We start from the raw sequence: 72,089 nt of genomic DNA on the forward strand, positions 1-72,089 counted from the left end.
CCTTAGTTGCACAATCAACAAAATCAGTCCAGTCCTGAGTCTGTGTCTTCTGGGTATCTCTGAACTTTAACCTGTACTGTTCAGTGGTTAAGCCAAACCCATCTATTAGGACACTCTTCAGGACTTTGTAATTGCTGGCATCCTCATGTCTGACAGTGAGGAGCCTATCTCTCCCTTTCTCTGAAAAGGAGTACCATAAGATTGCTGCCCACTGTTCCTCAGGAACCTGCTGTACCATGCAGGCTCTCTCCAGAGCAGTCATCCATTTGTGGATGTCATCCCCTTCCTGGTAGGGGGGCACAATCTTTGTCAGGTTTCTACTATCATAGGACCTGGGTTTCTCTTTAGGAACTTTGCTGCCACCAGTGGCATCTAAGCCACACAATTTTCTTTCTCTTGCTAAAGCAAGTTTAGCTTGAGCCAAGGCTACCTCTTCCCTCTCTATCTGGAGTTGGACAGCCCTCATTCTGGCCCTATGCTCTTTCCTCTGGGAGGGAGTCATCCCTCTTTGAGATTCTCTTGAGGCACTAGAAAGATGAGAATCCCCTGATTGAGATCTCACCCTCCTGTTACCTGGGAGAATTTGGTTATGAGATCTGGAGTGGTGCTGGCCCTCTCCATTCCCATGTAGGTCTAGGTTGGCCTGGTTAAGCCTGGCAACCTGTACCTGGGTCACCCTCTGATCCTGATCTTCAGGCTCTTCTACATCTGAGCCTTCCTCTTCCTCTTCCTCCTCCTCTTCTTCTTCATCTGGAAGATCCTCATTCTCAGGGGAGTGTATCCCTTCACCTGATTCTAAGGGAGCCTGACTCACCTTATCTAGGTCATCCTTTTCTATGAGAGCTATTAGGGAAAGAATGGTAGGGCCTCTGCCCTTTTTTAGCCCCCTGGCTGTGCACAAGGCACTCAGGTCTTTGTGGCTAAGGTTGTCATATCTGAATGTTGCCCCTATAGGGTCAACTGTTACAGGAGCAGAGCCTGAGGCTCTACCTGTATCAGACATGACTGCTAGTGAGGTGTAAGTGATGCACTTACCTACACTGAGTGTTTTCCTACTGTACCTTGCTAGTGAGTTGTAGTCAGGGTGTGCTAATCCCTTTAACCTACAACTACTAAGTTCAGTAGAACTTAATATGCTAAGCTTTTGATTTATATGTACCTAGAGGTACTTGATGTGATCTTTCAATTTGATGTAAAGATTGCAATGGTAAAACAAACAGCAAGCTCAAATCCGCACCGCTGCACACCAATGTGAGAAGTTGGCTTGATATGTAGTGTTTCCAATTCTGGAACCACTGGGTATCAGTCCAAACAAGCCCCAAAGATGTCTGGTTGTAAGTCAACCTTGTTAGACAAGCTATCCTAGAGGTAGCATGGACTAAGCAGCCTTAAAGGCTTAACTTAAGAGGTCGTGTTAAGCGAGCTGTTTTACCACATACAATCCTGTAATCAAATGAAAGGACACCACACAAGTATATATTGTAAAAATATATGTATTTATTTCTAAATTACTCCCCAGTACTCTTTATGAGGAAAGGGGCACAAGCGTTAAATCAAAAGCACAGTATAACATACAAAGTTGCACAATTTTGGATAAGGGCCGGTGGCCACTTAAACCATACTATAAAAGTGGTATAAGAGATACCAATGGAACAGTGGTTAGGCCTAGGGCCTAGAGGTTCGCTGGGAGCAGTCAGGACTAGCAATGCTGAAGTCGGGAGTAGCCTACAGGAGACGGGTGCAGCACGGAAAGTGCGGCTTGCACCAATGCAATGTCAATGGTGCGTAAAAGTTACACAAAGTGAATTAAAAGATACTTCCGCTGAACCTAGAGGAACAAAACTTTAGACACAGACCCTAGAGGTGTGTACCAGTGTGGGAACACCGGCGTTGCAATGTTACCTCACCCACAGGCCGTGGGTGCACGGGGTCGAAGTGGCGTCGGGTTTTGACACGCAGGCTCTTGGTGCTTGAAGCTGTTGCAGCTGCAGGCGATGTGAAGCAGAAGTGTCCGGTGCGATCCAAGGGTGGATCGAAGTAGAAAAGTACCTGAAAGCAGAGGGGACAGAGTCTGGGTCACTCAGCAGTGACCAGGGTGGAACCAGGACGGAACCAGGCAATGTCGGGCGCAATCAGGTGGTTGTCGATAGGCTTCTCTCCGCTGTCACGTGGGCTCTGGGGCATCTGCGATGTCCAGGAGCAGGTCACGATCTGTCCCACGTAGGCTCTCGCCGTCAGCACCGTCGGCTTCAAAATTGCAGCAAACAGCACTTGGCAAAAGCAATCCACACGGAACCGGGAGATTGCTTATCACTCAAACCAGGAGGGTCAGAGTGGGGGCTCCTTTTTACAGGAGCTGGGGCAGATCTGGAGCAACCAGAAAAGCGAGTCATATTCAAAGTTTCGTTGGCACAGGGGCCACAAGCCAGCTGGCAAGTGACCGGGCCAACGCGTCGAGCCAAAACAAGCAGAAGGGCCCCACCCAGCACTCGTCGAGTGTGGAGGGGGTAGCTTTGGAGCAAGTGTAGCTTGGTGTGGGGGCTTCTCAAACCCCGGTGCACAGCTTCGAGGATCACTCGTGGGCTGCACGGTCAGCGTCTCGTGGCCTTTTCAAGATGGCGTGCCCCACGCTTCCGGTCGCCTCCACTGGTCTCAGCTCTGCAGGGACTGTGGATCGGGCAGGGAGAAGGCCGGCAAGCTTGATCTCGTCGATCTCTGTCGCTCGAGTTCCGGCGGGAACTGCAACAAAGCAAGGGTCGAGGGCTGGTTGGTACCTGTTTGCACAGGGTGGTCACTCCTTGACCACAAGGGAGATTTTTCCGTCTTCTATGTTGAGTAGAAAGTCGAAGGGTCCAGAATTCGTTTCTTATGTTTCTTCAGGATGATCTGAGTTGCATTGGCACTGCTCCCACTCTTATTCGAATCTGGTGGGCTGGACATCCTGCTAGGTCCCCTCCTATGGGTGGGACCCAGAAAGGGGGTGGTTACACCCCTTTCCTTTGATCCAGGCCGCGCTGGGACAGGGGCTGGGAGGCCCCAGAACCGGTTTGGCCGGATTATGCAAGGGGCAGCCTTGTGCTCCCCAGGCAGTGTCTGGTTTCTTTGAAACCTCCCTACTACAATCCACTATCTCCTGTCTGGGGTGGTTTAACACCGCCCTGCGACAGGAAACCCTTTGTCCAGGCCACCATATGCTGAGTTTCGGTCAGCAGCAGGAGGCCAGACCCGTGTCTGTGGCAGAGGCATCCATTTTGTGGATCTGAGGCTCATTTTAAATCAACCGCGTTTCAGTAAAGTAACATGTCTTATCCCTCTAGAAGGGTGGAATGCTACCCCCGTCGCCAGAACTGGCGAGGGGGTAGTATTCCAATTCGTATGACACCTTACACGACATCTTTTGATAAAGCCAAACCAAAGTTGCTATATAACCGCGAGGATTATAAGGCGCTTAAGAGTATATGGTATGGCATTATCCCGGATCAGCTTAGGGAGTTGTTCCGACAGCTGCAGACAGGCTCAGCTCATGCCAGAGCTCCATCTCACATTAAACCACGCACTCTGCCTCCAGGATTGATGAGGCCTTCCATAGGGGTGGCTTACAGGCTATATATGTGTCCAGATATAGGTTTAGATATAGGTATACTATATCTAAGCAAGGGGTGATTACACCCACTTGCCCCAGCTGAGTGATCAGCCAGTTGTGTCAATTTAAGAACCAGCCAGGGGTGGCAAAAGCTATGCTTCAGCCCCTGGTAGGCCTTGGTGGCACCTATGCCCTGAGCACCTATAGTGCATGGTACAGGGGCTGACAAGGAGTCCATTTCCAATTGTGGTATGTACCTAGGGTACATGGAATCCATTTTACAGAGAGAGCAGATAGCCTGGGGCCCTGATTAGCAGGGAACCAGGCCAACTAAGTCGAAAACCAGCTAAACACAAGGCAAAAAATCTGGGGTAACCATAGTCAGGTAGGCACCTTCCTACACATGGCCAGAGGCATCTTAGCTTTCTGATCAAACCGACGATGGGAAATCAATCTAGTGATCCCACGTCTCACTCTAACTCCTCGCCTTCAGACTTCTTGAGCCCATGAGCGATTGCGACAATGGAGTGCGCTGAACACAGCAACCGTAGCTAAGTTACGAGCCCACAGGTTCCCCCTGATTGCCCAACCGCCATAACGAGATCGAACAAAAGAATAGGGTTTGCATAAAACGTATCGGATGAAAAGAAGTCTGAAGGCGAAGGCGAGGAGTTACAGTGAGACGTGGGATCACTAGATTTATTTCCCATTGTCGGTTTGATCAGAAAGCTTATTGAGACGTGGGATCACTAGATTTATTTCCCATTGTCGGTTTGATCAGAAAGCTTGTTCAGAAAGCTATGTGGTCCTGAAGAGAACTCTACAGCTACTAAGCGTTCAAAACACATAGACCAGTCTTTTCTAGCCATAAGAAAGTCCAACAAAGCTTTGAATTGTGTTTAAATAGAATAAAAGATGATTTAGGTTTCTATGGCATTTTTCCAAATCAAAAAGATTGAATTGTAAATAGAAAAGTGACAGCTGTGAATGTAGTGGATGTATGTTTGAATGTGTGTAAAGGTTGAATGAGACATTGAATGGGGGAAATATGTAAATGTAAATGTTTTACTGAGTTATTTGTGTTACAATCATGATGTGAAAAATGTAAATGTTCTGTAAATTTGAAAATGTTTTCTTCTTGACAAAAAGCTAATTAAAAAGAAAAAGATTTATTCATGACAGAACTAGAAGTCTATAGCACATGTTGTTTGGTCTTTTCAATATGGTTTCACTAATTAGGCTATAATTAAAAGAACAGTATTGGCATTTGTTTAGTTTAATCTACGCCTATTGTTTCAGCATTCCTCTCCCAGCTCTTACGCCCGACAACGCCGCCAGTTGCAACGTTGGTGACCGTTACTTCTGTTGCTACTCCCACCTGGTTCTTTTGTCCCCCGACGTCACTGAGTATCGGGACACTGTTGTGCGGACTAGTAGACAGAGTTTGGGCAACAGTCAGGGAGCGTCTGGGATGGACACTGATACGATCTGATGTGGGGAATGAAGAGACAGAGGTAGTAGCCAATCAGGCTGCCCAGTGGGCTTGTAACCCTGTTTACAGTGTGGAAGATGTGTGGAGTGTGATGAAGGACTATGAGCCTTTTGTACAGCAGCGTGCCCTTAAGCACATGTCTGCTACTTTGATCGGACTTTGTGAGCAGTGATTCAAGAATGCAGCACCAAGGATTATCAATGAAATTAAGGATCATGTGTACTTTGCTGATATGGCGCCCGGTCAAGTTTTTGGTAATGTTGCAATGTTAGTTCGTTATTGGAGTAGGTTGCTTGAGAAGAGCCCAAGGACAGTATCTCAGTTTCCGATGACGGAGGTCCACCCCATATATCACCCTGAAATACCAGAGCTGCGGGATCAGCATGATGTTGTTACTAGACCATGGGTAGAGGCCCATTTCCAAAAACAGTGGGTTTATACTCCATGGAACAGAAGTGAAGTTCTGTCTCTTAAGACTCTGTCACCTGATCCTATGAAAAATCTTACTGCTTATTATAAGGAGCTGACAGAGGCAGCCTCTTCAAGAGTAATGACACTTGCTGATATTGAAATGTTTTTTGGTCTGCTAGTTCCGGTTGATATTTTGAGACAGGTGCAACCACAAGACCATGTTGCAGAATTAGGGGGTACCTGGGACCAAATAAAGGCATGGGATCAGGATAGGAAGCCTGGCGATAAGCCTAGGGCAGACTTACTCTCTTTGCCAGTCTGTATTATCACGTAAAAGCATACTCTTATTCCACCAAGAAAGGTTGATTGGGACAAATTGTCGGCTTGTCAACAGAAGAAGGATGAGAGTGTGTCAGAGTTTTTCACTCGGTTTGAAGGTGTATTTCTGGATTACAGTTGACGGAGTTGTCCGATTGTTTGTTAATAGGTTTGTATCAAATTTACTCCCGGAGATCATGACTCGGTTGCAGGCGTCTGAAAGAAGCGATTGGTCCATAGGGACAATGAGGACAAGGAGAAGACGGAGAAAAAATCATAAGGATTCGAAGACAAAGTTGTTGTTACAGCAGGTTTCTCTGGGGCACGGTTGAGGACGTGGTGGTTCAGACCAGCAGCTTTAGCGTACTATCTGGAATACTGTGCGTTTTTCAAGGGGGAGGGACATTGGTGTAGAGAGTGTCCAGTGTTGTTGCAGAAAGTCGTGGCCCCTAGAGGACAAGGTTATCATGGACAGGGCGGGAAGCTGGCAGACAGGACAGAGCTCAGCATGCCACGGCCTCACAGGATGGCCCGGATAGTAACTATTTAGATGACGCTCGGGGCGGACAGTATTATCATGATGACTATGACATGGATGAGGTGACAGGAATGTCTCACAGCTAGGACTGCCAGGGACAGTTCAGATACTTGTAGATCAGCGTGGTCCTTACATTACTGCGGATTTGCATAGCTCAACTAAGGAGTTTTTGCTGGATACAGGTGCAACAAATAGCTCTATTTCTCGTTCTTTGGTCCCTGGGGCAGCTCGGTCTGGCCATAATAACATTTTGGTCGGTTGTAAGCCCCATTTCTAAACACCTCGCATTGACTATAGGTCTTTTTACTGTAGATTCACCATTTTTGTTGATGTGTAAATGTGGAGAAAATTTTATGGGTTTGGATTTGTTGAAGAAGTTGCATGCTACAATTTATTGCTCTCCAGAAGGTGTTTTCATGACTATAGGCCTAAACGTAGTATGTGCTAGACAGTGTTTGTTTAAGGATGCACCCCTTCCAGCTGAATTTAAGGACATGCCCCCCACTGTGTGGGTGACAGGTGACACAGATGTGGGATTGTTAAAAGTACCACCTGTTTCTATTCGAGTTAAAGACAATGCCAGTTTGCGCCGCATCCCTCAGTATAAAATACAGCAGGCAGGAGTGCGAGCTCTATTGCAGATTATACAGGATTTGTTTAAAAATGATGTGGTTGAGGAGACGAATGATAATGTTTGCAATAGCCCTATTCTTCCCAATCTTAAAAGAGCACCTCCGGGTACCTCTTCCGACGTCTATCGCTTTGTGATTGATTTGTGCAAAATTAACAAAATAGTGGTTCCCTAGTTCCCAGTGGTGACTGACAATACTGCTCTTTTTACGATGATTCCTTCTACAGCTAAATTCTTTTCTGTCATTGACTTAAAAATGCATTCTTCAGTATTCCGATCGATCCAGACAGCGGGTAATTGTTCAGTTTTACACTAGCTGGCAGAAGCTTTAGATTCTGTCGAGCTCCTCAGGGCTGTCCTGAGAGCCCTAGTAGCTATAGTCAATCTTTAAAAGCCCAATTGGACTCCCTTGCGCTTCCTGCAGGTAACGTATTACTCCAATATGTAAACGATATTCTTATAGCTTCCGACACTGAACAAGGTTGCAAGGATAGTACGGTTAAATTGTTGTTGCATTTTGCACACAACGGACATCAAGTGTCCCTTTTCAAATTTCAGTATTGTTGACACTAGGTCATCTATTTAGGTCACCTACTGTCGAAGGAGGGTAGGCGATTGACCCCTGAGCGCATCAGTACCATTGTTAAAATGTCTATTCCTCAAACTCAGAAAGATGTGCGTGATTTTATTGGCATTACTTCCTACTGCCATCAATTGTTTGCGCTCCCTAAGTGTGCATGATTGTTTGGCCTGTTCTCTTGGGCCAGCCAAACAGTGATGCTCATTTTGCATGTTACCCACCAGGCTGCATTACACAGCCTGGTGAGGAACATGCACAGGCTCCCTGTCACCATCTGAGCACTGAACCATGGTGCTCAGATCAATCACAGCACTGCATTGCAGTGTTGTGATTGGCTAAGAGGAGGGAACCTGTGTTCTTACTGGTTCCACTGAAGCTGAGGAGAAGGTGGCATGGGAAGGGACGAAGCAGCGGAGAGACTGTGGCCGGCAAATGGTAAGTGTTTTTAAAAAACATTTTGGGCCACCCCTCAACCCCTATTCCCTGCTAACCACCACTGCCTCATATGGATAAAAACAAGCATTTTCAAAGCCTATAGCTCTGGCAATGGGAGCCACCCTATTGGCTTTGTCAATGCTTTTTTTGCTTTATCATGGATTTTACACACTTTTATAGATGGGGAAACTGCTCTCCGTCATCCATGTGCTCAAAAAAGTAAGTATTACCACAGTAGTTTTAGGCACTTAAGGGATATGCTTGGTATGTAGTTGAGCTCATTGTGCAAAGACAGAATACCACCCCTCATAGTGAATTTAGCCAGTGGCAGACGTGGGCTGAACCATTGTCCCATGTGTGAGAAGTTGGCCTGGCATATGAACTTCACTATTCTAGTGGGAACCTTGTACCAGTCCAAAGTACCTTGTAGGTTTAAAGACAACCTATGTGGAAAGCTATCCTAGTGGTAGCTGTGGAGAACAGCCTTCAGGCTAAGTCTTAAAGCAGATTGTTTTACCAGTCTATAATCTCTTGAATGACCAAATGAAAGAGCACCACACCAGGTATATATCAAATATATATGTATTTATTATAAACACAACCCCTCTAGCCTCTGGGTGAGGTTAGGGGCAAAAATACAATACAAGAACTTAAATAGCACACAGTAAATAGCACAGTATACGTTTTGCCCTAGGGGCCTCACAAACCATATACTAAGAAAGTGGTACAGGTACCGCTGTGAACATAGAGACAAGACCTAGGACCTTTAGAACCGCTGGGGCAACCAGGAACCACCCAAGGTAGGGACGCAGGAGACCCACAGGGGACGCGTGCAGTGTCTAAACACAGCCGCAAATCACCATTGTCTTCTTTGGCGAAAGTTAAAGTTACAAAGTTAAAGATTAGGGATACTTAGGAGTGGACTACAAGGGAACCTCTTCAGTACTGGACTTCGAGAGTCAAGAACCACGGGAGCACCAAAGTATTCGTGTTACCTCACCCAGGGAAACCGGTTTTCGTCGTTGTTTCCTATGGAGAGCTGCAAAGAAGTGCTGCAGGCGACCAGGAGAAAAGTGTCCGGATGTATCCAAGGGTGGATCGGAGGTCTGAAGAACCTGAAAGAGAGAGGAAAGAGTCTGGGTCAGTAGCCAGTGACCAGGATGGTGACAAGAAGAAGCCAGCCGATGTTGGGTGCTTTCAAGTGAAGTAGGTGAAGCTTGACTCTTCAACCACGAAGACCAGGAGGCCTCCATGACAACCAGGAGCTGGAATTGAACTGTACCACAAAGCATATTGAGTGCTGCAGCGTCGGTATCCAGATTGGACACAACAAGCTCTGGCAACAGCAACCCACGCAAGATACAAAGATTGGCTTCGGTGCAGACCAGCAAGGTCTGAGGGACTCACTCTTTGCAGGGGAGTCAGGGAATATTTGGAGCAAGCAGGAAAGCCCAAGAAATAGAAGAGTTACCTTCATGGGGACCCACCAGTCGACGGACCTTGGATCGCAAAGGTACCTCAAGCAGAAATGTTAGAAGTGGGCCCACGGAACACTTGTGGAGTGTAGGCTCATGATCTTCAATGCAAAAGATGCTCAGGGATTGGTCTACAAGTATCCCAATGCACAACTTTGGAAAAGCTCAGAAAGTTGATGAACAAGCAAATGTGCTAGATGTCCAGGAGGTCCGGTACCATGTCTCTCGTGATGGCTACAGGTCTCAGCTTCGCTGGGAACTCGTGTCAGCCTTGGAGATGTCTGAACGTCCATGTCCTGTGTCGCAAATTCTTCAGGGTCTGGCAAGAGCCTCGAAAATGCAGACCGGCAAGATGCTTATTTGGTGCCTGTTTGAACAAGGGAGTCACTCCTTGACCCCAAGGGATATTTTCACCGTCTTCCAGTCAATATGGAATGTCGAAGGTCCAAGATTTCTTCTTCAGAGTTTTGTCCAGGGTAATCTAAAGTCCTAGGGACTGGGTTCCTATACTTATACTAAGTTTAGGGGTTGGACTAACTCTAGGGTCCCACCTATGGGAGGACCTGGGAAGGGGGGGTTTACACCCCTTGCCCTTTGTCCAGTTTCGCGCCAAAGCTGGGGCTGAATGCCCCAGTATCCGTTTGAACTGGGAAATACATGGGACACCTTGTGTGCCCCAGCCAGTGTCTGAAAAGCATTCACTGAATGCAACCCACCCTGCCACAATACACTAAAGCCTGTCTGGGGAGGTGCTGGCACCTCCCTGGAAGAGAAACCTATTGTCCAGGCCTCCCCTGCCGGAGTTTCATCCAGCAGCAGGAGGTCAGACTAGTGTCTGTGGAAGTAGCATCCATTTTGTGATGCTGGGGTTCTTTTAAACTTTTACCGGGAAAGTAAGTGTGTACATGCCTTCTCCCTCTAGAAGGGTGGAATGCTACCCCCACCACCAGAACTGGTGGGGCGCTAGTAATCCAAAGTGTTTGACACCAAACACAACATGTTTTGATAAAGCCAAACCAAAGTTAGCATGAGCCGAGAGGATTATAATGCACTTAAGAGTTGGGCCATATTTCAGACCAGCTATAAGGAAGGTATTCTGAAAGCTGCAGAGGGGCTCAGCTCATGCTAGGGCACCCTCTCACACAAAATAAAGCACTCTGCCTGCAGGATTGTCAAGGCCTGCCATAGGAGTGACTTATAGGTTTATATATGTCTGTTTTAAAAGGTAGATATAGGTATACTATATCTCAGTAAGGGGTGCTTACACCACCATACCCAGGCTGCAAGTGCAGACCTGTGGTGCAATTTTGGAAGGCTTCCCAGAGGTGGCCTAATACATGCTTCAGCCCCTGGTAGGCCTCTGGGGTACCTATGCCCTTGGTACCTAATGTACCATATACTGGGTACTCACAGGGGTAACCCAGTAACCAATCTGGTGTGTACCTAATGTACAGGATATCAATTTACAGGGAGAACAGCTAGGCTGGGGTCCTGATTAGCAGGGCCACAGCCAGACCTTAGTCAATCAACCAGTGAAACACAGCAAAAAGTGGGGGTAACCATAGTAAGCATATCCTACTCTCCTACGCCCCCCGCCCAAACGCAGGGACATTAAACTAACCTTGACCAGTTGAGTATTCATGTTCTAAGTTTAAATATCTGGAGAGTCCATCTGCCTTGGCATGGTTACTCCCAGGTCTATGTTCCACTGTATAGTCCATCCGCTGTAGGGAAATGGACCACCTGAGAAGTTTGGGGTTTTCACCCTTCATCTGTTATAGCCATAAGAGCAGCTTATGGTCTGAACAGTGAAGTGAGTACAAAACAAGTATGGCCTCAGCTTCTTCAGAGCCCAAACCACAGCAAAGGCCTCCCTCTCAATAGCTGAATAGTGAGGTGTGGTGTATGCACTACCTACTCTAGTTGGTTTCCTACGAAACCTCTCTTGAGTTGTGGTGAGGGTGTGCTAGGCCCTTACCACACACAACTCTAAGTTCAGTAGAACTTACTGTATTATAAGCTTGGATAATATGTACCTACTGGTACCTTTAGTGGTTTTTCAAATGATATCCTCAAGATTATCTGGTAAAACAATGCAAGCTGGAATCCCACAGGCTGCACACCAATGTGAGAAGTTGGCCTGGCACATGATGTCCATTATTCTAGTGGGCACCTTGCACCAGTCCAAACGACCTTGGTTGATGGTAGGGTTAAAGACAACTTATATAGAAAGCTATCCTAGTGGTAGCTGTGGAGAGCATCCTTCAGGTTAAATCTTGAAGGAATGTAAAGCTGCTTGTTTTACCAGTCTATAATCTCTTGAATGACCAAATGAAAGATCACCACACCATGTATATATCAAATATATATGTTTTTATTCTAAACACAACCCCTCTAGTCTCTGGATGACGCTAGAGGCAAAAGTACAATACAAGAACTTAAATAGCACACAGTAAATAGCACAGCATACGTTTTGCCCTAGGGGCCTCACAAACCGTATAATAAGGAAGGGGTATAAGTACCGCTGTGAACATAGAGACAAGGCCTAGGGTCTGTAGAACCCTGGGGCAACCAGGAACCACCCATGGTAGGGACACAGGAGACCCACCGTGGACGCATGCAGTGTCTAAACACAGCCGCAAATCACCATTGCCTTCCATGGCGAAAGTTAAAGTTACAAAGTTAAAGATTAGGGACACTTAGGAGTGGACTACGAGGGAACCCCTTCAGTACTCGACACTTCGAGAGTCAAGACCCAGGGGAGCACTGAAGTACTTGTGTTACCTCATCCAGGCAAGCCAGGTGCAAAGGTGTCTTTTCGTGTCGGGTTTGGTAGTTGTTTCCTATGGAGAGCTGCAAAGAAGTGCTACAGGCGACCAGGAGAAAAGTGTCTGGATGGATATACAGGTGGATCGGAGATCTGAAGAACCTGAAAGCAGAGGGTGACTAGCCAGTGACCAGGATGGAGACAAGAAGATGCCAACCGATGTTGGGTGCTTTCAAGTGAAGTAGGTGAAGCTTGACTCTTCAGCCACGAGGACCAGGAGGCGTGACAACAACCAGAAGCTGAATTCGAGCTGTCCCACAAAGGATGTCTTGTGCTGCAGCATCGGTATCTGGATTGGACACAACAAGCCTTGGCAACAGCAACGCACGCAAGAAGCAAAGATTTGCTTCGGTGCAGATCAGCAAAGTCCGAGGGACTCACCCTTTGGAAGGGAGTCAGGGCACGTCTGGAGCAACCAGGAAAGCCCAAGAAGTAGAAGAGCTACCTTTGTGGGGACCCACCAGTCAACGGACCAGTGATCGTGAAGGCGCCTCGAGCAGAAATGTTAGAAGCGAGCCCACGGAACACTCGTGGAGTGTATGCTCGTGATGTTCGCTGCAAAATATGCAAAGGGCTTATACTATAAGTAGCCCAATGCACAACTTCGGAAAAGCTAGGGAAGTCAATGCGCTAGCAAATGTGTTGGATGTCCAGGCATTCCGGTTCCACGTCTCTCGTGATGGCTACAGGTCTCAGCTTCGCTGGGGACTCGTGTCAGCCTCGGAGATGTCTGGAGGTCCGTGTCCAGTGTCACAGATTCTTCAGGGTCCGGCAGGAGCCTCGAAAATGCAGACCAGCAAGATGTTTCTTTTGTGCCTGTTTGAACAGGCGGGTCACTCCTTGAACCCAAAGGAGATTTCTTCCGTCTTCCAGTCGATATGTAATGTCGAAGGTCCAAGATTTCTTCTTCAGAATTTCGTCCAGGGTAATCTAAAGTCCTAGGGACTGGGTTCCTATACTTATACTAAGTTTAGGGGCTGGACTAACTCTAAGGTCCTGTTAGAAATGGGGATCTCTAGTTGGCTAAGGCTTCCGCCAAAGCCAGGCAGAGACCACCACTCTAGTCAGGGAAAGGGAGTTACACGTCAAAGATAACTCCTGCTCACCTCCTTGGTAGCTTGGCACGAGCAGTTAGGCTTATCTCGGTGGCGATGTGTAAAGCATTTGCACAACTCACACAGTAACAACACACTAGGCACACCACAAAAGGAACTCCACACAAGATTATATATAAAAACAGCCTTTGTATTGTAATAAAACACATTAGATAGTAATCACACCATATACATTTTGCCAACTGGAACAGGTAATATTTACAAGGGATTATTTACACATGACAGGGCAACTTGGGCCACTGTCAGATTCAGCACTTGGTAAAAATACTAAAAGCAAAAATATATCATGAACTTAGAACACAGCCAGTAATCACTGGCAGACACTATACTCAGTGTCAAACTGTAACATGAATCATAATAGGCACAGTATCACATAAGGCGAGAACTCTCTTCTGCGCCAACCCCAAAAGCTAAAATCTGGTAGACCATAATCTCCCAAACATAACTTGCATTAGAAACTAAACTTAATAACATAACCTGTGGTAGGGAATAAATCAAACCTAGACCACAATAGAGAACCAAATAAAACATAAGACAGTAGGTAAAACCTTAATAAGCATAAAAGCACATCTATAAGCATAAATCAAGGTGCATAAACCATACTACATAAACATTGCATTTCCTAGCACCTAAATAAATTACACTAGGGCCTGGCCCTATAAATCTAGCAGTCGCGAGGGCCAACTGGCCATCTCTAAGGGGCTCAAATGCCCTCTGTCCAAAGTCAGGGCAGGCTGCCAATGCAGTGACGGTCAAAGGGGTGCACTTGGCGCAAACCTGAACGTTACAGCTTCCCACTACTTGCTGGGCAGCTGGGAGTCCTCAATGAAGGGCCTAAATGTAGCAGCTGGCACTAAGTGCTGCGCAGCTATGCAGGCCAAGGTAGGGCAAAGGAGTGCGTCTCACTCCTTGACTTAACACATGTCCCCTAAAATGCAAAAAGACCTAAAGGGTGCAGCTGCCCACTACTTGCTGGGCAGCTGGGAAGTTAGAAAATGCTGCATGGGCTCACAGTAGCCCTTAGGACAAAATGTGCAAAGCGTTGGAGTCACACGGGGCTCAGTAAAAAAATAATGTCCCCCTGGGAGCCATCTGGCTCTGAAAACAACTGGGGGCTTGTTGGAGCCACGGAGGCTCTGGAATCAAACATGCCCCGAGTTGGAGCCATGCGGGCTCTGAGAAATAATAGGAAGTTTTGGAGCGATCTAGGCACCAAGAAAAAATAGGAAGCATTGGAGCCATCTAGGCTCTACGAGTAATGTGGCCAAAAGCATGGAAGCTCCACGGGGCTCTGTGGAGAAAAAGGGGCCCCAAGCCCCTCACGGGGAGTTTAAACAAATCAGGGCCAAAGCAGAACTTGCCCCTGAGCACGGGGGCCCACGGGGGCTCCCAGGAGGTGGATTAACAACGTTGGAGCAGCCACTGCGAGACGGGCTGCTCTGACTCTGCCTCCTCCCCCCCCAAACTCCATCGAGCTGCACTCACCAGCTCTGGAGCAGCGCCTTCCACGCGGTGCTCTCTCTCCACCAGTGCTGTCTTCTCAGTGGCAGAAGGCAGGCTCTGGGGCCAAGGGACTCGGATCTCCTCTCAGCGCGACGGGGAGCCTCTCCGGTCTCCCCCTCTACATGGGAGACCAGCCAGGTGCGAGACTGCTTCCCCAGGCAGGGTGAAGCGGAAACGGAGTTCACCAGGCCCCGCCCATGTCCTAGGGATGGCGCCTGTCTTCGGGGTTGCACTGGAGCAGCCCGGAGCGAAAAAGGCTGAAAGCGCGGGCTGGGCTCCCGCAACGGTCACTAAAGTATTATCGGACAATGAGGGGTAGGCTCCCATGGGTTGAATATAACTGTAGAAGCGGAGTGGGCACCTACGTTAGACTCAAATAAGCGGTGTGGGCACCCGCATTAATTATAAAGTAGAAACAAAGACACAGGGTGCACACCTGCGCACTGGGGATAATTAATTATTACACAAGCGGACACAATGCAGGGTGGGCACCTGCAATGGATTATTAAAATAAGCGGGCATAGTTGAGATAAAGCGCCCAGGCGCTAAACGTACAGACACCCAGCCCCAAAGGGAACAATAGCTTAAAAATAGTCCTAGTGCATAGCTGGGACAGGAAGAAGGGTCCCAAGGAGTCCCCCAGGCAACCAGGGTCAGGGCAGAGCCCAGTGAGATAAGCCTTCCCCTGGGCCCCAGCATCAGCACCCCCCTGGTAGATTCAAGTCCACAAACTGAGGTTCCGTGACAATTGTAAGTGGTGTTTTCGACTCGCACGAATATGGTCGAGTCTGGTATCTATGAACCGCAAATGACGAGTTTAGTAAGTGTGCGCAGTTTCGCTGTGCTAACTTAAACCGTTCGTTTGTTATGTGGGTTTTTCATCTGTACCCACGGGTTCCATCTTAGATACGGCATCCATTTTGTCTCTTGCCCTCAAAGTAGCCAGCGGACGGACGATGTCCGCTTCGCGACCCTGGGACTCCCAAGATATTTGCGGACGACACATATCCTTTGTAAGTGTCTTTATGATGAGGGGGATGCTACTGTAAAGCAGATGGTGCCGCCCGAGGCTCATCTTGCTGCATGGACTTATTGTCTCAGCCGTGCATCTCATTAGGCACGTCCCTTTGATGCCTGTATCTCGTGTTTCCCCGATACCTCCCCTTTTACACCCTTTCCGATCTCCCCACTGTCTCCGTCTTCCTCTACACCTGTTCTTGTTCCTACTTCGATCTGTTTATTACCGATTGGAATGTACTAATGTTGGGAAGATGGGTTTTTACAGTTGGGAACCGCCAAATGTTTCCGCACTTATGATCCGGACCTTGTGTGTTTCAAAGTGACCAAAGCGACCCCTCTGGGGGATGATGGTGGGAACCGGGTTGTAAACTTTTGTGTGCCATGTTGTCTTATGGGTAAAAACTGTATAAAAGGAGCGATCCACAGAACCAATTTGAAGCAGTCTCCCCGAACTACACTCGATGTACTTCCTGTGATATCTGTGTTCCCTGCAGCAAATAAACCTTGAATCTTTGACGCCGAAGGAAGTGTCCCGTGTCTCTGTCATTCGTACGCCGGAGCAGGTTACCCACGAAGGTTTCAGGTGTTGTGCCCTGGCACCGCTGGGTCCTACAGAACCCAGTCCTTCAGTTGGCGCCCAACGTGGGGCTGCATCAGTGGTACCGGTCCAAGCCCGACGATCGTGAGGAACTTCGTGTGAAATCTCCGAGGGAAGGTGCACCCCGCTTCATCGATCCTGTTGTCGAAATAAGTGGCCCGAAGACTTTTCCCGCGAAGATTCCCGCCTCCTGACGGCTGCGACGGACTGCTGCCCTGACTGTAGACCTGTTTTGGCGCCTGGCGTAGACCTTGGTAGAGCGAGACGATTGACGGGCCTTCCTGGTGACGCCATTGATCTTTGAGTTAAGTATTTGTGGGTCGCTCCCAGAGTCCTTAGTTGTTGATACTCTAGCGAGTGTTTTTGTTGTTGACGCTGTGAGAGTGTTTTTATCGATGACACTTTGTTAGCGTACTTTGTTGTGTTATTTGACGACTGCAGCCGCCAAAAACCGAGGGTTTTGTTCTTTGCTGGGACGTGGTAAATCCCGTAACCCTTGAAGTTTGTGAAACTCGGCTAGTGTGCAAGATGCCTGGTCGCAGTACTTTGTTTAGTTGTTTCAGGCCTTGTGGTACGGATTCCCGACTGGAGGACTCGTGTCCGATACCTCCGGTTGGAACTCCCACGTATGAACTGTATAGCAAACATGGACTAGGTCCGATTACTTTTAATGATTATTGGATTAAATACACGAAGAAGGACGGTGACCTTCGTTGGCCACCTCATGGTAGCTTCGAGGCCCCGATCTTAGATAATTTAGAAATTAAATTGTTCGAAAGAAAATCAAGGCCGGCCATGTTTGACGCCTTTCGGTTGTGGCGCAAAGAAGCCCGACAGAAAGAAATCAGACAGACTAAACGTAGTCAGCGAGATAATGTTGCTACTATAGTGAAGAAAGCAGAGCAATTTCAGCGTGATAAGGAGGTTAAGGATAAGGAAGTGTTTGATAGACTACAGCGTATGACCGTTGATAAATGTTATCCCGCTTTGCCTACGGAGTCGGAAAAGAAGGAAGAGCCAGTTGAGGATCCTTTAATGTCTTATCTCATGAAGTCGCCACCTCCGTACGTACAGGGTACCGCAGCTCCTGTGGTTCCCGCCGTGCCTATTCTTCCGCCTATTCTTCCCCCGCCTGTTCCTCAGCCTGCACCCGCTCTTCCGACTGTTCCTGCTCCTTTGCCTGTTTCTATCCCTACTGCTCCTCCGCTTCCACATACTCCTGCTCCCGCTGCTGCTCCTGTTCTGTTAACTCCTGCTGTCGTTACTGTTTCTACCCCTCCACTTGTTAGTCCTGTGTCCTATACTTCTCCCTCGACTCGTTCTCGTACTACTCCTCTTGCGGCTAGCTTCTTTCATTCGCTCGGACCTGTTCATGGGTCCGCTAGCTCCGATGGTCCTCAGAGACGTAGTCAGCTTCCTGGAAACAGAGAACGTGTTGCGCTATATAATATGGCGATGGGTTGGATGGTAAACCCTCTTAGAAATCCGCCCCGTGTTGTACTCGAAACGTTTTGTCAATTCAATATACCAACCCAAAGATACGTGTTTGATGAAATGTGTAAGTTCCTTCGCGATCAGATATCGGCTGATGCGCCTGACGAGGTGCTGGCCGCTTTGTCTGATCTTCAGCTTCAGTTCTCAAATGGACTGATAGTGGATACTAATGTTCGACGTGCTGTTGAGCGGTTGCTATCTTTTCGCCCCGCTCCGATCCCTCATGCATTGTTTATCGAGGATATTGAAAGACTGCCAGATGAATCTGGTCAGTTTCCCATGCGTGAAGTGCCACCGGTGTGGATGCCAGCTGACCCTAATGCTAATCCAGCGACGTTGGCGCATTTCCAGAGAGTATGGATACATCTCCCATGGAAACGCTCGGAAGTACTACAGGTGAAGCAATCTTTGCCTGACCCTCGCAAAAATCCTACAGGGTATTACAAAGAATTATCGCAGCTTGTAGACGCTACGATAATGAATCTTGCCGATATTGATATGTTGTTCGGCAATGTCGTACCGCAACCTGTTTGGGCTAAGATTCAGCAGGAAAATCATCCGAATGAATTAGGTGGTGATTGGGCTGCCATTGTGGCGGCGGATGGGTTACAAACTGGTGGGGCTAAACCTGAGCAGATGATTACTGCTCTTCCACAGCGAATAATAACGTTAATGAAAACTCTTATGCCAGCCATGAGGGTAAATTGGGACAAATTGTCAGCTTGTAAGCAAAAGAAGGACGAGAGTGTTTCCGACTTCTTTACGAGGTTCGAGGAAGCATTCATTGACCATAGTGGACAGGATATGGGTACCGAGGGTGGTCAGCGATTGTTTGTGGATAAATTTGTTTCAAACTTATTGCCCGATTTGAGCAATAAATTAAAGAATTCGGAAAGTGCATGGGCCGTTTCTACCTCAGCTCAGATATTGGCTACAGCACAATATTATGAGAATAGAGAGAAAGAGGAGAACGACCGTGCTGATAAAAAGACGAAAGAACTCAAAACTAAAGTGTTGCTTCAACAAGCATATCCTCCGCGTTCAAATCAGAATGCATCCCAACAGAATAGGTCGCAGTCGCAATCGAATCGATCACAGCCACGTAATGATTCCTCCTCCCAAAGATCATCGTTAGGGTACAATCAATGTGCTTATTGCAGACAGGAGGGACACATTAAATTCAATTGCCCTGTTTTGAATGAACGTAATAGTGGTAACTCATCTAGAGGCGGTCGTGGTGGTTCGCAGCAGGCATCACGTGGTAGAGGTCGTGGTGCTCAGAATGATCGTTCCGATAACTCCTCTAATTCTAATAATTGTTTCGATCAACGTGGATCATCGCAAGGACGATCTGCGCAGTACAATGTAGACGATTATTACGTCGATCAGGGAACTGACGACAGTAATTACTAGGACAACCAAAGACAAGGAGAGGGAGTGGTATCAGTCCCGGTTGATCAGAGAAGGCCTTACGTCGCAGTTGCTACATCGGGCGTCGTTGAGCCTTTTCTGTTGGACACTGGTGCAGCGAAAAGTTCCATCAAGTATTCGAAACTCCCTGGCGCACCTTTGTCTGGCTTAACAAATGTTTCCGTTGGATTCTCTGGCGCCCCCGTTAGCAATCCAGTTTCGTGCCCTTTGCCCCTTACAATTGGGCCACGTGAGCTTCAAGCTCCGTTGATTTTGACTACTGGCTGTGGTGAAAACCTTTTGGGCCTGGATTTGCTTAAACGTTTGTCTGCAACTCTGTATTGTTCTCCTGCGGGTGTAAAGCTTACGTTAGGAGAAAGGGTTGTCTCTCCTATGTATTTGTCTCTTGATAAGCTTCCACCGGAATTGAGTTCTCTTCCTGCGTCTTTGTGGGCAACGGGTCCGAATGATGTGGGCCTACTTGATATCTCCCCTTATGTTGTTCAGTTGAAGTCTAATGTGCGATTGCCGCGTATTCCCCAGTATCGTATCTCTCTTGATGGTGAACGAGCGTTGTTAGCGATCATTTATGATTTGATCGAGAAAGATGTTATCGAAGAGACTCGGGGAAACGTGTGCAACAGCCCTGTGCTGCCCATTCTTAAACGTACGGAGACTTCCAAACCGCCTGTTTATCGTTTTGTTATCGATTTACGGGAGGTGAATAAAATAGTGGTTCCTCAATTCCCTGTTGTGCCTGACATCACGGCATTACTGACTCTGATTCCAGCTTCTGCATCGTGGTTTTCGGTGATTGACTTAAAGAATGCGTTCTTTAGCATCCCGATTGCCGAGGAGAGCAGGGACCTTTTCGGTTTCTCTCTCGGTGGACGCAGCTTCCGGTTCAAACGCGCTCCTCAGGGCTACTGTGAGAGTCCATCGATTTACAGTCAAGCCTTGATGGGTCAACTGGATGAGTTTAGGTTGCCGGTCGGTGCGGCCTTAATCCAATACGTCGACGGCTTATTGGTGGCTGCTGATACTCAGGACATTTGCAAAATTGCTACGGTGTCGTTGCTGCAACATCTCTGTGAGTTGAATCACAAGGTGTCACCTACTAAACTCCAATATTGTTGTCAAGAAGTAACCTATCTAGGTCACTTATTGTCAAAGGAGGGAAGGAGGTTGACCCCAGAGAGAATTGCAGCGATTGCGCGAATGGCTGTGCCAAAAACCCAAAGAGATGTGCGTGCCTTTCTAGGTATCACGTCGTACTGCAGACAATGGATACCTAATTTTTCATTGCTAGCGAAACCATTGGTGGCTCTTACGTGCAAGGATGTTTCAACTCCTTTACCATGGACGGAAGAATGTCAGAAAAGTTTTTCTGAACTGCGTGATTCATTGTGTTCGGCTCCTGTGTTGGGTACTCCCGACTACAGTAAGCCGTTTACATTATATGTTCACGAGAGGGAAGGTTGTGCTTTGAGTGTCTTAACGCAACCTTTTGGTGGTAAACAGCGTCCATGTGCATATTTTTCCTCGACCTTGGACCCAGTAGCTAGAGCATTGCCGAGTTGCTTGAGAGCAACAGCGGCTGCTGCGGTCTCCATCCGACAATCAGCAGGACTGGTCATGGATAATATGCTTACGGTGATGGTTCCGCATGCAGTCGATACTCTTTTGAATCGTACGAAAACTCAGCACTTGACGAGTGCGAGGTTGTCTGGGTACGAGTTGACGTTGCTGGCAAGTCATGTTCAGATAAAACGTTGTAATGGTCTGAACCCGGCAACTTTGTTACCAATTAGCACAGAGTCAGATGAAGTAGCAGAGCATGACTGCTACTTGAGGACAGAGGAAGAAACAAAAGGTCGAGTGGACCTTAAAAACACCCCATTGGAAGATCCGGATGGTACACTATATGTGGATGGGTCATGTTTTAAGTTGCCGAATGGCGATGTGACTACCGCCTATGCTGTTGTAACGTTGAATACTGTTGTTGAGACTGCAAGGTTGAATCAGAATTCTGCCCAAGCTGCAGAATTAATCGCTCTCACTAGAGCGTGCGTGTTAGCCAAAGGGAAACGTGTAAATGTGTTTACCGACAGCCAATATGCATTTGGTGTCGCACATAGTTTTGGACGATTGTGGAGAGAGAGAGGTTTCTTGACGTCGCACGGTACGAAGATTCAGCATGGCCAACTTGTGAACGATCTTTTGGATGCACTGACGTTGCCTAAGCAAGTAGCGATTGTTAAATGTAGTGCGCATCGTAAGGTGACGGATGATGTTGGTCGTGGTAATGCGTTTGCAGACGAGATTGCTAAGGAGACTGCCCGGAACCTTAGCACTCGGATGTATGTGACGAGTTCGGTTAGGTGGCCTACAGAATCGAGCATGTGTGAGGACACTATCGAAAGTGTGAAAGAAATTCAGAATGAGGCCACCGAGACTGAAAAGATGAAGTGGAAAGAAAGCACGGGAAAGTTGGATGCGAGTGGTTGTTGGATTGATTTGTCAGATCAGAAAAGATGGTTGTTGCCCGATGCGTATGTGCTGGCCGTTGTGACAATGGCGCATGGGTTAGCACATATTAGCGCGAAAGGTATTTGTAAGTTGTTGTCTCCTGTGTGGAAGAATGATGGTATCACGAAATGTGCTGAACGTCTGGTGAAGAATTGTATGGTGTGTATGATGTACAATCCTGGCAAAGGAACCCCAACTCCTCCTGGCAGTTTTGCTCCCCCTTCATGTCCCTTTGAGGTGATTCAATTGGACTTCATCCATATGGAGCGATGCAATAACCTGAAATACGTTTTAGTTGTGGTTTGCGCATTTTCCCGATGGATCGAGGCCTATCCTCTCAAGGACAATACTGCTTTGTCTACTGCAAAAATCCTACTGAAGGAATATTTTCCTCGGTACGGAATGCCTAGAGTCGTGTGGTCAGATAACGGAAGTGAGTTTGTGGGTAGTGTGATGAAGAGTGTGTGTAAGGGCCTTGGAATTAATCAGAAATTCCATAGCGCCAATCATCCCCAGTCAGCTGGTTTGGTTGAAGGGTACAACGGCACCCTTAAACTAAAACTAGCGAAGATTCAGGCTACGACTGGTCTTTCGTGGCCTGACGCTTTACCTTTAGCATTACTGTCAACTAGGGCGACTGTACACTCCCGAGTAGGGCTTAGTCCCTATGAAATAGTGTTCGGCCGTCCGGCGAATGTGTGGGGGGTTCCTAGGCCAGGAATGTTCTCTGATCTTGAGTACCCAATGTTGATCGATTACCTACATGACTTGACTGCTAAACTAAGGTTAATTCACCAACAGGTTTACGACGCATTGCCGACGCAGACGGAGGGTCCAGGCCACCAGCTCCAGCCCGGAGATTGGGTGGTGACAAGAAATTTTTCACGCAAGAATAACCTGGACCCGAGGTTTACTGGACCCTACCAGGTGCTCCTGGCCACGAGGACTGCCGTTCGTCTCGAGGGACGCAAGAATTGGGTGCATGCCACCCATACCAAGCGAGTCCCTATCCCTTTGCCGGCAGACCCGTGGGTGAGGAAAGGCATTGCATCAACTGAAACCGAAGCATTGCCAGCGTTTGTGCCTTTTAGCGACGCGCAGCCTGTTGGAGAAACCTCAGCGCAGCAGAAAGACACTGTTGAACAATTATCATCGAAAGACTCAAGACCAGAACACTCGACTGATCAGCAGGACGCTGCCTCTTCAACGGATCCTTTGTTCGACGAGCAGACACGTCCTGGGAAAACGCGATACTTTCTACGATCCCGCACTAAAGACTAATAAAAGATCCTGCTTTGTTATATTGACAACTGCATTATCCCGTTTTCCGTGATCAGTTTTGAACATTCGTATTACTGTAATTATTCCTGTATATATATATATTAAGCTTCATTCCTTATACTTTTTGCTTCCACAGCTGAGAGACTTTGTTTTTGTATATATATATATATATATTGTGCATTAAAGGCCGTAGGGCCGCGCGCGTACTTCCTTCTGGATAGTAGGTCTTGACGCTAGGTTAAAGGCCGTCGGTTCCTGGGAACTCCTAGGGATTGACTATTGCTACACAGAACGAAGTGCGTCAAGAAACGTTGCGGACGGTCATAGGGAATGGCATTCTCGAAGCTGAACGATTTGGAAGGAGCCCAAGCTCATAGATTCAAGCTGCAGCAACTCAGTTGTACCAAATGTTTTATATTCCAACTGTTTGTATTGTTTTTGACTGCTTCTGCACTTTTGGCGGGTGGGGTGTATTACATGATGTCTTACTTTTTACTTTCTGCTACACCTACTCCTACCCCTGACCCTAAACTTACCTCCACTGTTTCTCCTCATTCTTTTCATATGTTACCCGAACACGAACAGGCTAGACGTGTAGAATTCCGCAACAATTCCTTTATTCAGCTCCTTCATCAACATCAGTTAGTGGTTAACACTACTAATTGTTGGGTGTGTGGGTTGATGCCACATACTACGGATAAGGGAATTCCATATCTGGTGTTACCGTATAGTTCCCAAGGGTCTGCTCGAGCATTTCAGACAATGTTTCGAAGCGCACTGGGTTTCCACCCCATTCGAGAACCACGTTCCCCCTACTCTGGTCCTACTTCGTATCAAAAACCTTTGTCAATAGCAATAGAGGATTTAGATAGCGATATCTATGATCCCTCGCTTATTCCCGAAGAAGAGGTACAAGCCTATAGGGTCCTAAGTAGAGGTGAATATAGTGCGTTCACTAGCGAAAAGCAGCTTAAAAGCTCGCCTCCAATATGGGTCGTACCCCACACTGGTAATTTTTGTCTCATGGGTCGTGGTCGAAGATCGCAAGCCCGACTTGGAGCAAGTGCTTGCACTGAAAATTACATTCTGCCAATGTTCTCGTCCCCTGTGTTTCTGGCTGCCAAGGGTACATACTTTATCTGCTATGATCGTGCATATGCATGGTTGCCCGCTGACTTCATGGGCTCATGCTTCATTGCAAATCTGTTGCCTCCGACGTTCACTGTAGATGCCGATTATCACAAGACTAGAGTTGTGAGAGGCGTAATTAGCGAAGAGGACAATGCCGGTCAAGAGGCAGGAGACTTTTTCAAGGGTTTCCTCCCGTTTTGGGGACCTATGGTTAATAGTAGGAACCTGAGACAGTTGACTCGAGTGGTAGAATCGACAGCTAATATTACTGCCAGTGCCCTTGGTAATATCACCACAGAACTTCAGGCGGATAGACTTATGACGTTACAAAACCGTATGGTTTTAGATGTCATCTTAGCAGATCGAGGTGAGGTATGTAAGGTGATCCATTCGAGCTGCTGCATTTTCATTCCAGATAATGCTCCGACTGTCTATCAAGCCATCTCGAGGTTGCATAAAATCTCCGAATCCATACACGTGGAAGTAGGGGATTGGACGCTACTTGGATGGTTTTGGGGCCTGATGTCGACTTGGGGTTGGAAGATTCTGATGATCATCGGGGTCGTTGTGGTGTTCCTGTTCACGTGTTGCCTTTGTGTGCAGTGCGGTCCTGCCTTATGTGGCCTCTGTGCTACAACGTGTATGAGACAGCCACCTATTACCAAGGGGACTCGGTTGGACAGAGCTATGCTACAGCAACATCTCGATGGTCTGATGAATATCGAATATGATTCCGACTAGTGCTTGCCTACATGAGGGCAAAAGGAGCGTCTGAGGTTCCGTGACAATTGTAAGTGGTGTTTTCGACTCGCACGAATATGGTCGAGTCTGGTATCTATGAACCGCAAATGACGAGTTTAGTAAGTGTGCGCAGTTTCGCTGTGCTAACTTAAACCGTTCGTTTGTTATGTGGGTTTTTCATCTGTACCCACGGGTTCCATCTTAGATACGGCATCCATTTTGTCTCTTGCCCTCAAAGTAGCCAGCGGACGGACGATGTCCGCTTCGCGACCCTGGGACTCCCAAGATATTTGCGGACGACACATATCCTTTGTAAGTGTCTTTATGATGAGGGGGATGCTACTGTAAAGCAGATGGTGCCGCCCGAGGCTCATCTTGCTGCATGGACTTATTGTCTCAGCCGTGCATCTCATTAGGCACGTCCCTTTGATGCCTGTATCTCGTGTTTCCCCGATACCTCCCCTTTTACACCCTTTCCGATCTCCCCACTGTCTCCGTCTTCCTCTACACCTGTTCTTGTTCCTACTTCGATCTGTTTATTACCGATTGGAATGTACTAATGTTGGGAAGATGGGTTTTTACAGTTGGGAACCGCCAAATGTTTCCGCACTTATGATCCGGACCTTGTGTGTTTCAAAGTGACCAAAGCGACCCCTCTGGGGGATGATGGTGGGAACCGGGTTGTAAACTTTTGTGTGCCATGTTGTCTTATGGGTAAAAACTGTATAAAAGGAGCGATCCACAGAACCAATTTGAAGCAGTCTCCCCGAACTACACTCGATGTACTTCCTGTGATATCTGTGTTCCCTGCAGCAAATAAACCTTGAATCTTTGACGCCGAAGGAAGTGTCCCGTGTCTCTGTCATTCGTACGCCGGAGCAGGTTACCCACGAAGGTTTCAGGTGTTGTGCCCTGGCACCGCTGGGTCCTACAGAACCCAGTCCTTCAAAACAAGAACATCTTCATGGGGTCACAGCCCCTCCTTTTATACAGCTAAATCGTTTGTTCTCAAAGGTGCAGGCAAGGGGATAACCAGACACAACTGGTTCTGGAGCACTTTGTTTTGCTCAGCTCCCCTCTCTATTCACAAGACAGGCCAGGGACATCAGACACACCACAGGGGGCGGAGCCAACATTGTAGAGGGAAGGCACAGCTCTATTCAGGTCCCAGGTGCAACTCCTCCCTCCCATCTACATGCAGATCTCCCTATTCACCACCGGGCAGACTCATCCTGGCTCCTGGAGCCAACCACACCAGCCAGCCCCTGTCACTCACAAGCCAGACAGGCAATTCACATCTCACAGCACACAGAAATGGCAACTTCTAAAAGTGGCACTTCTCCACTAGACACAAATAATAATTTGCCGCGAAATCGGCACTTTTGTAAAAATTCCCGCGATTTTTGCAAAAGTGCCCGCGAAATCGGCACTTTTGTAGAAATAGCTGTACTTTTACAAAAGCTAATCCATGCCACTATATCCTGGGGGCTCTGATTGCAAGCGACATCAGACAAATTACCAATGTTGTGAAACAATTTCGCTCTGCAATCATTGCAAGTCAGGAGAGGACCTGAAAGACCGTAAACAAGAACAAAATAAGTGGCATTAGGTGAAGTTCTGTAGTAAACATAATTAGAAGGGTCTAGTAAATCAAGAGTACAGTAAAACAGCCGCAAAAGTCCCAATTACCCAATATTTACGCAATATTTAAAAACACAGTCACAGTGATTGAGGGGCATTAAAGTCTTATATGTCTTACCAAGTCTTATATGTTACCAAGTGTCTGCAAAAGTGTACCACCCCTAGTTTCGAATGGTGGGGCTGTTTTTAATTTTGAGATTAGCACAACAGCAGTCATTATTTACACAATATAGATTGAAAATTAATAATCCCAACCGCTCATGCCACTATTATAGCTTTGTGTGACCTAAAATAGTCTGAATTGTCACACTTATTAGGGGAAATGGCCCCTTGGGCGCCTTGGACCGGGTAGATCTGTGGTAGAAAATTAATGCCACTCAATTGCCAGAGGAGGTCCTTTATTACCTAGCCAGGTACACGCCCAGATTGATGGAGGCTTTGGTAAATATGACACCACAATGCCCTCAGGAGTGTTTGTTTTTATCTAATGTGCACTGCAGCCTTTCTTCTTCAGGTCCAACCTCGCACAGTCACTACAGCCCTTTAGGGAAGATGGCTGTGCGTGCCCAAGTACCACCCTATACTCCTGGCCACATCACTGCATACGATTTTGCAGGTGGGGTGCCCACAATGCAAGCTGCACTGTCACTGAATACTTATTTTATTTACATATATTTAAATAGTGTGCACTGGATGCCTGTATTGCTTCTAGGGGCAGAGAGAAAAGAGAAGGATGCAAGAAAGTGTGGAACATGTTCTTGAAGAGATATGTTTCCAGCAGTTTCTTGAAAGCGAGCAGGTTGTTTGCGTTGCACAGGTGTGGGGATGGGTAGGGGCGGGCAGCTACTTAGAAGAGACTTCTGGATCTGCCATTGGACTTGGGAATGCATAGGGAGTTCTGCATGTTGGGGTTTAGGGGTTAGGAGATGGTGCATTCACAGTACACATATAGCTGCAGAGAACCGAAAGTGCACCGTGCATCACGACGAGGCATAAGTAGGGCTGTGAGCAAAAGGGTGTGCATCACGGTGGACTCGGGTGAACTCTGCATTTGACATCTCGCTCGATCACGCCATCACCTACTCCAGGTCTGGTTCGACAACAATCAGAGCACGCACTTCAAGAGACCAATGGTGCGGACTGTCCAACGACGTCACGCCCCTGGAATACTTCACGACTTCATTTCCCTACGACCAGCACCAGGATTTGACACGTTGAGAATTCCCAAACCATATCCATATACACTCGAATATCTGTACATGCTTTTTGAGGGAAACACAGTGTCTACATGTAATTAAACCAAATATACATAGCTTCATGTTGTTAAATAACTAAAAAAGCTAAGATATCTGTGTTTGTTGTAGGAAAAATGGCCAAATAAAAAGCCGCAAAGTTGCAGCTAAACTTCCATATTTGTGCCGCTAAATTTCTATTTTTGTGCCGCTAAATTTGCGAATCCATGCCGCTATATCCTGGGGGGTCTGTACAATGGATACACATATCCCCCATGCATTCCTTTAGGAGGGCAGGCCACTCTCAGGACACGCACTTAGAGTGGGCACGCTCTTTACACTGGGCCACAGTGCTAAGATGTGCAAAGGCCTAAAATCACTACCATCATACCAGGGGCTAAAGGCAAAAAGTCTAGTGGTGAACCTTCTGAAAAGGCCCAAGTCCAACAGGTCCCACCTATGGGAGGACCTGGGGAGGGGGTGGTTACACCCCTTCCCCTTTGTCCAGTTTCACGCCAGAGCTGGGACTGAGTGCCCCAGCAACTGGTTTGAACTGGGAAATTAATAAGACACCTTGTGTGCCCCAGACAGTGTCTGAAAAGCATTCACTGAATGCGACCCACCCTGCCCCAATACACTAAAGCCTGTCTGAGGAGGTGAGGACGAGAAACCTATTGTCCAGGTCTCCCCTGCCAGAGTTTTGTCCAGCAGCAGGAGGTCAGACCTGTGTCTGTGCCGCAGCATCCATTTTGTGATGCTGGGGCTCTTTTAAACTATTACAGGGAAAGTAAGTGTTTACATGTCCTCTCCCTCTAGAAGGATGGAATGCTACCCCCGTCGCCAGAACTGGCAGGGGAGGTGGGGGTACTATTCCAAAGTGCTTGACACCAAACACGACATGTTTTATTAAAGCCAAACCAAAGTTAGCATTAACCGCAAGGATTAGAATGCACTTAAGAGTATATGGTATGGCAGACCAGCTATAATGAAGGGATTCCGAAAGCTACAGAGGGGCTCAGCTCATGCTAGGGCACCCTATCACACAAAACAAAGCACTCTGCCTTCAGGATTGTCAAGGCCTACCATAGGAGTAACGTATAGGTTTATATGTATATTTGTTTTTAAAGGTAGATATAGGTATACTATTTCTCAGTAAGGGGTGCTTACACCACCTTACCCAGGCTGCAAGTGCAGACTTGTGGTGCCATTTTGGAAGGCTTCCCAGGGGTGGCATAATACATGCTTCAGCCCCTGGTAGACCTCTGGGGGACCTATGCCCTTGGTACCTAAGGTACCATATACTAGGGACTCACAAGGGTAACCCAGTAACCAATCTGGTGTGTACCTAATGTACAGGATATCAATTTAGAGAGAGAACAACTAGGCTGGGGTCCTGATTAGCAGGGCCACAGCCAGACTAAAGTCGATAAACCAGTGAAGCACAGCAAAAAGTGGGGGTAACCAAAGTAAGCAGATCCTACTCTCCTACACCACACTCTATGTTGTAGTGGGCAGAAGAAAAACATGATTGACACAACAAACCAATGAATAAATGGGGCTGACTGAAAGTTCATTTAAGTAATTAGAACATTGGATTGTTGAGAGCTCTTTTGTATTATAATGCTATATATGCGGTGTTGAAATATATCCATTTATTCTATAATGTTTTTTTCATTGTTCCTGTGTTTCCCCAGCTCTAGCGGCAAGATTGGTTCCTCCGAGAACATTATGGGGCAGGTTTACAAGCCCCATGCGCCACTTTTGCATCACTTTTAACATGGGAAAAGTGATGCAAAAGTGGCGCAAGGGACTTGTAAATCTGCCCCTATGCTCGGGAGGATTCCAAGCTGAGCGCCTGTTTATTGTGAGTGAGGCAGACCAGCGAGAGGAAGTAAATAAAGTGTCATTCTCATCAGAAGTTTGATATTTATTTAATTGCCTGCATTACAACAACTTTTTGACGACAAGTGCAAGGATCCGGTGCCTCCCGCTTTCAGCTTCGGCCGGGCTGCTGTCATTGTTGCTGGTCGGGTACGTAGAGGACAAGAACTGTTTGCAGAGTCTGGTCTCAGAGAGGTGTCTGATCGCAGTGAGGCGTAGTGTGTGTTTACGCGACGCTGTAATAGCACCGTGAGCAGACCCCTGGCACTGTGAGCAGACCCCTGGAACTGTGAACAGACCCCAGGCACTGTGAGCAGACCCCTGGCGCTGTGAGCAGACCCCTGGCGCTGTGAGCAGACCCCTGGCACTGTGAGCAGACCCCTGGCGCTGTGAGCAGACCCCTGGTGCTGTGAGCAGATCCCTGACACTGTGAGCAGACCCCTAGCCCTGTGAGCAGACCCCTGACACTGTGAGCAGACCCCTGGCACTGTGAGCAGACCCCTGGCGCTGTAAGCAGACCCCTGGCACTGTGAGCAGACCCCTGGCACCGTGAGCAGACCCCTGGCACCGTGAGCAGACCCCTGGTGCTGTGAGCAGATCCCTGACACTGTGAGCAGACCCCTAGCCCTGTGAGCAGACCCCTGGCGCTGTGAGCAGACCCCTGGTGCTGTGAGCAGATCCCTGACACTGTGAGCAGACCCCTAGCCCTGTGAGCAGACCCCTGACACTGTGAGCAGACCCCTGGCACTGTGAGCAGACCCCTGGCGCTGTGAGCAGACCCCTGGCGCTGTGAGCAGACCCCTGGCACTGTGAGCAGACCCCTGGCACCGTGAGCAGACCCCAGGCACTGTGAGCAGTCCCCTGGCACTGTGAGCAGACCCCTAGCCCTGTGAGAAGACACCTGGCGCTGTGAGCAGACCCCTGGCACTGTGAGCAGACCCCTGGCACCGTGAGCAGAACCCTGGTAATGCGCGGAGACCCACAGCACTGTGAGCGAATCCTGGCCGTGTGAGCAGACCCCTGGAACTGTGAGCAGACCCCTGGCACTGTGAGCAGACCCCGGCACTGTGAGCAGACCCGTGGAACTGTGAATTGACCCCTGGTACTATGTGCTGACCCCAAGCCCTATGAGAAGACACCTGGCGCTGTCAGCGGACCCCCTGTTGATGTGAGCAGACCCCAGGCACTGTGAGCAGACCCATAGCACTGTGAGAAAACACCTGGTGCTGTGAGGAGCATCCTTATGTCTCGCACAGCTGAGCAGCCCCGGGGACAGGCTAGCGCCTTGATCATCATATTAACAAGACTCAGCATTATGTAATTGGGAAAACTTTAGCATATTTGAGCAAAACTTAGATTTGTATTGGGAGAAGCCTGGAGTATATTAGAGATGCATTTATAATAGAATTTTAAGGGGCTATTAACTGTCAGAGTGAAAGTGATGAGCATTCAAACTTGGTGTCATTTCGAAAGGATTTTCGATGTCTTTTTCCAGAGGACATATTGTATCAGATACATGCTGCTTCGCCCTTGGCACAGACTAATTTACCTGTTATGTGTCTGGGGTCTTTTAATTCAAACTGGGGCCAACCAAGTAACCCTAGCGCCTGGATTTAGAGACTCCAACACATACACTTCATTAGGGTGAGAGTGTGCCTCGCCCAACACACCTGTGAAGTAGGAGCTAGATTTAGGTGCTCAGACGTTGAGTCAGAAACAAAGATCAGTGTTTCCTCCATAATCATATTTTTATTGTTACTTTAATTGAATTGCTTTATTGTATAAACAAACTACACAAATGCAATGTTTTCCCTTATGTGTAATTTTACACCATCTACAAGTATGCATGCACAAATGCCTTTGTGTAGACGAAATTCACAATTCACGAAGATTCAGAGACTTGAAGCCTGTCTAAATCTCAACACTTTATTATGCAAGGCCGGAGCCTGCGGGCACTGACTTATAAAGTGTTTTGTGAATCGGGCATCGAAGTCCACATTCAGAGGGATCTGTGCCATATGTTTGCACTGTAGTGACCTCTGACTGATAAATACATTGATACTTGTATAGCGCACTACTCACCCACAAGGGTCTCAAGGCGCTTGTACGAATACCGCTGTGGAAACCATCCTGGCTTTCCCTGTGAGGCGTCCACTCCTGGGCACCCCCAAGGTGGAAGCCAGGCATCCTTAGCGTTGTGGAGATTAAGCAAGTTATTGACAGAGTTGCAGAGTGGGACTCCATGATTGCAATAGGCACCGAGGCGAGAATTATCAGGTCCGTGGAATTTTGAGCCCAAGACCAGCCGAGGCGAGGAATTGAACCCTGGTCCCGGGCTAGACCTCTGCATCAGGGTCTGCCGCTCTAACCATTGAGTCACACTTCTCCACTGATGAGGGAGCACGTTCATGATGGTGTGAGGGTCGTGCACAGTTCTCATGTAGAGATTCAGGCGGAGGCGCTGTCTGCTCTGTGCTTCTGTTTATTAAAGGCCCCCAGATGGTGCCCGCACTGCACTCTGATGCCAATAAAGGGAACCCAGAGTGTTCGCAAATAAGAACTCAGGACCGAATGAGAGTGAGCGGGCAGAACCAATCCAACCACAGCTGAGCTACAGCGCCAAGGTACGATTCAGTGAGCTACGTGTGTGAAATGAATCCTCAGGGGGTGGTTGCTGTCTGTCATGCGATGAACCAGAATCAAACTCTGCCCTTAGTGGGATTGGGCTCCACCACTCCACACTACTCAAACTATAGCGCCCAGTCGGTAAAGTGCTATGAAGAGGATTTTTTTAGGATGTGAAATGGCTTTATTTAGCTTTTGAACTGGATGCAAGATTGAACTGATGTCTGATTTAGAAAAAAAAGGTAAATAACATAAGTTTAGACTTGAGTTTATTCATATACAAAATACAAAAAATAAATAAATACATTGATAAATAAAATACAGATGTTTTGAAAACCTTCACAATAGGATGATGTACACATTGAAACAATCTCAAGAATGCAATAAAGAACATATTAAATAAAGAGTTTTAGAACAGGTGTGCAATATCAAACACAAGAGATGAGGTGAACCCTCACGAGCCGGCGAGGTCTGTGCCATCTATGACTTTGCAGTGATCTATGACTTTGGAATACTCGTCCAAGATGGTAAAGGTTTGTTGCATTTTTATTAAAGGCACCAGCCTTTTCAGATTCCACTGCATCCCAGGATGACTGTGCTCTGTGTTGTACAACCCTGTCATAGGGTAGGGAGTCCTCTCTCCTTGCTTTGACTAGAGTCACGGGCACCCTTCCTCCGCCACTAGGTGGCGCTCTCCCCACACAAGTCCATCACAACTTCTCATCCTCCATGCTGAATCCTCCATTGACGTACGACTGCTGGGGAAGGGTCCTCGGAGCTCTTGGGCAGCGTGTGCTCTGTGATGGAACTGGACAAGTATGGCGGCTCCATGGGGACCTCGGTGAAGGCGCTGGACACATAACCGGACATGTGCTTCTTCTGGACCTGCTTGAACAGCTGGAGCACCTGCAAAGAGAGACACCAGCGCTATTACTGAAGGAGCAATGCCATGACTTCACCACCAGGGGGTCTGGACAAAGCATGACGGCAGGCCCCCCCCCTCAGAGAGAGCTAGAATGGAATCTTCCACTCTTCCTCATTGCGTTCAGGCTGTACTCAGAGCTGTGACTGGACGTGAGGGCTGCAGTAATTCAATGTCTGTTCTTCTAAGAAACTGGTGCATATCTGCCAAGGTTTCAGATTGCTATGTGTGACATTTTCACAATGTCAGAGTAATTATGAGTGACATTTTATAATAAATATAATGTACGTAAAACAGTGGATGCAATGAATTTATTGTGTGCTCTCGGGAATATAGATATTTGTTTCCGGGTCGCCTTATTAATATTAAAATGTAGAGCAGCCAGGAAATCAATAGTTTTGTAACAACTTACAACTGGTATTTTTAGGAAAAGTATACGCTAGTTTTCATCCAAGTGTATATAGTTGGGGTACTAAGTCTAGTTTGTGACTCCAACATTATAGCGGAATTGGTTTTCACTTGCCTTTGTCATTCTGCATGAGAAAATGAGTATGCATATCATGCATTGTATTGTTATACATTTTAGCTCTCTTTATGCACACGTCACTTTAGAAAAATTCTTGGTAAACATGTTTAGCTAGGATACTGTTTTAGTACAATGTTTTAATGAAATAGCTGCTATCCATATTTTCCTTTTTAAATATTTATTAATAATGTTTCCCTTCAAGATCTATCAATTGCTTGGAAATGAATGCTTAGATAAATATGCCATTAGTAAATAATAATAATTTTGTATTTTACAATTTTATGTAATTGCATGTATACCATTTTTTGTCTATTGTCGCTTTTATGGTTGTACTATGCAAACCGAATAAAGCTTTCTGAACCTGAACCAGAGTGACATTTTAACGACTTTTGTAAATGCTATGAATAACACTTTCTCACAAGCACACCTCGGCCATCTAGGCACTAGACCCCTCTCTGAATTTACTGCCTTCATGGATATTCTCAACTAGACCCTACTTCAAATACATACTCTTGGCATGACATGACTCCTCTCCTGACATGTTTATGCCCCACAATTTCTTCTCTGGGGCTTCCACATTTTACTCTATCAGCAGCATTGTGTGGGGCATCAAACTGGAGTGAGAAATGTCCTTAAAAATGGCCCCTGAGAACTCCAATCTTCAGGTTTGCTTCCTACCTAGATATTCAAACATCCTTCTTGTGATGGCACTCCTGTAACTCCACATGCAACCCTCTGCCCCTGGACATCCAACATCCTAGGCTCCACACACACACACTCTCTCGCTCTCTCTCTGTCTCTCTCTCTGTCTCTTTCTCTCTCTCTCTGTCTCTTTCTCTGTCTCTCTCTCTCTCTCTCTCTCTCCTTTCCACTCTCTTTTCCAATGTCCAAGAGCACGTGATCAGTTGCCTTCCTTGTATTTGCCACTGGATTACACTACACACACATGCTCACAAAGGGACAAACAAGCACACAACCACACAAAGAGACTCACAGATGCATAGCACACACACACACACACATATACACACTCTACTTACGTGGGATTTGGGCACCGTTCCTATCCTGAAGAACCCGATGGTCCCACTGTCGATCTTGGTGCAATTGACGATGGTGGAGGCGATGTTCTCTGGAGAAGGCCCATTGCAGAGGACTCCGTCCACCTGAGGAGCAAAGCCACACGTGAGATCACCGCCCACAGACTCCCATCACACAGGCAGCTGCGGGGCTTCCATGGATACTAAAACTATAATAATCCTCTATTTGTAAAGCGCACAGATACCCGTAGGTTTCCCACTGCTGGAAGCCGTCAGGAAGATTAAGCAAGCTATTGTCCAGAGTCAACATCCTACTCTGGGATCCCCCACACATGCAGCACACACCTTCAACATCCTACTCTGGGATCCCCCACGCATGCTGCGCACACCTTCAACATTCTACTCTGGGATCACCCACACATGCTGCGGACACCTTCAACATCCTACTCTGGGATCCCCCACGCATGCTGCGGACACCTTCAACATCCTACTCTGGGATCCCCCACGCATGCTGCGGACACCTTCAACATCCTACTCTGGGATTTCCCACACATGCTGCGCACAACCTTCAACATCCTACTCTGAGATCCCCCACGCATGCTGCGCACACCTTCAACATCCTCCTCTGGAATCCCCCACACATGCAGCGAAAACCTTCAACATCCTACTCTGTAATCCCCCACACATGCTGCAGACACCTTCAACATCCTACTCTGGGATCCCCCACACATGCTGCGCACACCTTCAACATCCTACTCTGGGATCCCCCACGCATGCTGCGCAAACCTTCAACATCCTACTCTGGGATCCCCCGCACATGCTGTGCACACACCTTCAACATCCTACTCTGGGATCCCCCACACATGCTGCGGACACCTTCAACATCCTACTCTGGGATCCCCCACACATGCTGAGCACACCTTCAACATGCTCCTCTGGGATCCCCCATGCATGCTACGCACACCTTCAACATGCTCCTCTGGGATCCCCCACTCATGCTGTGCATACCTTCAACATACCACTCGGGGATCTTCCCTAGATATAGAAGAGGGACCATCACATCATTTTGAAATGCTTTGCAGTCGGTAAACTAAGTTGTCACCGGTCACCGGTCACCTAGTCCCATGGAGCAATTCTAAGTTTTTTTAACCGAATCACATTTGTAAAATTTATCCAGACTTTATCCAGTGTATATTTGGCAAAAATATTAGTTACTAAATCAGAACTATCTAGAAAAACTAACTTTCATCAGGATAATTGACAGTGCACATGGGCTATCCCTGGTAAATGCTGTCTGTTCAATGCAGGCCACGCAGAAGACTCCTTGGCCTATCAGGACTCTGGGTTCTGAACAGTGTCCTCAGATACACCTCTTGTGCTTGTAATGGTACTTACCTTGTCTCCCATCTTGGCGTACACTTGGTTGTGGTGAGTGGTGTCGGCTTCTCCGCTCGGATTGGCTGATGATACCACAATGGGCCCAACCTGGTGAAACACAAAGAAACAGAGTAGGAGATTCAACTCACTTTCATTGGGCACAAAGCAGTGTCCCCCTCACCCTCCCCAGATATAAAGAGATGTGTTTACATATCTTAAATGTATGCTGATGTACACCACCCATGATTGAGCAGGACAAGCAGCTCAGTGCCACTCATGCCCCCACAAAGGGTGCAGCAGACTGGAAGCCATGCTCATCACTGGTGGCAGAACAGTGCCAGCCATGCCCGGGCAGTGCTAGCATCCCGCTACCACCAGACAACTCACCAGGTCAATCAGGGATGTGGTCACAGAACAATCCGGGATCCTGATGGCGATGCTCTCTGCGGTGCCAATGTACTTAGCGGAGTCCTCCAGTCCGAAGCACTGCAGCCACTCGCCTGTGGGTTCAAGAAGACAGAAAGGTGTGAGCAGGGCTTATTTTGGGCAGGTGTATGCCATTGAAAGGCACCAGCACTCATGTTTGGGGACCATAGTTTTTTTATTTCGTCATCAAACTTGGACCTCAGAGCAAGAGGACAAAGGCAGAAAAGAGAGAAATAAGGAAGAAGTGAAAGAAAGGAAAACAGAGACTATGAAAGCAGGGATGAAGAAAGTTCAAAATGAGATAAAGAGACAAGAAATGCAGGGCTGTGGGAGGAAGAGGCATGAGGAGGAACAAGGTCAGACATTCTTGGTATTTGGTAAACCCCACCATTCAGGAAAGCTATGGGCCCCTCCACTTAAAAACTAACCACTGATGTGAGTCCTGCATGATGGAGAAATACACAAAAAAACACTGGTAAAGTGAGGGGGTACCCTTGGTAATACCCCAATCCCATGCAGTCACTATGAGTGACTACGCACCAGTCGAACGTGGCCCTCGCCTGCGCGCTCACAAGAGCACCCCTCTCCTCCCAAGCCGCAGGAGGATCCTATGGTGTGCACTAAACTCACAACGTGCCCTGCTGCTGTTCAGCTCATCGTTTGAAGCCAATATTCAACGCGCCTGTGGCTCGGAGCCTCTATATTACCAGCCTTCAAACTACACAGGTGCTTGCACTATAGGTAGGAAGGGTCAGATGATGAACTAACATCTCCTTACAGGCAAAAAGCGTGCAAAGGACAATATTCACCCTGTAGACGGGGCTCTGATAATGGAGAGGATCCCTATTTGGATATGTCAGGCAGTGTAAAGATGTCACCTTATAGGTGTGGGTCAGATGATGAAGAGAAACTTTCATCTATACAAGATACAGACAGCAAAGTGTGCACTTCCCACAGGCGGGTCTGATGAAGGAATGGTTCACTCCCTGTAGACAAAGATACAGGTCAGTGAGGGGACAGCGTTCCTCCTATGGATGGGGTCAGATAATGGAGAGGTTCACTCCCTGTAGAGAAAGATACAGGTAAGTGAGTGGGCGGTGCTCTTCCTATGGGTGGGGTCAGACAATGAAGAGGCTCAGATCCTGTAGAGAAAGATACAGGTCGTGAACGGACAGTGCTCATCCTATGAGTGGGGTCAGATAATGGAGAGAGGCTCAGACCCTGTAGAGAAAGATACAGGTCAGTGAGCGGGCAGTGCTCATCCTATGAGTGGGGCCAGATAATGGAGAGGCTCAGACCCTGTAGAGAAAGATACAGGTCAGCTAGTGGACAGTGTTCATCCTATGAGTGGGGGCAGATAATGGAGAGGCTCAGACCCTGTAGAGAAAGATACAGGTCAGTGAACGGACAGTGCTCTTCCTACGGGTGAGGGCAGATAACGAAGAGGGTCAGACCCTGTAGAGAAGGATACAGGTCAGTGAGCTGGCAGTGTTCATCCTATGGGTGGAGGCAGATAATGGCGAGGGTCAGACCCTGTAGAGAAGGATACAGGTCAGTGAGCTGGCAGTGTTCATCCTATGGGTGGAGGCAGATAATGGTGAGGCTCAGACCCTGTAGAGAAAGGTACAGGTCTGTGAGCGGGCAGTGCTCTTCCTATGGGTGGAGGCAGATAATGGAGAGGCTCAGACCCTGTAGATAAGGATACAGGTCAGCGAGCGGGCAGTGCTCTTCCTCTGCAGTTATGGACCAGAATATTTACAAGAGCTCACAAGATCCAAATAATCACTAAAGATCCTCCTTAGATTCACAGAGCAGGCAGTATGTTGGTGCTTGTCCTATATACATGGATCAGGCAATGTAGGGGCCTCCTCCCTATAGACATGTGAAGGATAAAGCACAGGTGTTGGCAGGACAGGCGACTCTAATGTAACGGGTCAGATCACACTCGGAATTTGGGGTGAATGTTTGCAACAGGAGCGGTAAAGAAACAGTACATGAGGGAACATGGAAACAATCCTACATGGAAGCTGAAGAGCATGTATGGTCTGTGTGTACACATGAAGCATTGAAGCCTGGGGTGGGTGGGACTGGGTCCTAGTCTGCAGTCACAATTAATGTGTGTGGTAGGTTTGTATCCAGATGATTGGTGTTACTTTTTTTATCTTTCCCCCTTGTTTGTGGTCATGAACTGGGATCTGCTGGTCTTCATGTGCTCTCAGATAGAGACCCCCTGCTCACCTCTTGGTATGACCAGGCTCATCTGCGAAGGCCAGGCCGCCTGCATGAAGTCCCAGAGCAGAGGGCTGAACAGGTGTCTAGCCGGCTCCAGCTGCTTCAAGGTCGAGATCCAGATGGACATGGGGGCGTCCTTGGGCTTCAGCTTTGTCCTGGAAGGAAACAAGACAGAGGTCAACTGAGTGAAGGGACGAGATCCATCTCACTGGGATTGGAGGATCCAGAGTTGAGATTCTGGCCAATCTCAGACCACCAGCAGGGACATGATGATGGAAAAAGGAACATTTAGGATGAGATCTACTCTCCATCTTAAGACTGAACGATTTATACAGTCATATAGAGCAAGACACTGGTCCTTTTCACTTGTCACAAAATGAATCCTGGTTTTTAGGGGTTTTTCACATGCCCAAAAAGGTGCAGAAAGAGGGATAGTACTGCTGGTCTGTTCTCAGTTTTATAAGGGCGTTTGGTTTCTTCTTTACAGAAGTGTCTAAGGTTACTTGTTTGTTGTTGCTTCATTTCCAGGGGTTCTCTGCTCTTGGTATATTGTTGTTTCTTTCTCGGGTTCCCTTTCCTCAGTGTAATTGGTGTTTGGCTTTTTCATTCTGTGGTTCTCATTGTTATAAGAATTCATCAATCTAAAATATTCACTATTGATTGAAAATAAGGGCTGCGAAGATAACACTCACCTGTACACCTTCTCCACGGCCGCAGGCCGGTTACAGGCTCCCACCACCGCATACACCGTGTCTGTGGGGACACCACAGATTCCTCCATCCTTCATGATTTCTGCAACAGAAGAGCAAGAACCCCATGATTATAGGTAAGGCTCCCTGTTTTCCGTGTTTACGATTTTTGCAGATAAATGCAGACAGAAAACATTTATTTTTTTGCATGTATTTATTTATTTTAAAAAAAAAAGGATTTTCCCTCAGAATCTCCTTACCTGCGATCTGCTTGATGGATGTGGCCCTCCTGGCAGGAAGGTGGGGGCACTTGGAGGCTCCACCCCCATGCCCCTGGAGCTGCAGAAGTGGGCGGCCCATGGGCAGCTGGGGTTCTTCAAAGGTGTTACTGACCAGCCCAGCCAGGAAGCAGTAAAAGCTGACCAGGCCAAAGATGATGGTGACGGCAATGTCATACCCAACTGGGAGGGCTGCGACGGCGTCCAATAGAAAACTGATGAGGATGAGTTCAAAGGTGAGGCAATACAGGAACCAGGCTTTGCTTAGGAACAGCGTGCAGAAAATAATGAACCCATTCAAGAGCATGAAGCAGATGATGCCCACAGCCACGTGGAAGCCCCTCGTGGGGCCGTAGAGGCCACCGTACCTGGTGAGACCCCAGATTATCCACATAACTCCATAAAGAATAAAGGTGCTGCTCTCAAGGGTCTTACCACGCGAGAAGGCCACAGAGCCACAGACACATTTCAGAAGCCCTCCAGCTACCACCACCCACGGTAGGACGACAGTGGCACGTGCGTCTGTTGGGTCCACAGACATAGTGATTGCAAAGGCGGCCAAAATGCTGCCTGCGTGGCCAAGCACCTCTCCATCCGCATACTTAGAATAGCCGAGGTAAGGAACATGCAGGTCTTTTTCTTGACGTAACTTGAAAATGCTAATAGGTGTGAACAGGCTCTTAACAATCCCCTCTCCTGTTGGAATCTTGGTGGCCGCTTTCATGTTGTAAAGTTTAATGAGTGTCATAAGTGCTGAAGCCACGTAGATAGCCACATTCACTCCTTGTGATCCACCATGGAAGAAACCAATGGGACGTGACGCTAAAGCGATGCAATAGGTCACATAAAACAACGGATACAGCCCATCCACTAGGCTCCTACCAGCCATGAATACAGCCAAGACCATGAACAGGAGCAGAAAGACCACCAGTAGTGGGACAGGGAAAATGGGTTCAGTGGCCTGCCAGAACTGGTAGAGCAAGGAATACCCTTCAGCGAACCGCAGGATAGAGGTGAAGCCAAAGAAGGTGGCCGCCAGGGTATCCAAGCATCGATAGGACAGGATGCAGACCCCAATCTGGAAGACCCCCGCCATCCAAAGCCAAGGCACCTGCCCCACAAAGAGACTGGTGGTCACTCCCAGGACCCTGCATCCAAAGACGCTGGCGGACACCATATTCAAGATCAGCCCAATGATGACCAGGTCGTTGCTGCTGGCGGTCATGGGTGAGCCTTGGGGGATGGTTTTAGCCGTAGCCAGATCTGTGCCAGGGAGGGTGACCAACTTCCCAGTAAGTATATAGAGGAGCCTCCCTCCACCAAAGTACGCCCCAACGAGACAGACAATGAGGTGGTTAGAAGCCACCGCCGAGGCACCAAAGCTACTGTCATAGTATGTGGCGGTTTCATGGGCAGCGGAGAGCGAGATGGCCAACGCCATCATGGCGAGGGCAGCCTCCTTCTGAAGAATGGCCACCAGACTGATGATGAGCAGTCCCAGGGTGAAGGCTGCAAGACCAGGGACCATGGCATTACGAAGATCAAGGGACCCGCTGAGGACCCCCTGCCCGTCCATGATATGGATCACTCCCTTAGAGCACCATAGCGCTGAGACCGTCAGGCAGAAGGACGCAAACAAGGGGACAGGACCACGGCTCCTGCGGACTCCTGCGGGAGAGAAGAAGGGAGAAGTAAATATAGGAAGAAGAAAATTAGAGACACAAGTAGGTGACAATGTAGAGATGGGAAAGAGAGTGAAAGATTTGAAAGGAAGAAGTTAGTATAGGAAAGATGGAATTAAAGAGAAAGAAAGCTGAATGGAGGGATCATTATAGGAATGAAAGAGATTGGGTGAGATGAGACCGAGAAAGAGAGATGGGAGACATAAATGTAAGTAAAAAAGGGAAGTAGACAGTGAAACAAGAGACAAAGTGCTAATAAGAGGATTGAGAGGCGAAAATAAGAAAGAGGAGGTAGGAAAAGAGAGAGGTAAATATAGGAAGAAAGAAAATTAGACAAACAAAAGGGAGAGGATGGGAAAAGAGAAATGAGGAGTGATGAAGAGAAAGAGGAGTAACAAAGAGAGGAGAGAAAGATAGAAGGGGAAAGTAAATACAAAATAAAGAAAACTATACAATGAAAAGTGAGGCAAAGGAATAAAAAGAGGGACGGCAGAAAGGAGAGAGAGAATGACAAGCAGAGAGACTGAGTAAATGAAAAATAAATTTAAGGAAGCGGGTAGTGTGAGGAATGAGATAAAGATAGTAGATAGAGAGAGGAAGAGAGACAGAAGGGAGAAGGGACTAAAGAGGGAAAAGAAAATCATTAAAAGAAAAGAATGATAAAAGTATTGGAAGTGAGGAAAAAGAAAGAGAACAATGATGGCCCGAGGGAGAAAGCAGAGGTGGAAACAAGATCGAGAAATGGAACAAGAAAAAGGTTCAGATCAGCATCAGTGTAACTTCCTGCCTTCCCTGGCCGATAGATCTCACCAGTTCTGCAAACTCTCAGCCAGAGCCGGGGTCAGGCTTTATTGATTCCTGGACTGCACTTTATTTACCCACCATTGACCCACAGAACCGGCACCAGGCTTTTCGACAGGTTTACTTTCCAATCATTATCCGAAAGAAGGGGTCTCTTCTCACTCATAACCCCGAGGCCCTCCCACAGGGTGGGCGAGGGAAGGCTTCCTCTCTGGGCATCTCCACCTAGCATTAGTTTCAAGCAGGGTCGGATTGGGACTGAAAATCGGCCCGGGCACACACAAAAAATCGGCCCTCATTTGCATAATTCCTTTCTTCGTAATTGCATTAAAAAGGAAGGGGCTTCAATAAATGCGCGCATTAGTTTACACTACGGAAACACACCTGAAAACAAGTGAGGCCACTTCTACTGAGGCCCCCTGCTCCGCTCAGTATGTGCAGACATTAAGGGGCCGGCCAGCGAGACAAAGGGAGTGATACCTCTGCCTGTTGCTAAACCGGGGGTAGGGGATCGGCGGTGTTGGTGGCGAGGGAGGGTGGTAATGAGCGCCCATCTGCCTGTAGAAAGGCCACTCAGCCACCAAATGGGCCGCTGGCTGTATTGTGAAAATAGAGACACCGCCCAAATCGGCCCCAGAGTGCTCAAAAGCAGCCCACGGCAGTAACCCAGACACCGGCCCCTCGGGCATTGCCCGAATGCCCGTGTTACCAGTCCGAATGCCCGTGTTACCAGTCCGAGGCTGGTTTCAAGCACTAAATTTCCATATTAAGTTGTCAAAAAGGCGCATTAAAGCAATCATGATATATTTAGGCACTGTGTCGCTCTAAGTCTCAGCCGTGTGCCCCCCTCCCTACTCCCCCTGAAACCCACGAATGTGATCTCACCTGTATATCCCAGCAGAGCTGCCAATATGACCAGCAGGACCCCCAGGGGTGTACTGGGGATGAGGGGCGTGGCTCTGGAGGAGCTGTATGACGTCACTGCCAGCAGGAGGGAGCCTGGAAGAACAGCAAAGACAGCCATGATGCAAAGATAAACAAAACACACGCCTGCCAGGGACCCCCTTTAGGAGGGAGTCTTGAAACAGAACAGAGACAGGCATGAAATGATAACTTACACTCACACCAGACTCTCTCCCATCTTGGGAGGAGCCCGGATACACAGCAAAGACATCCGTGACACAAACACACTCCTGTTCCTTTCAGATCTCCGCAGCACGCGCCTTAACCCAGAAAACACCTGTTCACTTTATTATTCCAATATTCAATAATGATTGGTTACAGGTGAGTTACTGGGTTAAAGCGTCTACATGGCTATATTCAAACATGAACTGAGCTATAAGGGACCCAAGATTACCTGAGAGGCTTCTGCTCCGAAGGCCGGTGGAGCTGAAACAGTCAGTCGCACTGAGTTATGAAGATAGCATGTCACTGACTCTCGCCAGCTCTACCGGCTCCTGGCCCTAACCCATCCTAAACCATTCTCTTAGGCCTCAGAAAACAACTCAACACTTATATGATTCGATTCCCCTACACCTCATCTAAACAGAGCCCTGGACTCTCCATTCACCAAGCGCTTCCCTGCCTCAATCGGATTTTAGCGCTATATAACGCACCAAACCTGACGTAAATGGCAGTATGGGTCCTACCTGCAGAGATGGACAAGATCCCAATGGAATAGTGAAGGGGCTCTGGGGCCTTCCCTGGCTCCGGCATCCTGCGGCTGAGTCAATCTGGATTGAGTCTGAAGTATGGGCCGAATCCGAGTGAGTCCGTAGTATGGGGTTGAAGCGGGAGTGAATCCGGAGTGAGTCCGGAGCGTGGGTGAATCTGGAGCTCGTCAGGCTGGGGTAGCTGGAGTGTGCCCGGGTCAGTCACCGCTGGTGTCTCACCCCACACCCGGCCCAGCCGCTCTTTATCTGCAGTGTCCACTAGGGGGCGTGTCTAGTCGATATCACTCAAGGGGCAATGGGATTTTCCCAAAGTGCAGCGCCTTGTTTCCTGCCCCCCCCCCCTCCCTCCCTGCTGGGTGCGACGCATGAAGGGGAGTTTCACAGCAGCAGGGCTCACACCTCACAAACAGAACAGTGTCCAGGGCAGGCAGGGACAACTTTCCAGAGGGCAGAGACGGGGCAGAGATGGAGAAGGTGCTCGTGATTTTCCCGGAAAAGACATCGGTTTAAAGAGGAAAGAAATGCATCATTCCCAAGAGAATATAAAATAAAACGGATTTAATGTGTGACAGTGAGTGGTCTATATAAGAAAGAGAGAGAGGACTCACCTGGACAGAGCCTTCCGTGTATGGGGGTCTGGAGTGTCCGATTTCAGGGTCCCTTTACTTCTGCTTGAAAAAAGAGAGACACCCCTCAAAACAAGGGACAGTGTTTAAGCAACCAGTCAATCTAAAGGATTCCCCTTGCTAAATTATTTAAACAACAAATACACTCACATTCAGTCACCACAATCAAATAAATGTAGTACCACAGGAATTTTAAAACACACACAGATCATTTAATTATAAATGTATTACAAATGCATCAATCCGAATGATTGCAGAGCCCAATCAATGTAACAAAAACAAGCAATGGAAATGCATCGGTTTCGCCTACGTGAAGAATAATGAGCTGTTTTTATCAATCACTTTTCGGGACAAAGCAAAGAGCTCCCTGACAAGTCTCATGGAAGTGGAGAGGATGTGGCGTAGCGACCAGAGCTGCTGACTCAAGAGCTGTGGATTCTGGCTCGAGTCTCTGCGGCGCGGCGTTCTGTGATTCTGGGAATTCACTTAATCTCTCCGGGTGATAAATTGTGTTATGTAAATCTGCTGCAAGACAAAAAAACTGAAAGAGGCAACATTTTATGAACAAGCATTTGCAATGCAATAGGTCTCGCATTAGGAAAGTTTGAGCTATTGGTACTGTAAATGACAAATTTTTTATTTATGTGTTGGTTTTGAAAATAGCGAAATTAATAGCTTTGTCATTTACAATGGCAATAGTTTTAACTTTTGCAAATGTGACACCTATAGCATTTGTAATGCAATATGTGTTGTATTTACGTGACCTACATGTATTGATATTACAAATAAAAATGGCTTTTAATTTTTTAAAGAATTAATACTTAAATAAAAGTTATTGTAATTTATAATGGCAATAGCTTTTGTAAATATTTAACGATTATGTTCATTGTATTTTATTGTGACGGAAATCCAAGAACAGAAGTGAAATATTAACATCTTTTTGTGACATTTGTAATAAAGCTTGAAACATTGAGAGAACATATTTGAACCAGTTGTTGTTGAATGGTTGCACATATTGATGCTGTGGTGGCGCTCAGTGATGTTGTGGTGGTGACGAGTGATGCTGTGGCATTCAGTGATGCTGTGGTAGCGCATAGTGATGTTGTGGTGGCCCTGAGTGATGCTGTGGTGGCCCTGAGTGATGCTGTAGTGATGCGCTAGCTAGATAGAGTGAGTGCGATAGATAGAGTAAGTGCGATAGATAGATAGAGGGCGGGCGATAGATAGAGGGAGGGCGATAGATAGATAGACAGATAAAGTGAATTTATGTTGCATTGAGTAGAGTGTAAGTATGAGGTGTGCAATTATGTTGCATATAATTATGTGGCACTGAGTGGTATTTGGAGTGTATGTTCCATTGCAGGGTGTGTGAGGGTGCAGAGTGTGTGAGGGTGCAGAGTGTGTGAGGGGGCAGAGTGTGTGAGGGTGCAGAGTGTGTGAGGTTGCAGAGTGTGTGAGGGTGCAGAGTGTGTGAGGGTGCAGAGTGTGTGCGGGTGCAGTGTGTATGCGGGTGCAGTGTGTGTGCGGTTGCAGTGTGTGTGCGGGTGCAGTGTGTGTGCGGGTGCGGCGTGTGAGGGTGCGGCGTGTGAGGGTGCGGCGTGTGAGGGTGCGGCGTGTGAGGGTGCAGTGTGTGTCAGGGTGCAGTGTGTGTCAGGGTGCAGTGTGTGTCAGGGTGCAGTGTGTGTGCAGGTGCAGTGTGTGTGCAGGTGCAGTGTGTGTCAGGGTGCAGTGTGTGTGCGGGTGCAGTGTGTGTGCGGGTGCAGTGTGTGTGTTCGGGTGCAGTGTGTGTGATCGGGTGCAGTGTGTGTGTTCGGGTGCAGTGTGTGTGTTCGGGTGCAGTGTGTGAGGGTGCGGTGTGTTAGGGTGCGGTGTGTGAGGGTGCGGGGTGTGAGGGTGCTGGGTGTGAGGGTGCGGTGTGTGCGGGGTGTGAGGGTGTGGCATGTGAGGGGGTAGTGTGTGTGAGGGTGCAGTGTGTGTGAGGGTGCAGTGTGTGTGTATGGGTGCGTTGTGTGAGGGTGCGGTGTGTGTGTGGGTGCGGTGTGTGTGGGTGTGGTGTGTGAGGGTGCGGTGTGTGTGAGGGTGCGGTGTGTGTGAGGGTGCGGTGTGTGTGGGGGGGGGCGGTGTGTGAGGGTGCGGTGTGTGAGGGTGCAGTGTGTGAGGGTGCAGTGTGTGAGGGTGCAGTCTGTGAGGGTGCAGTGTTTGTGAGGGTGCAGTGTGTGTGAGGGTGTGGTGTGAGGGTGCAGTGTGTGTGAGGGTGCAGTGTGTGTGAGGGTGCAGTGTGGCTATAGACATGATCTATCAGCCATAAACAGGACCAGGCAGCTGTGCTCAGATCTTAAAGGGAGCAAACTTTCCAATGAATGAAGAAAATAACAAATAAGCTGTGTGTGAGGGTGCAGTGTGTGTGAGGGTGCATAGTGTGTGAGGGCGCAGAGTGTGTGAGGGCGCAGAGTGTGAGTGGGTGCGGTGTGTGTGGGTGCGGTGTGTGTGGGTGTGTGTGTGGGTTCGTGTGTGTGTGGGTGCGGTGTGTGTGTGCGGTGTGTGTGTGTGTGTGTGGGTGTGGGTGCCGTGTGTGTGTGTGGTGTGTGAGTGTGCAGTGTGTGAGTGTTCAATGTGTGTGAGGGTGCGGTGTGTAAGGGTGCGGTATGTGAGGCTGCGGTGTGTGAAGGTGCAGTGTGTGTGTGAGGGTGCAGTTTGTGCGTGAGAAAATAGTGTGTGCGAGGGTGCGGTGTGTGAGGGTGCATGGTCTGTAAGGGTGCAATGTGTGTAAGGGTGCAGTGTGTGTAAGGTTGCGGTGTGTAAGTGTGCGGTGTGTGAGGGTGCGGTGTGTGTGAGGGTGCAGTGTGGCTACAGACATGATCTATTAGCCATAAACAGGACCAGGCAGCTGTGTTCAGATCTTAAAGGGAGTAAACTTTCTAATAAATGAAGAAAATAACAGATAAGCTGTGTGTGAGGGTGCAGAGTGTGTGAGGGTGCAGAGTGTGTGTGTGTGAGGGTGCAGAGTATGTGTGTGGGTGCGGTGTGTGTGCACTTTGTACCTTTCATTAATCTCCTGGGCTGGTATGGTCAGTGTTTTCTCTCAGGTGGAGGGGGAAGCTGTTGTGCCGTTCAATATTCATAAAAACGTATTTATTTCACAATTCTGTGACCCCTTTAATATATTTTGCATCATTGATATTATTTGTTGTTGGTTTCAGGACCATAAGCCGTGATTACTGCGAGGCTCCAGAGGTTGATATCTTCCTGCAAAATCTCTAAAACATTTTAAACTAAGGCCTGTGCTTACAACCAAAATCCTAATTAATATGCTTGTTTAACTTCAGCCTGGCTTATAGCAAGTAGATCTTACGAGCTCGCGCCCCGAAAGCAAGTGGCTGGAGTGAATAATCATTTGAGTGCATTAAACCAATTTGCCACAAGATGTCGCTAGAGCAAGCGTTATGCACAAGGGTCTCAGTCGGTTGAAAATTCATGCTGCAATGGCGAGCACATAAAGTGAGCATGTGAAGGGCTAATTTAGGATATGTCTGCACCAGCGTTTTGGGCTGGTTGGTGTCTAGCTTTGCATCAGCGTGCAAACAGTGAGCTGTGATGCTGCGAGCAATGGGGGCGGGATCAGTGAGCTAGAGGTGGTGGGGGTCAAAGACGTGGCAAAAATAAGTTTTTAAGTCTTTCAACTTCAATTAACTACTTATAACGCACACCTTAAATTAACAAGTCAAAACGAAACCTAAGAGCCGCGCGCGTGAGCTTCTACCATAGACAGCTCACGTCCCGCGGCTCTTAGGTTTCGGTTTCCAAGGCGCATGGCAGAGTCGCGCTCGCACACATTCACAGCAAACAGCCAGCAGCAAAAGCGCGCCCACGAGGCCAAATCCAAGTCGGAAAATGCGCGCCTCCGACTCGTGTCCCCATATATGTATACTAAAGTATACATGGAGGTCCATCGCTACGCTCGACCTAAAAATAGTTCTACCAAGGCGGCTATTACCAGTATTTTGCCTACGGGATACTGACAAGAGAAGCAGACGAGTTACAAACATTGGTAATTGCAGGAAAATAAGCTAAAATCAACAGAAAAGGTGGAAAGGTAAGTGGCAAGAACAGAAACCAAGGAAAAGCCTGGAAAGAGAGGGGGCAGGATTTAAGCCCCTTTTAAGTTTATATTAAAAACAATAGATTTCACAAGCACAGTGGAAGCACTGTAGAGCAGAAAACGAATAACAAAGTGGAGAGGAAGTGGCCTAACAGCTATGGCGCTCGACCTCAAATCTGGGGAGCTGGGTTCAAGTCTCAGCAAGGATGCGCAACATGCTGTGATCTTGGAAAAATCACTTAATCGTCCTGTGCCTACTAAAAATACATGTCTCCTCATGTAACGCAACTGGTGCTCGTGTAAAGCTACCTGATACCTTTGTGTCAAGTTCATGCTATATAAATCTCCGGGGAAAAAAAGAAGAAACAAATAACAACACAACATTAGGTAAAAGGGGGAGAATTTCTCAAAAAAAATTCCAATCAATTTCTCAATTAGAAGGTACACTCCTACTTCAATTCAATTCAATAATAACTTTATTCGGTAGTTTAAAAAGAAACACCATAAAAGTTCTCAATAAGCAAATTACAAAGTTTACAAAGGTTAAAAACCGGTATAAAAATACATTTGTTAAAAAAAGCAATTAAAAAAGACGTCTCAGTTTATGTATTTTCGACCTTATCATAACATACAGTTTCCCTATTTCTGGCATTCTTTCATTTGTGCAGAGCTAATATATAATTCGTACTCAAAGGTTCGTACGATGACAGATACAAAATTTGAGAAAACATACAACCGCTTTAGCATAGTTTTCATTTTCAAGATACTGGAGTGCCAAATATGCAGGACGGCACTGTCGAAGTCCCCAGATTTTCAAAATGGGCAGTATCCAGCGTTTGCGTGGTTCGGTAAAAAATTTACAAAATAACATTGTATGCATCGTTGTTTGTGGGGACACTAGGTCACACGGACGCATAGGAAGTGTGGATGACCAGACATTTTGCTTTGGAAATGCAAACAGTAAATGGAACAAATCAAATCTAAAGCAGGTAAGCAACATTTTTTCATATTGTGTTAAACTAGAGTTCAAATAGGGTTCAATGGTAAACACAGTCTGCGCTAATAAAGAATGTTGAACAGATGGTTTGTGAATCTCAGATAGAAATCGTAACTGGCGTAGGTGTACAAGGCACTCTCTTTTTAAATCCTTTTTTGAGATTTCCTTTATCAATAACGGGTGAACAAAAAACTTCCTGTAACCTAAATCTGTTAGTAGCGCTTTAACATAGGATAACCATTTAATTTTCTTGCAGTGATCAAGTGTCAAGATATCTTGGATGATCGCCCTAGTTAGTTGGCATTGCTCAGTGACCCATATTCGACGCCACAACATTACTGCTTGTAATTTTATGATGTCTGTAATAGAATCAATGCCCAATTCTGTGTAGCAGGCATAGGTGGAACAGCTTTTAGGTACCGCCAGCAAGTATCTCAAAAAGGCGTTCTCGACTTTTTGTAATAAATCCACATTTGCAAAGTATTATTGTGATATACTCATTGACATATTGAAATGGTCCATGCACTGTGGGTCGTCTTTGTGTGTTCTGTCGATGTGTTTTTGTGGTATTAGATAATATGTACCTCCTTCCTCAGGACAACTACATTAGTTGACTCCTCCCAACTGGATCGCTATAGCAACATATAATATGTTTCCTTGCAAAACATTTAACATATGCAAAAGATTACACCATTTTGTGACATAGTTCAAAATGGTCATCGATGGGGAATGATTAAAAATCTTAAGACATATTCAGTGAGTGAAACTGATCTACAGACCATATGTGCTGCCCAATATCCTGTGGTATAAAAATACGACTGTAATACACTCCTCCATGCAATTGTCCATGACACTAACTGTCTTTTCAAAATAAAAAATGCATATTATTAGCATCCACTAATCACACTCATTCATAATGTCTATACTTACATACAACCATCGAATCACACCAGGACCTAAAAATAATTGGGAACTATTACTTTCTACTTTATATGGCCACGTTCAATCTGATGTTAGGTTTTGGGTGTTTCTCCTGGCCGGGTGTTTGCCCCTGACAGTGTGAATCTGTTGTGCCAAGTACCCTCGGTCATTTCAGTGAGATATTGAGTAGATACATTGTGCTAGTTTATGGGCTCATCCGGGTTCCAAGTAAGCCTCGGCAGAGTTCGCGAAGTTCAATTATGTGGGAACTCTGCGAACTGACAAAAAAAACTACGGCAAGCTACGTGAAGTTCTGTGAGCAGCGTAGTGGTTTACCTTGTGCAGTTCTCACAGATTTTTAGTGCTGGGTTTTTGTCTCCTGCTGTAAAATCAGCGCCAATGGCATCTCAAATAAGTAAGGGGGAATTTTGCGGATCTATGGTCCGCGAATTCACGCGAAATTACAAAACAATCCGCAAATTTGCGGATTTTACAGTGAAATCGCAGATATTTTTGCAATCTCACTATACTCAACTGGAATACTTTCTACTGGCTAATCAGTAAGTGCTACCTCGTTGGGTAAATGTATATTGCGTTTCCAACACTGCAGCTGCGTAAAGGGCCGGAAGATTTGCCTTCAGTGACCCTGTGTGCCTGTAACTTTGCCACCGCGCCAAAATGCGCCGAGGTCCCTTGAGTGAGCTGTCCATCTTAGTTGGGGAAGGGTGGGAAGACGTTTGATACCGCCAAGGCCGGACTGGGAACCACAACCGGCCCTGGCAAAGTGCTCAGCCGGCCCCCACTCCCTACTCGGTGGGGTTGGAGGTGCCGCCGAGCTCTTTGCCAGGGCCGGTTTTCGGCCGATTTTGGTACAGGGCCGATTTTGCAGCTATGCTGCAAAAATGGCCCTGTAACAAAAACGGCCCCCAGGGCCCCAAAACCGTCCCTTACCCCTGCGGCGCACCAGGGGATTGCCCGGTGCACGCTATGGCCAGTCCGGCCCTGGATATCGCTAATGTGTGGTGCGGGGCTTCTATGCGTGTTCACATGCCTCTTGTGTATAAAGGGTCAGAGAGCGAGCAGGGCAGCAGGTGAGGAGAAAGCAGCCTCCTGGCCACAGGAACTATACGGGGATCACGCTTGAGAAACTCATGGATGCAAAGACCTCCCTCGAGTATTACAGCTCATTTTCGACAGCAGATATGGGATTAAAGCACACTTACCCAGCCTCGACCATGCTAATGTTTTGGGCTGATTAAAACGTTACTGACTTTCAGTTTCAACTCGGGCACCTGCTTTAATTTTATCTGTAAGTGCTTCCTGCTGAGGTTTAATTTTTGGGACAGGAGCCTCGTGCCAGAATGAATCCTGTCCTGCATAGTTATCCACGCAGATGCCACTATGATGGACGAAGCACTGTGTACTCACAGCTCCCTGGGGTGCACCCGCACTGTGTACTCACAGCTCCCCCGAGGTGCACCAGCACTGTGTACTCACAGTTCCCCCTGGGCATGCACCAGCACTGTGTACTCACAGCTCCCCCTGGGGTGCACCAGCGCTGTGCACTCACAGCTTTCCTTGGGGTGCACCAGCACTGTGTACTCACAGCTGCCCCGGAGGTGCACCAGCACTGTGTTACTCACAGCTCCCCCTGGGGTGCACCAGCGCTGTGCACTCACAGCTTTCCTTGGGGTGCCTCAGGACTATGTACTCAGTTTCCCCTTGAGGTGCACCTCAAGGCGCTGCCTGTCTTTTCTCTGTCCCATATCCAGTGCTTAATTTGTGCCTGTGTTTTCCGGTGCTTTTCTGTAAACAAAGGCACATATGTCTGAGAAACCACCATATGGTGGCAGTGTGTGTGTATTTTTAACTAACGTTCATTAGTAGAGAACTAAATGATTTAATATAGCTTTAAAAAAATGACAAAACTTAAAGGTAAAAAAGTGACGCGGGCAGTGCCAGCTGCAGAGGACCAGTGAGTAACACATTGGGCCCTGGCACTTACATTTTTGGCAGATAAGCACGGCTCATATCCTACATTTCTCTCGTCAGATCCACGACGGGCTGACAGTCCACGCCAGTGAACCCAACACGTCCCACAGACGCAGATGTGGCTTCGTTATTCGCTACGTCCCCACCACAGCCTACCCCGTGGAGGTGAGTACAATCCTCTCCTTCATACTTTCTGAGTATTAATGTGTGTCAGTGGGATTATTAGACGACAAGAGTAACAGTGTGGACTGTATGTGTTTGTGTGTGTGCATCCACGCACGTGTGTTTGTGTGCGTGCATTTCTACTCGTAACTGTGTGTGTTTGGGGATTTAGATAGTTTTGTTTGTTAGTTATATAAGAGAGGCAGGTTTGAAGGTCAGTTGTGGGATTTAAATAGTTTTGGTAGTTAGTTATATAAGAGAGGCAGGTTTGAAGGTTCAATAATTTGGGATGTTAGATAGTTTTGGTTGTTAGTTATATAAGACAGGCAGGTTTGAAGGTTCAATAGTTTGGGGATTTAGAATAGTTTTATTTGTTAGTTATATAGGAGAGGCAGGTTTGAAGTTTCAATAGTTTGGGGAGTTTGATAGTTATGGTTGTTAGTTATATAAGAGAGGCAGGTTTGAAGGTTCAATAGTTTGGGGATTTAGATAGTTATGGTTGTTAGTTATATAAGAGAGGCAGGTTTGAAGGTTCAATCGTATGGGGAGTTTGATAGTTTTGGTTGTTAGTTATATACAGGTTTTAAGGTTCAATAGTTTGGGGAGTTTGATAGTTATGGTTGTTAGTTATATAAGAAAGACAGGTTTGAAGGTTCAATAGTTTGGGGATTTAAATAGTTATGGTTGTTAGTTATATAAGAGAGGCAGGTTTTAAGTTTCAATAGTTTGTGGAGTTTGATAGTTATGGTTGTTAGTTATATAAGAGAGGCAGGTTTGAAGGTTCAATAGTTTGGGGATTTAGATACTTATGGTTGTTGGTTATATAAGAGAGGCAGGTTTGAAGGTTCAATAGTTTGGGGATTTAGATAGTTATGGTTGTTAGTTATATAAGAGAGGCAGGTTTGAAGGTTCAATAGTTTGGGGAGTTTGATGGTTTTGGTTGTTAGTTATATACAGGTTTGAAGGTTCAATAGTTTGGGGAGTTTGATAGTTATGGTTGTTAGTTATATAAGAGAGGCAGGTTTGAAGGTTCAATCGTTTGGGGATTTAAATAGTTATGGTTGTTAGTTATATAAGAGAGGCAGGTTTGAAGTTTCAATAGTTTGGGGAGTTTGATAGTTATGGTTGTTAGTTATATAAGAGAGGCAGGTTTGAAGGTTCAATAGTTTGCGGATTTAGATAATTTAGGTAGTAAGTTGTATACAGGTTTGAAGGTTCAATAGTTTGGGGATTTAGATCGCTTTGGTTGTTAGTTATTTAAGAGAGGCAGGTTTGAAGGTTCCATAGTTTGGGGATTTAGATAGTTATGGTTGTTAGTTATATAAGAGAGGCAGGTTTGAAGGTTCAATAGTTTGGGGATTTAGATAGTTATGGTCGTTAGTTATATAAGAGAGGCAGGTTTGAAGGTTCAATAGTTTGGGGATTTAGTTAGTTTGGGTAGTTAGGTTGCTCTATAAGAGAGGCAGGTTTGAAGGTTCAATAGTTTGGGGATTTAGTTAGTTTGGGTAGTTAGGTTGTTCTATAAGAGAGGCAGGTTTGAAGGTTCAATAGTTTGGGGATTTAGATAGTTTAGGTAGTTAGGTTGTTCTATAAGAGAGGCAGGTTTGAATGCTAGATAGTTTGGGGATTTAGCTAGTGTTGGTTCTTAGGCTGTTTTGAAAGAGAGGGAAGGTTTATGGTTAGTTATTGTTGTAGAGTACACGTTTTAGAGATTTGGTTGATCATGCCCTTTTCTCCCTAACTACATGACACCAGTGTAGGTCCTCTATGATAAGGTCTTGTATTCTCCCACGTCTGAATGCCCTCATTCTAATGCACTTCTCTCCTCTCTGATTCCAGGACCCCGAGCGCCCCCGATCCTTCCCCGCCACCGTGCTTGTTGCAGGAACAGATGAATTCCAGCACTTTACAGATCATGCACCCAACTTTTTCTCCAAGACCTTCTGACACCTCTGCAGAGCATCATCAGGAAACACCTTCCTCTCTTCATGTAGTTCATAACTGCCAGTAACATGCTGCTGCATGGTGCAGGTTCATTCCTGATCTCAGATGGAGCCCTATAGGTTCAAATATGTATTTCCTTTTTTTTTAACATCTTGCAGTGAGCCTCAATATTGACAACAAAAATGTTCGGATGGTAGGCCAAAAGGTGCTGCAACTGTTACCGTAAAACAAACAATATTTTGGATAAGAGTACCACTTTTGATTTTTAACACATCTTGATGATTCCAGCTTGAGAAATATGTAACGAGGAGGCTGGTCCCATTTTAAGCATGAATTTGGATACATGCCGGTACATGAGGAACTCTAAATCAATTTACTTCGATCTAGAAGTCTAGGGGACGTCCCACTAGGACCATCTTCAGCCTTCCTCATCGCCACTGGCCTCACTAACAAGCCCGCATTGTTACATATCGATCATTGAGTGACTATATATATACATATGATATGATTGACATAAAAGAGGGGATATATCCTGTGGTAATGTTGCAGTTTTCATGCAGGATGCCTCTGACAAAGAGCTCGAGGCCGGAAACGCGTCTGCACTGGACTACTGGGTACATGTGATTCACTAAAGTTGCCTGTATCTTTGGCGCTGTTTGACGACTCGTCACAAGACTTTCCAACGAAGGGTCACGGTGAGTCTTGTTGTGCATGGAAAGTTTCAGGGAGATCGGTCAAGTAGGGGCTGAGAAATAAGGGGGTAAACAAAGGTGCCTTTTCCAGGCTAATTCCCCTGAACTCTTTACACAGGGCCGCAGCTCGAACTGCTATTATTTGTTGTAAATCCATTCAGTTGTTGTTAAGAAATTTAAGGAAACCAAATTTAGATATCTCCGATTGCTGGCTAATTCACGAATAATAACGAGCTTGTGCAGAGAACGGCATAACTGATTGGGGCTGCCAACACTTCAACCAGGAAGTGTTAATAGCCATCTTGGGACTCTGCTTCTGCCGAGTGTCCCCCCAAAAAAGTAAAAAAAAGAAAAAGCAAAGGGGGCTGGGTAGGGATACCCTGACCTCCAAGCCTTGGTCTTGGGGTCCCAGAGGGACCCTGCAGGGTAAAAAAGCATTTTTTTTAAATGTGTTGCGAATTTATAGCAAATGTGGCAAAAAAAGTGGGGGCTCCAGCGCTTGTTCATACAGCAGGAAGCCACGAGCCAGCCTGGAACGCGGGGGCCTTGAGGTACCTCTCGCGATCCCCATTAGGCACACTGTGTGCCCAGGGCACCCAGGTGAAATGGCCAGGCCCAGGGGGATGGGGAGATCGTGCCAATAATTGGTCCGGGGAAAGGGTCATGCAGCCCACCTTCCCCATTTGTTTATGGCTGGGGAATGGGGTCCCCGGGGCCTAAATTGGCCCAGGGAGGGGGGCCGTGAAGACCCCTGCCCCCATTAAAAATGTATATATTTATGCCTGGGCTCGGTTGGATGGGAATGCTGAAATTGACCTGGGGAGGGGCCCACGTGACCTCCATCCCCATTCAGTTAAGGCTGGGCCCTGGAGGATGGGGTCCCCTAGGGCCAAAATCGGCCCTGGAGGGGGGCTGAGTGGCAGAGTGTTTGTATGGATGTGTGACTGTGTGTGTGAGTGGTTGTGTAAAAAGCAGCTGTGACTTCCAAGACTTTTGATGCCGCTTGGTGCCAACCACCTCTAATTTACCTTAATATTAGCTATCAAAATAGCGAGGCAGGCACTGGCAGTGGAAAAGCGAAGAACAGGTTTATTACTCCAGGAGGAGAACACATCACATCAGACACCGGGGCTATCGTCAGGAGGTGCTCTAACTGCATCTCTGTGGCATGGCATTTTATACATTTCTTTCGTCAGTTTATTGCATGGTCAAACATCCTTGGAGTCCCCGCCTCAAGCTAGTTCCCACACAAATCCAGCAACAAATGTCCCCCCATTTAGATGTAACAGATGATCGCTATCTCGCAGCTGGACATTCCGACAGTATCTTAAAACACGTGGGATCGGTCAGATCTAAGGGTTTTGGGTTATTGATTAAGTCAAGCCCCTTTGTTGGTGAAACAAGCCCTGCTGTGTGTAGGCAATAAACAATGTCCACAGGGCTCGGTTAGTGCCTGGGACGGGACTGAGTGGCCAGGTGCAGGGAAGGAGGTTATAAAAGGGGGCTTGCCTGTGCATGGAGGATGAAAGGACAAGTGGGTTTAGCGCGGGAAGTGACTCCGAGGCATTGTCAGGCTGACAAGGTTTTTACGACCCTAGTACGTGTGTTCAGGCTTAGTCAGGTTGCTGGGGATGATTGCGAGGTCAGGGTGAATCATGGGTGACTAGCAGGGAATGAAAATGGCTGTGATATCTAAAATGGTTGTTGCTTACGCGCACCTAGAGGCCCTTGTTACGCAAGATGATGCAGACAATGTTTCACGATCTTCACTCTGCTCTCAACACTGACTGTGGCGAACATAAATGAACGCTGCTTATGTATACTTAAGGTTTATCGATTTCCACAGTCCCCAGTTTTTATACTAAGTTAGTTCATTTCTGTTCATATATGTTGTGATGATGTACAGGTTGACATTATTATACACAAAAGCTAAGTATGCAGTTGGGCTGTCTATTGAGGTCTTTGGTAGCCTATTTGTTTTATGGGCAGATAAAAACAATTCTGCTATCAGTACAAAGAGTATCGTCAATAACCTATGTAGTCAATGTAAAAACCGGGGAGACAGTGCATACAAAATGACATTTGTCGTACCATACGTTTAGACCTGGAGATGAGCATAAGTCTTAGAAGATGCAGTAATTTCGTTCTAACACAAAAATGTTATCATACAATTTGTTCTGATAGGATAAGGACCATTAAGTGCATTATTTGAGGTCTAGACTCCATGAGGATCTAAACTAATAAGCATGTTCATGAGGACAACTGGTGTTCTACAATTATCATTATACACAGTTTACTCTTTCTTCCATATTTCTTCGTTACTTATTCATACACAGTGAAAGCGACCGATGTAAGGTTTCAAAAGAAAATCTTTTTCTTGTCCAATTGGGGCATAATCTACATGAGGTGATTGGGAGAGAAATTCAACCTAATATAAATGATGGTCAGGGAGTGATAATGTTCAAAGGCTCTTCTTTCCAGTGTCTTTTACAGCGAGCCATCACTGGTAGGCTCCCATTGTTCTCTTCTTTCCAGTGTCTTTTACAGCGAGCCATCACTGGTAGGCTCCCATTGTTCTCTTCTTTCCAATGTCTTTTACAGCGAGCCATCACTGGTAGGCTCCCATTGTTCTCTTCTTTCCAGTGTCTTTTACAGCGAGCCATCACTGGTAGGCTCCCATTGTTCTCTTCTTTCCAGTGTCTTTTACAGCGAGCCAACACTGGTAGGCTCCCATTGTTCTCTTCTTTCCAGTGTCTTTTACAGCGAGCCATCACTGGTAGGCTCCCATTGTTCTCTTCTTTCCAGTGTCTTTTACAGCGAGCCATCACTGGTAGGCTCCCATTGTTCTCTTCTTTCCAGTGTCTTTGACAGCGAGCCATCACTGGTAGGCTCCCATTGTTCTCTTCTTTCCAGTGTCTTTTACAGCGAGCCATCACTGGTAGGCTCCCATTGTTCTCTTCTTTCCAGTGTCTTTGACAGCGAGCCATCACTGGTAGGCTCTCATTGTTCTCTTCTTTCCAGTGTCTTTTACAGCGAGCCATCACTGGTAGGCTCCCATTGTTCTCTTCTTTCCAGTGTCTTTTACAGCAAGCCATCACTGGTAGGCTCCCATTGTTCTCTTCTTTCCAGTGTCTTTTACAGCGAGCCATCACTGGTAGGCTCCCATTGTTCTCTTCTTTCCAGTGTCTTTTACAGCGAGCCATCACTGGTAGGCTCCCATTGTTCTCTTCTTTCCAGTGTCTTTTACAGCGAGCCATCACTGGTAGGCTCCCATTGTTCTCTTCTTTCCAGTGTCTTTTACAGCGAGCCATCACTGGTAGGCTCCCATTGTTCTCTTCTTTCCAGCGTCTCTTAAAGTGAGCCATCACTGGTAGGCTCCCATTGTTCTCTTCTTTCCAGTGTCTTTGACAGCGAGCCATCACTGGTAGTCTCCCATTGTTCTCTTCTTTCCTGTGTCTTTTACAGCGAGCCATCACTGGTAGGCTCCCATTGTTCTCTTCTTTCCAGTGTCTTTTACAGCGAGCCATCGTTGGTAGGCTCCCATTGTTCTCATCTTTCCAGTGTCTTTTACAGCGAGCCATCACTGGTAGGCTCCCATTGTTCTCTTCTTTCCAGTGTCTTGTACAGCGAGCCATCACTGGTAGGCTCCCATTGTTCTCTTCTTTCCAGTGTCTTTTACAGCAAGCCATCACTGGTAGGCTCCCATTGTTCTCTTCTTTCCTGTGTCTTTGACAGCGAGCCATCACTGGTAGGCTCTCATTGTTCTCTTCTTTCCAGTGTCTTTTACAGTGAGCCATCACTGGTAGGCTCCCATTGTTCTCTTCTTTCCAGTGTCTTTTACAGAGAGCCATCACTGGTAGGCTCCCATTGTTCTCTTCTTTCCAGTGTCTTTTACAGCGAGCCATCACTGGTAGGCTCCCATTGTTCTCTTCTTTCCCGTGTCTTTTACAGCGAGCCATCACTGGTAGGCTCCCATTGTTCTCTTCTTTCTAGTATCTTTTACAGCGAGCCATCACTGGTAGGCTCCCATTGTTCTCTTCTTTCCAGTGTCTTTTACAGCGAGCCATCACTGGTAGGCTCCCATTGTTCTCTTCTTTCCAGTGTCTTGTACAGCGAGCCATCACTGGTAGGCTCCCATTGTTCTCTTCTTTCCAGTGTCTTTTACAGTGAGCCATCACTGGTAGGCTCCCATTGTTCTCTTCTTTCCAGTGTCTTTTACAGTGAGCCATCTTTTACAGCGAGCCATCACTGGTAGGCTCCCATTGTTCTCTTCTTTCCAGTGTCTTTTACAGTGAGCCATCACTGGTAGGCTCCCATTGTTCTCTTCTTTCCAGTGTCTTATACAGTGAGCCATCACTGGTGGGCTCCAATTGTTCTCTTCTTTCCAGTGTCTTTTACAGTGAGCCATCACTGGTAGGCTCCCATTGTTCTCTTCTTTCCCGTGTCTTTTACAGTGAGCTATCACTGGTAGGCTCCCATTGTTCTCTTCTTTCCAGTGTCTTTTACAGCGAGCCATAACTGGTAGGCTCCCATTGTTCTCTTCTTTCCAGTGTCTTTTACAGCGAGCCATCACTGGTAGGCTCCCATTGTTCTCTTCTATCCAGTGTCTTTTACAGCGAGCCATCACTGGTAGGCTCCCATTGTTCTCTTCTTTCCAGTGTCTTTTACAGCGAGCCATCACTGGTAGGCTCCCATTGTTCTCTTCTTTCCAGTGTCTTTTACAGCGAACCATCACTGGTAGGCTTACATTGTTCTCTTCTTTCCAGTGTCTTTTACAGCGAGCCATCACTGGTAGGCTCCCATTGTTCTCTTCTTTCAAGTGTCTTTTACAGCGAGCCATCACTGGTAGGCTCCCATTGTTCTCTTCTTTCCAGTGTCTTTTACAGTGAGCCATCACTAGTAGTCTCCCATTGTTTTCTTCTTTTGTTGGCGCTGTTGAGCACCGGCGGTGGAGCTAGGCGTCCAGCTCTGATCCAGATTCCACGTTGCAGGGCGAGGTCGTTCTTGCTCTCGGACCACGGTCCTTTTTGTCCTGTTCCCTGTTTAATCTGTCATAGGTACCTTAGACAGGGAACCGCACCCTATTCTTGATCCTTGTCCATCCCTACTAACACTATTCTATCTTCGTGCTGTGTTTCTTCATCAAGTCAATTACAAAAACGCCACATGAAAAAGGAGGGTGTGTTTGGGGAGGTCAAGGGAAGAGAGGGTGGAGTGGGGTCAGATCTGAAATGGACAAAGGGGGGCAGAAATTTCACGCAAGTGGGACCATCAATTAGGCTCAATGGGCTGGGACTTCCGGCACAGGTGGATCAACAGGCTGCAGACATGAGTCCCTTGCTCACTTTGCCAGTGGATTCAAGCAAGCCGGGCTGAAGACGGCTGGAATGCCAGAAACCGGTCCTTTGAAGCTTGTTTCCGGTCCAGGGACGGCATGGCTTGGCAGTTCGGGCTGGACTGTTCCCATGAGGCACAGGGTCAGACTGATTTGCATATGGCCATGTCTGAACTGGGGTGGCAGAGTGGGCTAAAGAACGGTGATGGATTAAACCCAGATCAGTTGACTGGGGGTGAGTGCTTGTATTGTCAACGCTCCGTCCATCATTTCCTTTGGTTTTTCTTTGTTTACCATAAGTTGGCAGGGTATGCTCAGACGTGAGTCCCTTGCTCACTTTGCCACTGGATTCAAGCAAGCCGGGCTGAAGAAGGCTGAAATGCCAGAAACCGGTCTAAACCGGAACTAAATCGAAAGCCGATTTCAGGTCTACAAAGACCGCGTAAAGTGTCCCATTGGTTAAGGCCACATTCCTCCAGTAAAGTGATATGAAGTAAAAGACCTGGTCAATTGAACTAATACATGGTCAAAAGCCAGCTTGATATGGGGACAAAATATTGTGTTCTTCTATCCATATTTGCAATTTATTTTGCACTAAACGACCTATGCGTTTTTGGGCTGAGTCTATAAGACTGATAGGTCTATAATTACTGGGTAGAGATTTGTCACCCTTTTTAAAAACCGGAATTATTTCAGCGCCTTTTCTTGAAGATGGGATTGGCGCACCCCTAGCCACAGAGTTAGCTAAACACTCAAAGTACTGGCACCAAGACAATCTATCACTTAAAAACACGGCAGCTGGGATGCCATCCATGCCTGGAGCTCTTCCCCAGTCACACAGTCTAACGCTAAACTGATATCTTTAGTTGTGAAAAGCTGACTTTGATAAAAAATAGTTGGGAGTAGACGACACTCTTCTTCAGCTGGGTTACGAGCGTATTGGGGTCTGAAAAAATCTACCCATTGTTGTTTGGCAACATTATTTTGGGGGGGTTCAGCTACACCTCCTCTATTCCACTTAACAATGGCCCAAAATTGTTTTGAGTCCTTTGCTTCACAGGTTGATTTCAGATCACGCCACTGATCCTCATCCCACAGTTTCTTTGCTACTTTCTGAGCTTGCCTATATGTCTGTCTTGCCTTTCTCACACCTAAGGGATTCCTACATCTTATTTCTGTGCTCAGGTTTTGACGGGCTAATTTACAAGCAGTGTTATACCACCCCACCTTGGGTTGTCTTTTGTTTCCCTTATCTGGTTTTATAATCTTCCTGAAGATCAATTGGAGTTTTGTGAAAAAGTGGGTATGTGCCTCAAGCATTATTTGGGGAAAGTCTTGCTTACTAATGTGAGTGTTTAAATTAGCCACTTCTTCAACGACCATATTTGTAAGGACCTCCAACTTCTCAGGGTTCTCAATGAATCTACCCCATTTAATGTGACGCATGTTACTAGAGGCAACGATATCTAGGGTGACTTTCCCACGCCCCGGTTTCGGTTCTCTAGTCCCCTTTTGTGCTAGAAATTCCATACAAAGTGGATTATGGTCACTTTCCATCCTATTTTTAACAGTCATATCTATCAGACAGTGCCATCCTCTTATATCCACCAGTAAGTAATCTATGCGACTGGAATACCTGCCATTATCAAATGTATTTTCTCCCAGGCGGTCAGACAGGGTGCGCCCATTTGCTGCTCTAAGCCCTCTCACTAAGCATAAGGCCAAAAACTGTATGGCTACAGCTGACCATCTTCTTACGGCTGGTAATTCAAGCTGAGGGATGCCCCATTTACTGTCCTCCTCAGCAGCAAGAAATTGATCCTCTTGTCCAAAAGGTTCAAAAGTAGTATTGAAATCTCGACCTAATATAATAGACAACTGTGTTGGGAGGGCCTCAAGCTGATGGTCAAGAGCAGAGATTACCTCAGATGTTTGTCCCCCTGCCGTCCCCCTTGCATAAATATTGTAAATAGCCACCAATGACAGAGTTCACTAAACATGGGCTACTGGAACACAGCATAGTAGTGTCCAAGGACTAGGCATCCACAAGCATCACCCATCAGACATCCACAAGCGTCAGGCATCCAAAAAGGGTCTGGCATGCACAAGCATCAGGCATTCACAAGCTACAAGCATCCACAAGCGTCAGCCATCCACAGGCGTCAGCCATCCACAGGCGTCAGCCATCCACAAGCGTCAGCCATCCACAAGCATCAGGCAACCACAAGCGTCAGACATCCACAAACATCAGGCATCAGACATCCACAAGCGTCAGCCATCCACAAGCATCAGACATCCAAAGGCATCAGGCATCCACAAGCATAGGCATCCACAAGCAACAGGCATCCACAAGCATCAGGCATCCACAAGCGTCAGGTATGCACAAGCGTAAGGCATGCACAAGCGTAAGGCATGCACAAGCTTCAAGCATTCACAAACATCAGACATCCACAAACGTCAGACATCCACAAGCATCAGACATCCACAAACATCAGACATCCACAAGCATCAAACATCAACAAGCAACAGACATCCACAAGCAACAGACATACACAAGCATCAGACATCCACAAGCATCAGACATCCACCAGCATCAGACATGCACAAGCGTCAGACATCCACAAGCGTCAGACATCCACAAACATCAGTCATCCACAAGCATCAGGCATCAACAAGCAACAGACATCCACAAGTAACAGACATCCACAAGCATCAGACATCCACAAGCGTCAGACATCCACAAGTGTCAGACATCCACAAGCATCCACAAGCATCAGACATCAACAAGCAACAGGCATCCACAAGCAACAGACATCCACAAGCATCAGACATCCACAAGCATCAGACATCCACCAGCATCAGACATCCACAAGCGTCAGACATCCTCAAGCGTGAGGCATCAGACAACCACAAGCGTCAGGCATCCACAGGCGTCAGACATCCACAAGCGTCAGACATCTACAAACATCAGGCATCAGACATCCACAAACATCAGGCATCCACAAGCATTAGACATCCAAAGGCATCATGCTTTCACAAAATTCAGACATCCACAAGTGTCAGATATCCACAAGTGTCACACATCCACAAGCATCAGGCATCCACAAGCATCAGACATCAGACAACCAGGAGCATCAGACAACCAGGAGCATCAGACATCCACAAGCATCAGGCGTCCACAAGCATCAGGCATCCACAAGCATCAGACATCGACAAGCATCAGACATCCACAAGCAACAGACATCCACAAGCATCAGACACCGACAAGCGTCAGGCATCCAAAAGCATCAAGCATCCACAAGCATCAAACATCCACAAGCAACAGACGTCCACAAGCATCAGACATCCACAAGCATCAGACATCCACAAGCATCAGACATCCACAAGCGTCAGGCATCCACAAGCGTCAGGCATCCTCAAGCGTCAGGTATGCACAAGCGTCAGGCATGCAAAAGCTTCAAGCATTCACAAACATCAGACATCCACAAGCGTCAGACATCCACAAGTATCAGACATCCACAAGCATCAGGCATCAACTAGCAACAGACATCCACAAGCATCAGACATCCACAAGCATCAGACATCCACAAGCATCAGACATCCACAAACATTAGACATCCACAAACATCAGACATCCACCAGCATCAGGCATCAGGCATCCACAAGCATCAGACATCCACAAGTGTCAGACATCCACAAGCGTCAGACATCCTGAGGTTCCGTGAATTCTGAACCCGTTTCATAAAGGTCATGGTTTCGTTACGAATTTGATAGTAGCGAACCGTAACTAGTGAGTGCGGCAAGTACGAGTGATTTCGCCATGTTAGACCGATGGATTCACTATGTATTTAGGGATGTTGTTCTGAACCCCTGAGTTCCATTTAATGCATGGCAGCCATTTTGTGGTTGCCCTCACATAGGCCGATGACTACGGCCGAACGAGTCTTTAGTACACGTACACTTTAGCTGACTTCTGAATGACCTGAGCGAACTGACCTCGTTGCCTGAAGCTGACCTTGTTAAGCCAGTTCCTTGCCCTGTAGCTGATCGAGATTAAGGATCAAAGAACAGGACATTGTTGAGTTTATTGCACACGCACACACCCCTTATCCTACTTCTCATCTGTTTCTGTTCCTTCTTTTATGGCCTATTTATGGTATGGGTTGTGGTCTTTTATTATGGGTTTGTCCGGCCTGTTCGAGAAAGAATGTTGGGCTTCCCCGTGTAATTGATGGTGGGCTGGACAACTGAGAAGTGGGTTTGTCGTCATGCGATACCTTTTGCAATGTTACCTATGATTGGACAAATTGTAACTAGTGGGTGTTTGTCCGGAATGTGATTTTTAGCATAAAAGATGATGTCTCGCTCTACGAAGATTGAGCAGTCTCTTACGAACCTACTTGTGTCGTACTTCGTAGACTTCTGTAAGCATGGGCGGAAATCCGTTCCGCTCGCGGATTTTCGGTAAATTCGCAATCCGCGAACGCTCGCGAATTTACCGAAAATCCGCAAATTCACACGCAGCGGATTTTTTTTTCTTGGTGATACAATGCGGCGTGCGGTGTAAGTTCGCAATTGCGAACATGTAGGTGCGGCGGGCAGCAACTATCTTGCACTCGCGAAATTACAAAAATTGCAATTCTGCACAAGAAATCTTCTAGCAAGCAGCATAGACCTTCTGAAAATGATGATTTTTATCAGAATAACTCTTCAGGTTGACATTTGCCTGCACTTTTTTGGATTTGAGGCCTTTTGATTTTCTTTGGATAACTTTTGGATTAGAAATCAACTTTCTCATTTAAGCTTGTTTGGGGCATTACAGTTGCTGTAATGCTGTTCTGCAGAAAAACGAGTTTTGCAAAAGTGAAAGCATTCAGCAGGTTCAAAAGTTCAAACTCATCATTAGTAACCATTCCCTGTAGTGCTTCCTGACAAGGGCCCCTCCAGAGTTCAGTTGCTAGTTGCAACAATTGTATGACCCTGCTCTGCTCAAGTAGGTCACAAAGGTCCTGGAAAAAAAAATTGCACTGCAACAGAAAGCAAATTACAGATAAGGAAGCAGGTGCCAGACTGGAATTTTAAAACAGTGACACATTAATAAATCAACCCCATTCATGTCAGTTGAAGCAGGCAGGTGTGCTTGCTTTTTCCCCCCATAATCTACAGTGATGATGAACCAGAGGGTGGCATTGATGTACCAGAGGGTAGCATGGGTGAAACAGAGGGTGGCAGGGGTGAAACAGAGGGTGCTGGGAACCTGTGATGATGAACCAGACGTAGAAACAACATATTCGCGACCGTTGCGAGCCGACATGTAAGTTCGCAATTGCAAACTGGTACAAAACCCTCGCTAACTGGCAGAAATCCTTGCGAACTGGCAGAAATCCTTGCGAACACAAAAAAAAATCTGCAAATTCGCGAGAATTCGCGGATTTTGCGGATTGCGAGTTCGCAAATTCGCAAAATTCGCGAACGCCAGATTCGCAAAATTTGCCCATGCTTAGACTTCTGTTCCTGGTTGCAGCCAATAAATTTGATCTTTGACGTCACCGAGAAGTATCCTGTGTCTCTGTATTCTAAGACAGGTGAACCCGAAGACTTTGGGCATGCCCCTGGTGCCGCTGGGTTCTAAAACCCAGTTCTTCAGTTGGCGCCCAACGTGGGGCGACTTCAGTGGTACCGGTCCTAGCCTGAAGATCGTTAGGAGCTTCGTGAGGAAATTCTGGAAGAGGGCCCCCACTCCATCGACCCCTGCATGTCGAACGTGGACTGAAGGTTTTTGCTGCGAGGCTTCCCGCTTTCCGACGGCTACGAAGGACTGCTGCCCTGACTGTCGCCCTGTCTTGGACCCTTCATGACGATTTGTACAGCGAGACGATAGACGGGTCTTCTGGGTGACGTGATCAATACTTCAGTTAAGTATAAGTGGGTCGCTCCCAGTCCTTGGTCTTGGTTCCTTAGTTTTGATTTGGTACTTGCAAGTGCCAAAGCCGAGCGACTCGTATATTTGAGAGACTATCGTTTTTGGTAATCCCTTGAAGTTTGAAGCTAGATTAGTGAGCGAAGATGCCTAGTTTTAGCAAACTTGGAAAGATATTTTGTTGTAGTTGTAACAGGGATTCCCGATGGAGGACTCTTGTCCGATACCTCCGGTTGGAACTCCGACTTATGAGCTCTATTCTAAACATGGCGTTGGCCAAATTACGTATAGTGAATTGTGGGTCCGATACACTAGGAAAGAAGGTGTCTTAAAATGGCTCCAACATGGAAGCTATGACACCGAGATTTTAGATAATTTGGAAGTTAAACTATTTAAGAAGAAAGCCCGGCCAGCAATGTTTGACTCTTTCCGCCTCTGGCGTAAGGAAGCCAAACAGAAAGCAATTAAACAAGCGAAAAAAGACAAAAGAGAGAAGGGTATATCGATAATGCAAGCAGCTAGGCAGTTTAAAGATAATGAAGTGAGTGAAGAGTTGCACAGGCAAAATAAAATGGCCATCAATAAATGCTATCCAGCTTTGTCACCTCTTCTACAAGGTGCAACGAAGGACCCTGAAAAGGATCCTTTGATGTCACATTTGTTGAGTTCACCACCCCCTTATGTGCAGAGTGCTACGGCACCTCCACAACATCCAGCTGTTCAGCCTCCTGTTGTTGCTCAGCCGCCAGCTTCTCTTCAGCGGGTTCCTTCTCCTCTGGCGCAGCATTCTCTAGGGCAGCCGACTTTGCTATCAGTTCCGCCTCAAATTCCTATGAGTTTTTCTCCTGTACTTGCTACTTCTTTTGTCACTACTCCTACGTTTGTTTCATCTCAGTCTGCTTTGTCTCCTGTCCTTCTGACAACTTCTCCTTCTGTTGGGCAGAGAATGACTGTGTCATATGGTTATTACGTTCCCATAGGTTGTGTTAAGTTAGCATGTGCTTGTTAAAAGTTTAAACGCCATCTTTTCTTTCTGCTTCGGTTTGCACACGACACCTACTTGTTATTACAGCTTTTAACCTAGAAGAAGGATTTGATTTACTTCAGAATAATATATTATTGCACTGATATCAGTCGTGCCTGGAACATTTGGAACAACTGTCTGCACACTGAGAGCTGCACACTCTAACACAAGGTTATTGTAGGCCTGATCCTCGCACTACGTTAGTCATAACACAAATAATGTTTGTGCCAACTTTGGGCTCTACGTGAGTTCAAGATACAGTTACAGGAAATGCTAAACACACTTGATGCTGGACATGCTGAGAGCTGGTAGCTGTTGATGTGATCTCCTACTACTGAGAATTTGAGGTATGGGTTCGCCCAGCTAAAGCCCAAATGAGACCTTCTTAGATATAATATAATATGCTAATTAGGGTGCGCGAAATATAGGTGATACAGAATTCTATAGATTTTGCATCATAATATGTTATCACAGTTTGCTTATTATGGATTAGTGACTATGCTGCTGACTCTGATTTTTATAATATGTATGTTGGTATTATACAAAATACTGCGTTTGAGAATGTTGCATTGAAAAAATAAACATTTCAAACTTGCACGTGTTCTCATTGCCTCCCAGTTTCGGTTTGGAATTATAATATAACGAAAGAGTGTTCATGTGTTCCACGATACCTGAGGTATTCTAAGTTCATGTTCTGGATTGTCTAAGACATCGGGAAGTATTTACTGCCGATGAGATACTGTAGCTAGCCTGGTAAGGGGATTTCTGAAACATAGGTGAGTTGTGGGTCACCCTGACTCACCCAGGTTCTAGGTCTCTGAGCACAGTTCTGTGAGAGAACGGAAACCCTGCGACATGGCGCCCAACGTTGGTTGGCCCTATAACATGACACTCGAGTAGTATATCATTCAATCCTTAACGCCTACATTCCCGTTTCCGGAAAACGGCAGTGTCGGAAAAACCTACCTATTTTTGAAATAGGTTGTTTTCAAGCTTGAATCTATCTAAAACGGTTTCCTTGAATTACTACCCAGTTGTGCTACAAAGTATAATTTGTACTTTCTAATTCCTGTGCTGACATGGCTCAAGCCGTGGACATCCCGCAGCATAGTCGCATTGCGGTGCGTGACCATTTGCGGATATATGATGTACCTTTAGATGGCTTGGCTGTGGTTCTGGTGGTGAGCGCGGAACATGCTTACCCGTACGAACTGTTTTATTCGTGGGTGACATTTCCGGCGGTGGACGCTAATTCTGGTGTGTTCCACACATACACAGCTACGGTAGTACCGGCTGCGTACGCTCCGTACAGAGCACTAGAGGTTCCTATTGACGCTTGGCAGCATGGAGTTTGGTTTGGTGGCGCCCTACCGCACGCTTTAACCGCTCCGAGGTTAGGTCCTTTGTCCATTCCGGGCACTGCTTGGCCTGCTTTGGGTGGTTTTACTCCTCACCCTCAACGTGCCACTTGTAACGTGGCTGATCTGCGGCGGCTTCATGAAGTCGCGGTGGGAGTAATTAGAGCGCTTGTTCATTACATTGGCCGTAATGTTCAGGAAGCGGCCCCTAGAGGCGCACAGCTTCGAGCAGAACATGCTGGTCTGAAAATCAACCCAGTCGTGGTTAATTCCGTGATGGGTAAAAAGCCCTTGGTAAAGGACGATTTTCCGTTCTGGCTTGCTGAGAAATTCGGCCAGCTGGAGGCTGTGTTTCCTAATACGAGTCCGGGTGATAAGCATCGGATTCTTACACTGAGTTTACCGAAGGATCTGGCTCCTGACCTTGCTGACTGTGAAACCTGGGGAAAAACTTTTGCAGCGGTCTATTCGAGGTGCTATGGCTCCCCGTCTGTGACCAACCTAGGTGGGGTCCTTAAACGTGTTCAGGATGAACATGGACCGGAGGCGGCTGTTGAATTGGGCATGCGCCTGTGTGGCTCCTTTGAAGTGGTTTGCGGTGTGATCCTTGAGAATGTCAAGGGTGATGCAGTGAACTTTCAAGTTGCTAACGCGTTAGCGTTGGTTCCCGAGCCCGAACGACCCCGACAGTTAGCAAAGATTATTGTGCATGCTTACGCAATGGTGGGCCGCAATGCAAAGGGGGTTAAGACTTTTTCTGAAAAGGAAAAGAAACAGCCCCAGAGTCAGACATCGGAAACTGGTGGTCAACAAAAGTCCAAGAAACAAAATTGGCCTAAAAAACAGAATCAGGGTAAGCAACAACAACAACAACAACAGGTTTCTACTCCTGCGTCTCCATTGCCTGCGCAGTCGGATCGTGTTTATGATTTGCGCGACCGCGCGATGATTAAATCGCCTGAGAGGTTTCAGGCTTCTGAACAACGCTCTCCTCGTTCCTTTCAGGACTCATCGGCTCCGTCAACCGGTGGTGGAGGGGGCGGCAGACGCCGGGGTGGCCAACAAGGACGTGGTCAGCCCCGCCCGCGTTCCAGTGGAGATCAGCAGGAAGGCTCTACGCCCAAGAGACCTCAGTTTACTACGAAGAAAGTCGCTGCCCTGACCGCGCATCGTTATGCCCCAGATAGTGAGAACGCGGCTTCGGAATCTGGCGTGGGCTCTGACCTTGCTGGACAGCGCTGCAGAGATTACCATAGTGAGAGAGGCCCTCCGTCCACTGTTGAAGGTGACAGCGACTGAAACTTTTGTTGTGATTGAAACTGCAGATACGCATGTTGCTCCCCCTGAAAGACTTTTTGAAATTGTCCTGTTAATTGAAGGTGACATGCAGCGAACTGTAAAAGGGGTATTTTGGGAAAATCTCTTGTCTACGTATGACATTTTGCTTTCGGAGGCTGACTGGCCCCCACCTTTTGTTCTCGCAGCTCCGCGAGGGGAGGAGGTAATCCTGCCCAGCTTCGCGCACACTGTGCCGAGGGTGGAGGCGCTGCATTTTGCAGAAGAGTGGGCTCTGGCGCTTGCGCCGGCTGTGTACCGCAATCAGTGTGGCTGGGATAAATTGTCACCAAGCCATGAGATTCCTTTACGGTCACAGCCACAGCCTCAACCCCAATATCCCATACGGCGTGAAGCGAAAGCTTCAGTCGCGGCTATCCTTGAACAATTGGAATATCAAGGTGTAATTGAAACGTGTGTGTCACCGATGAATAACCCCCTTTTTACTGTGAACAAACCGGACGGGTCATATCGTTTGGTTTTGGATTATAGGCATTTGAACTCGCATTGCCGTAACTGTGCAGTACAGAATACGCACGGCTCTGCGTTAGTGAATAGTCTTGAGCGTAAACGGTTCAAAACCACGCTTGACATTTCCAATGGTTTTTATGCACATAGATTAGATGGTCTAAGTTCCCAATGGACCAGTTTTACGTGCGGCGGAGTGCAAAAAATGTTTAAACGACTCCCAATGGGCTGCAAGAACAGTCCGGGAGTTTTTTCCGCGCGCATAGTCTCTCTTTTAGAGAGCTTTGACCCAGTTGCTTGTTCGTATGTGGATGACGTTTATCTCACAGACGACGATCTTTGGGAGCATCTGTGTCGAGTAAATAGCATAATTTGTAACTTTGCTGACGTAGGTTACAAGTTTAACTTTGCAAAGTCTCACATTGCAGAATACACAGTGTTGTTTCTGGGTTACGAGCTTAACCATGAAGGGAAGGGTTTAGCACCCCATTTCCTGGAGAAATGTGCACAGTTGTGCTCTCCGACAACACTGAAAAAATTACAATCTCTTCTGGGTTTTCTGAATTTCGGGAGGACTTACATTCCGGAATATGCCCAGCGTATCAAGCCTTTGTATGCTTTGATACAACCATCTTTTTCCAAATCATGCTGGCTGCCAGAGCATTCGGCAATTCTGCAGTCTTTGCAGGCTGATTTGCTCGCTTCTGAATACTTACAGACTCGTGATAACCAGACCAACCTGGTGATAAGAATTTTCCCTGGGGTGGTGGGTTTCACATACCTGACTTTTAATGAAGGAGATACAGTACCTATTGCTTACAAGTCACACTTGTACACTTCGGCTGAATTGCGTTTTTCCACTGTGGAGAAAGTTTTAACGGCTGTGCAAATGGCAATTCTTAAGGAACGTGCCCTGTCACAAGGAAAGCGCATGTTGGTTGTTACCCCGTGCCCTGCCTTAGAGGCGGTTACGAAAGCCAGTGTACCTAATTCCAAAGCTTTGCACCCTCGGTGGATTCAATGGGCTGCATCCTTGGCATCCCAGGATGTCACGTTTATTTTTGACGCCACTTTACGGTCGC

At 47.1% G+C, this 72,089-nt stretch overlaps 1 protein-coding gene across 1 annotated transcript; it reads right to left on the reverse strand.

Moving 5' to 3' along the window:
- Window positions 1-4,648: 4,648 nt before the first annotated feature.
- On the reverse strand, window positions 4,649-44,177 carry LOC147663449 (uncharacterized). The gene is made up of 10 exons (XM_086950444.1): window positions 44,111-44,177; window positions 43,347-43,460; window positions 39,961-41,646; window positions 39,704-39,803; window positions 39,018-39,166; window positions 36,741-36,853; window positions 36,372-36,461; window positions 34,980-35,102; window positions 33,245-33,397; window positions 4,649-4,732 (listed from the first exon to the last, which is right to left on the reverse strand). The coding sequence occupies exons 1-10, from the start codon at window positions 44,175-44,177 to the stop codon at window positions 4,649-4,651; spliced, it is 2,679 nt and encodes an 892-aa protein (XP_086806570.1).
- Window positions 44,178-72,089: the final 27,912 nt, after the last annotated feature.

This window comes from Lissotriton vulgaris, unplaced genomic scaffold (assembly GCF_964263255.1).
Source record: "Lissotriton vulgaris unplaced genomic scaffold, aLisVul1.2 SCAFFOLD_1791, whole genome shotgun sequence".
NCBI classification, from domain to species: Eukaryota; Metazoa; Chordata; class Amphibia; order Caudata; family Salamandridae; genus Lissotriton; species Lissotriton vulgaris.

Excerpts from the sequence above, each read along its gene's own strand:
- LOC147663449 (XM_086950444.1), bottom strand. The coding sequence starts at position 44,177 with ATGCCGGAGCCAGGGAAGGCCCCAGAGCCCCTTCACTATTCCATTGGG. Across the intron at positions 43,461-44,110 it reads GATCTTGTCCATCTCTGCAG|GCTCCCTCCTGCTGGCAGTG; the intron begins GTAGGACCCATA and ends CTGTTCTTCCAG. Across the intron at positions 36,462-36,740 it reads CCACATCCCTGATTGACCTG|GTTGGGCCCATTGTGGTATC; the intron begins GTGAGTTGTCTG and ends GTGTTTCACCAG.